We start from the raw sequence: 72,089 nt of genomic DNA on the forward strand, positions 1-72,089 counted from the left end.
GATCATTTGGTAAATGTAAATTATTTAACCACTTGCCTACTGGGTACTTTTACCCCCTTTCATGCCCAGGCCAATTTTAAGCTTTCAGTGCTGTCGCACTTTGAATGACAATTGCGTGGTCATGCAACCCTGTACCCATATGAAATTTTTATAATTTTTTTTCACACAAATTTAGCTTTCTTTTGGTGGTATTTAATCACCACTGGGTTTTTATTTTTTTGCACTATAAATGAAAAAAGACTGAAAATTAAAAAAAAAGTTTTTCTTTGTTACTATTATAAAATGTTGCAAACAGGTGATTTTTATCCTTCACTGTTATGCGTTGATGAGGCTGCACTGATAGGCAGCATTAATGGGTACTGATAGGCTGCACTGATGAGGCATACTGATAGGCAGCACTGATGGGCACTGATGAGGTATACTGATAGGCAGCACTGATTGGCACTGATGAGGCTGCACTGATATGCTGCACTGATTGGCACTGATAGGCGGCAATGATGGGCACTTATAGGCAGCAATGATGGGTACTAATAGGCAGCACTGCAAGGCACTGACTGGCGGCATGATGGGCACAGATTGGCAGCATTGATGGCCACAGATTGACAGCACTGTTGGGCACATATTGGCAGCACTGCTGGGCAGCACTGTTCGGCAGCACTGTTGTGTTGGACACTGATGAGCACTTTTGGGGCTGCACTGATAATCAGGGCACTGATAATCAGTGATCCTGGTTATCAGTGTAAATGAAAGGGGGGGGGGTGTTCTGGGAGGACATGTCCCAGAAGGTTGCAAAACCAATGGTGACACTGATGACCTGCAGTGGTAAGAAGAATCGGCTGTGGGAAGGCAGCACCAGACACCCTGGACAGTATTGGTAGCTGGTGATTTTTTGAATAATAATGGGTGACCTTCCTATTTAAAGGGCATGATTTAGAACATTCTAATACAGTGATCAATAATAAATGACAAAAAAAGTCAAACAATGATAGACAGTATAGCCAGCATCAGTATCTGCAGCAAGCAATGGTTTTACCCACCACACTGGCACGCATGTTTGTCTGGCATATGCCTAAAGGCCTATATAGTCAGCAGATGCCATGGTACACCCCAGTCCTGACAAAAAAATAACTATCAGCTATCAAAATCCAACATGGCTTCTCCCAACCAAGAACAATTGGCTGATTGTGTTTTGCTGAGTGCCCTCAGATCTCACCAATAGTCATCTACAAAAAAATCCAAGCACCGAGTTCCCTGATCTCTAGTATTTATAAGTCCTGAGGCTGCTGGTGTTGTAAATCCAGCCTTGAGTATTCCATAATTAGATTTACTTAAAGAGGTTAACTCCCAGCTAGCAAATTTCTCCGTGATAGCAATGTGACTTCAGGTCAAACAGAAAACAAATTCCATGGCATCCACTGCAGACAGCAATCTCAAAAGTTTAATTACCTATAATTAGCACTCCAAGATCGAAATCTGAAATATGCTGCACTGTGTTCTAGAAAAGGAAATACGGTCACATAAACAGGTCCAGGGGAGGTATTTGTTCTTGTTCTATTCTTTGTGCTGCGTCACCTTGACTCCTATTTCTTTTTCAGGTCTTGCTCGTCGGTATATTTCCCCTATTATTCTGCTATAGAAATAACACATTTCTCTGTGTATGCCTTTCTTTTCTTCTTCTCTGACTCTGTTGTCCCTTTTGCCTGAGCTTTACCTTATAACCTTATAAATTATTACTACAGCTAAGTTTACACCTGATAAGGGGGTATATAATATCATTTAGCCCCCTTAAAAAGAGCTATTTAAAGTGTAACTGACCCCCCCCCAAAATAAAAAAAATAAAAAAAAAAAAAATATATATATATATATATATATATTGCAGTTTCCTTGTCCTTGGTATGGTGACTGCATTTATTTTCTTTATTTAGGACTTTTCTTTATTTTCACCTGGTGATCTGGCATGTAACACACTTCCTTTCTTAGAGTGTCTCCACTATGGATGGAGGGGCAATGGGGAGGGTAGTGTTAGAAGCAGTAGCATATTTAGGTGAGCTTTACTAAACAATTAAAGTCAATCTCTGGCAGTTTCAGCAACAATTTTTTTCTTTTTGGGATAAAGCTTTTACATAAATGTATAAAAGTTGACCATTGGAAGTACCCATATCAGTTGTAAAGGGTTTGTCTCAACCATCTAACGTAAAATGCATAGCCATGCCCCCCAGCTATCCACGTTGTTCCGCTGTCACGTCTCTGTGCTTCTGTTTCCTGTATCAGTCCCTGGCTTCTTCCTGCTCCCATTCTGCAACATCCAGCAACACTTACATGGAAGACTCTGCATAGATGTCACAGACACTTCCAGCAGACTGCTACTCTGCTGTACCCAGCCATTACCCTGTCGAAGTCTGCAGATGTTACATACTCTTATCTGCTTCTAAGTACTTTTAATAAAGTCAACATTTAAATGGGGGCGCCCCCTGTTTCTATACTCTTTTTTGAAAAATAAAGGACTTACTGGCTGAATCACCAGGTAAAAATAAAGGAAAAAGTCTAAAAAGAGAAAAATAATGCTACCACCACGTCTAAGACTGGTAAGCTGCAATATAATAATTTTTGTTTTGGAGTTTAATATTGCTTTAATTGCACTTTACCTTTTTTAAAGACCAAGTGGGGAAGGGTTACAATTTGAGCGGTTGTGGAGATTTTCCCTCACTTCCTGAGAGGACACTGCGAGCAAAACCATTAACACCAGTCTGGCAAACGTGAAAGAAGCCTACAGCTAGAAATAGTAAATAGTAAATATAAATATGTAATATGCAGTATACACCTTCCATGAAAATATATTTCTTAAAATTGTAATTCTAGTTCTGAATTTTCAAAAGAGACAAAAATATATACAAAACAACACACATTCCCTTAGAATCAATACAATGCATTTTATAATATATACGGAATAGTACATAATTTCCATGTGTATTTCCTTTTTGATAGTACAAGCTAAATTGCAAGTAATACTGGAAGATACACCAACCAGCAACAGAGTAGTTATACATTTTAATGTTACATTTTTATTATCTCAAATATGTCCTTTCTCCACCAGCCTTTCTAATGAGTCATGGTTGATTAAAATATTTTGATGGAACTGGACCCATTTCACTGAACAGCAAGCTCCATAAAAAGTGCAGTCTGTGTTTATGATTAAACTAGAAGACAACACTACTGCAATCTGTGCTTGGACATCCCATGAGCCAACATTATGTATGCTATGGAATAAAACGTGAGCAGAAAAGTCTACAGCTTTTTAGTTTGGGGAATATATGATTCACTGGCCATAACCATCTAATTACATTTCGGTCTGCTTGATTGGGATTCAGCTACTGTAGAACTATGAAAGTTAAACAATTATTATATGGTGCTTAGGCAGTCTTTAAGAGACACTTGCTTGATGTGGAGTAAATAAAACTCTCTTAAAATGTGACGGCTGATAAGTACTGTCTGGTGATTTACAGGGAAAGCCTACCTAAATTTCAAGACAGTAAGTCAGACAGAATTTGACTTTTCTAGGTATGGCATTTTTTTTTACAGAGTTCCATTGGTCCAGCTTGGGCCACTGTAACAATACATAATAGACTGGTGGGGATCCCTCTAGAGCAGAGGTCCCCAACCCCTGGGCCGCAGACCAGTACCAGTCCATGGCCTGTTAGTAACCAGACTGCACAGCAGGAGGTGAGCAGTGACCACATTCCAAACCCTGACCATGGCCATGCCACTTCGCAACCTGTATGTCTTCTTCCAGGTCTCTTGCACTGCTGCCGATGTCATCCTATCAGCAGGGCGGGAGGAGCTGCAGATCTGGACAGAGGGCAGGAGCTGCCCAACTTGTTAACATGACAAGTTGCGCAGCTGCTGGCCTCTGTCTAGATCTGCAGTGCCACCTTCCCCCGGTCCTGCTAATGGGATGACATGGGTGGCTGGGCGGGAGACCTGGAAGAGAACACACACACTGATAAATGCCTCTGCACAGCTGAAGTTAGGACCATGCAGGGGTAACAGAGATGGAAAAGGGAGAAGTGATGTAAGAGAGGAAAGAGGAGCCATGACTGCAAGGGGTACTGTGATGGGGGGCTGTGATTGCTATGATATAAAGGGGACAACGCTATAATAGAGGACTGTGATATAAGGAGCACTGCACTGTAAAGGGGGACTGTGATATAAGGAGCACTGCACTGTAAAGGAGGACTGTGATATAAGGAGCACTGCACTGTAAAGGGGGACTGTTATATAAAGGAGACTGCACTGTAAGGAGGGACTGTGATATAAAGGGGACTACATTGTAAAAGGACCTCTGTGATGTAAAGGGGGACTGTGGACATAGAAATTAAGGGGGACTGTGCTGTAAAGGGGAGATGTAGGGTGAAGGGGGCTGAGGACTGACTCTGTCCCCCTCACCCAGTCCCTGAAAAAATTGACTGCCACAAAACCAGTACCTGGGTCCAAAAAAGGTTGGGGAACGCTGCTCTAGAGGTTGGTAATCACTGAAGTAGACACTGCTAGTACAGTGATCTACACTAACATCTTCTGCCCTGCTGCATTGTGAATACTGCAGGTCAGCTGCACAACATGGGCACCATTTAGAGATTGCTTTTCATTTTCTGAATTAAAGCAAAGTATACAAGTATTGGACTAGGTGGAGAGTGCAACGTCACTACCCCACCTCTTTGCCTCATCCAATCAGACAAGGCTTTATCTTCACTGAGAAAATGCAAAACATTCTTTAAATAGTGCCCTTGCCAAGTGGCCTACCTCCAATGCAACAGGGTATCCACTAGGCACAGACCTGGAAATTAGTGGACACAATTGGGGTAGCAGTGTCTACTATAGTGATTTCCAGCTTCTAGAGGGATCCCACAGGTATGCTAAAAAAATAATTACATTGGTCCAAGCTGGAGCAATATAGCTATGTAAAAAATTCAATACTTAATAATAATAATAATAATAATAAGGGCAATGTGGCTGACCGGCCAAAGTGTAATGTGCACGTCAACACTTGAAAAGTAACTCAGCAACTTACAGTGTTCTGTGGCCGTCAACTGCCTATAAATACATGTACTCACTGGTTATCAGGTTGTATGTAGAACTAAAAGTGGAGCTCTACCCAAAAGTGAAAGCTCTGCTTGTCTGCCTCCCCCCTCCCCTCTGCTGTCACATTTGGCACCTTTTGTTGGGGAGCAGGTATTTGGTTTTGACAGGTACCAGCTCGCACTTCCGGTTCAGTTCGCCTTGGCAAACTGACTTAGAAGTTCAGTCTCCCTTTCTTCCCCTGCAGCCTTCTGGGACACTTCACAGGTCGCAGAAGACTGAAGTCCATTTATAAAGCACAGCGCATGTTGCGCATGTGCAGTAGGAAACCAGCTATGAAGCTGTCGAGATGGAGGTGCCGGCACCTGATAGCCACTTGAAAAATCGACTTTGGTGAGGACACAGCTGGATGCCTGAACAGGAAAGTGCCCTAATATTAAAAGTTAGCAGCTACAGTATTTGTGGCTGCTGACTTTAATTGTTTTTTATTGGGGGGGGGGGGGCAGAACTTCTCTTTAAAGAGTGATTTATCATTGTTTCCTTATCCATGGTTTTACTAATCATTTACTAAGTGTCAGGAATATGCTATGGGTATTTGGTAAAAGAATAAACAAACCATCAGTGAGTGCTTATACTGAATCCTCAACCTAGGATTTAGTAATAATTTTCAGCTGTTGGCTGTTTCTAGTGCCTGAACTGCTTTTTTTCTCCCTACAAGATAATAGGGATGCAAACGCAGCTTGATGCAGCCCAGAAGGTGGTCAAATGCAGGTAACAAGGTAAGCTGGGCAAAAGACAGTCAAATGTAGGATAGAAGCACAGGTGAAAGAACTGGTCAAATGCTAGCTGAGTGCACCTAAAAGCATGCTGTACAAGTCCTGAAAGTGGTACTAAGGGCAAAATAAAAATTACATATAATGTACTCAATCATCCATTCATTGCTCCATCCATCCATCTATCCATCTATTCCTTGCAGATTATGAAGGATGTCCAGAGATACCCACCCAACCCAGAGGAAGGGGTTATAATATATTTTTTTTTAAGTATTTGTCTTCAAAATTATGTGAGGTTGTGTAACTTTTCAACTGGAGAACAGCTGTTGTTGCATTCATTTTTTTGTTATCCTTTAACCACTGAGGGCCGAAGAGAAGAACAAGAGGGTCACCTGCGGCCCATTAAACACCAGTTTGACATGACTGCACTACAAGCAGCTATATTAGTGCACAGTGTGCCAGCACATTCTACTGTAGTCACTGCAATAAAAATCCAGCCAGTCCTGTGGTGTGCGGACATTCTACAGGCTGTGCACAGCGCATTTTATTACAGGTACTTACACATAAAAACATAAAACGGTATGGGGAAAACATGTTTTTTGAAAATCAAAAATATAACACTATCCTTTATTACTTAAACAGCCCTGCAAAACTAACTATTCTTTTGTGAGAATGTAATTCTTCTTTAAAGGCACTTTTTGTCGATAGGAATCCCACAATTGTTCATTCTTCTTGAACTGAGCCTCATGGGATGAGATGCTGGTTCAGGAGACATAAAGAGCTAAACTTTGAGAAACTAAAGTTCTGCCTGCACACTTGTTTTTCTCATTGCTACCTTCCTGCTTCCAAAAATCTGTGCAGTACAGGTGTGTAGGCAGGGGTTAGGTCCCTTTTATTTGTTACTTCTCCTAGTGGGAGGAGCTGTAGTTATGTCTGTCTACTTAAGGCATGGGTTGAGTCAGGTCAAGGTAGATAGCCTTTGGAGAGAGCGAGAGGAGGGAGAAAGGAGGGATGCTTGTTCTCTTCCCTTCGGGGGAGAGACTGAAAGAGGTCTACAGGGTTGAGGTCTAGGACTGGGATTCATGGAAAGACAACATATTGATTGCTATTTGAGCATTACATTGTTCCCTCCCACCATTTACCAAACAGGATTATGTTTTGACTGAACTATTATTGCCATAATTTATAATGTACTTCCACCATTGGATTGGACTGTTTTGCTATTTGTATAAGAGGTAAAGAAGTTCTTCTGGATCCAGAAGCTTCTGTGTGACGTTCTACTATAGGTAGAATAAAATGAAGGGCACAGCCAATACCTGGAAAGCAAAGTGTAGATGATATTTGCAATAACAGTGCTATATACTGGTGAAAACCATAGATGTGTGGTTGGGGATAGGAAGTTACACCCTGGTAGTGATGGTGAACCACCTTGTGCAACACACGTCAGGTGACCTGGGCCCCCCGGTATTTCATGGGCCCTTTGTGTCTGGTGAAGCTCCTTGAGCCCTGGCCTGGACCATGTGGAGGCACAGACTTGTATAAGTTGTGCAATTAGGGGTCCATGTGGTGAGCACGAGGTATGTGGTATGGCCTCCTTGCGTATGAATCCAGTTGGGGTGTAGGCAGAGGACAGCCCTTGGACCCTTTGTGTAGGTGGGGCCCATCTGAATATGTTGGCCACTTGTATGGGGAGTGGGTAGTCTACTTATAGGGGAGTTCCCAAAATAAATTCTTGAAACTCATCTTAATTAAGCATCAATGGTTTAGTGGATTTAGTAAAGGCAAATAGATTTCACTTTGTAAGGAAATCTTTCACAGAGCTTAGTGAATGTGGTGCAATTTCACTTTGCAAAGAATACCTGATAACATGCAAGGAAAATAAAAATTAAAAAAACCCCAGTATCTTTGCTTGCACATGATTGGACATCAGAAGAGCTTCACCTTATTCTCTAAGCTCTCTGGAAAATTCCCTTACAAAGTGCAGCTTCCTTTACAAAGTGAATAGTCTATTTGTCTTTCGTAAAACAACCCATATAACTTGATCTATTACTTGGTAAAACTGCATTTTAATGTTTTGCACAGTCTATGCTAACAGAAAAGAACAATATCTAGGTAGATAAAAGACAAGGTTAGGTGTACAGATAATGACTTCAATCAAAGAATAAATGTTGGAAATCTTATGCTTTTGATTGAGTTATTTTAGTTGACGATGGCTATGAAGCATGCACATACCCTGGCTATTATAAATATCTTAATGACTCTTTGTGTAAGAGAAACTGAATAAAATGTACAACATCAAATTAATATATAGTGAAATCTGCTTCAGAATCATTATGTAAATCATTATGGAAAGAGTTGAGCTGCACAGATTTCTGTAGGTTGGTTGGGTCATTAGGGATAAATGAATCATCCTGGGTTTGATTTGAAGGGGGTTTAACAGATCCTGCTTGAAGTCAATGAAACCACTGAAGTCTATAAGGGTGAATCTTGATACTAAATTCTGTCAATTTTGAAGGCTAATAGGTAAGCTATTGTCAAAAAAGGGCATGGGGAGCTGGCCACTGCCATAGCGGATATTTAACAATGCAAAAAATGTTTTAAAGTACTATGCAGTGGGGACAGGGTCTTTTTATTTCAACTTAGAGGGCAACACAGAAAAAAATATTGATCCTTTAAAGGAGATGTGTGGGATTTAAAAAAAACAAACATTCATACTCACTGCTGTGGTTGCAGCATTGGTCCGATCACATAACCACTGTTTTCACTGAGCAGAGAGTAGTGACTGTCAGTCACTGGCTCTCTGCTTTGCCCCTCCAGCACTCACTGTAGAGCCAGGATGTTGAGGGGGTGGCTCAGGCTTTTAGCATGTGAGAGGCTGAGCCTCCTGGTCAGGCATTTGGGTGGAGAAAGAAAGAAAGAAAGAAAGAGAGAGAGAGAGAGGGGGGGTCGGAGGGGGGGGGGAAGGAAAGGAAGGAAGGAAGGAAGGAAGGAGAGGAAGGAAGGAAGGAGAGAGAGAGAGGGGGGAGGAAGAAAGAAAGAGAGAGAGAGAGAGAGGGAGGGAGGGAGGGAGGGAGGAAGGAAGGAAGGAAGGAAGGAAGGAAGGAAGGAAGGAAAGGAAGGAAGGAAGGAAGGAAGGAAGGAAGGAAAGGAAAGAAGGAAGGAAAGGAAAGAAGGAAGGAAGGAAGGAAGGAAGGAAAGGAAGGAAGGAAGGAAGGAAGGAAGGAAGGAAGGAAGGAAGGAAGGAAGGAAGGAAGGAAGGAAGGATGAAAGGAAGGAAGGAAGGAAGGAAGGAGAGGGAGGGAGGGAGGGAGGAAGGAAGGAAGGAAGGAAGGAAGGAAGGAAGGAAGGAAGGAGGGAGGGAGGGAGAGAGGGAGGGAGAGAGAGAGAGAGAGAGAGAGAGAAAGAAAGAAAGAAAGAAAGAAAGAAAGAAAGAAAGAAAGAAAGAAAGAAAGAAAGAAAGAAAGAAAGAAAGAAAGGGAAAGGAAAGAGAAGAAAAGAAAATAATATAAAGGCTTTTTGTGTAAATACGGGACAAAATTAGATTTACAGACTTTCTTATTTAGGAGAAAGAGAAAGATAAAGAGAGAGAGGAAAAAAGGAAGAAAGAAAGAAAGAAAGAAGGAAGGAAAGAGAGAGGGAGGGAGGGAGGAAGGAAGGAAGGAAGGAAGGAAAGGAAGGAAGGAAGGAAGGAAAGGAAGGAAGGAAGGAAGGAAGGAAGGAAGGAAGGAAGGAAGGAGGGAGGGAGAGAGAGAGAGAGAGAAAGAAAGAAAGAAAGAAAGAAAGAAAGAAAGAAAGAAAGAAAGAAAGAAAGAAAGAAAGAAATGGAAAGGAAAGAGAAGAAAAGAAAATAATATAAAGGCTTTTTGTGTAAATACGGGACAAAATTAGATTTACAGACTTGCTTATTTAGGAGAAAGAGAAAGATAAAGAGAGAGAGGAAAAAAGGAAGAAAGAAAGAAAGAAACTTACATAAAGGCTTTTTGTGTAAATACAGGACAAAATTAGATTTACAGACTTGCTTATTTACAGGAGATTGCAAAATGCTGGCTAATCCGAGAAAACAGGCACTAGATTAAATTCCTCAGGTCTATTCAAGTATGTGTTAGCAGCAGCTCTTTGTTCTGTCTTGAAGGACTCCTGCAGAGAAGACAAATCTTTAGTCCTTCCATTTCCTACTGACTCACTTTCCCTTCCCCACTGTCATTATCTTCTTTAATGCTAAGAAAAGTATCAGGAAAAGCTACTGTGAAATGACAGTATAATTTTGCGTAATTTTCAAAAAGCCTGGAGAGAATCATGCTCTGCATGACTGTGGCAACCTGTGGCTTGACATCCATTGATTTGTAGGGCAGTCTGGGAATTGTGGTTCCTTGCTAGCAGACGTATCCACAAGATGTCCACCTCTGCTCTACTATTATTATTATTATACAGGATTTATTATACTATGCATGCAAGCTGAATGAAATTCTGTGGTTCCTCAGGTCAATCCTTCATCAATTACATTTACATTATTTAATATCATGTATTATTAAAAAGATCCCTTCTATGCATTTACCGCCTTGTATTAACACCTGTTTTTATATAGTGAAGTAATTAGTTCATATGAAGGCAAACTACTATAGGCTTCAACAGCTCAATCTAAGTTTTTTTTTAGATTTTTAGTATTTCTAGGTTTTTTTGTATTTTTTCAGAACCCTTATTTTTTCCTAACCCCACTCAGCAGTGTGCATCACAACCCATTGCTGAAATCCTTGGATGAACACAAAGGCACTCAATATTCCAAGGTGAGCAATTTAAGAAAAACACATTCCTGAAGTTCGATTGTTTAGTAAAAACATGTTGTGCTTATCTTTTAATTAAACTTGCAAGATATTTTGTAAGCCTAATTGAGAGCCATTTATATGCTGACGCAGCAGCTCTGGCAAATGGTAATGAATAACATTTCAGGAACAAACACAGGCCAGCAAAGTTTAAACACAACAGAGGATGACAAAGTGCTTCCAAGCTCAGTTGGCACCATTACGATGATATGGGCTTTTGTGAGATCTGCATTCAAGGCCAGATGTTCTTACAGGGTCAGGTTATTAAGAGATTTATTAGAGTTTAGATGGTCACTGAAAATGGCCACTGGGTTTTAGTCTTCCACAAAACGACTTTATTTGCATGTAAAAAAAAAGGGTTCCTGCTCAGCAATTTCTGTCACTTAAACTCATGTGTACAATCATTCCCCACAGATGGTATACTAGCTCTCCATGGGATTCTTCATCTGCTGCTCCGGTTTATTTATTTGCTAGTATGCACCAAATGGCCCTGTAGCTGCAGAACCTAATATTTGCGTTGCTGTATGGAAACACAACAATATAGCCAATATCCTCTCGCTCATCTGGACATCTGGCCTATGGTCATGCCTTGTTCAGATTGCGTTATGTGATGCTATTGATTTATATACACACATGGCCCGAGTCGCAAAATGAGCTTTCTGCGTGCGAGGATGTCATGCACAGGTTCATTGGAAGCCACAAGCTACAAAGCAATATGCTCCTAGTCTCATCTTTTCTCTGTAATTATATAGTTGGTATTAATTATTTGGAAACCTGGGGGTGGATTGTTGATGTATAAACCTTCAGGAAACTGACTGGAAATAAAATAGAAGACATTGGATCCTTGAGCCAAGCAATGAGGTCAGAACTTTATTCAAAGCAGAAGGAAAAGATATTTAAGAGGTCCGTTGCCTTCTGGAGGATGTGGGGTGGGTTACAGTGGATTATGTTACTTTGGAATGATAGTTCCGAGACTATTATATTAGCCTTAACCTATGCAACTATGAATGTTCAGAACTTTCTACTCATCTCTATCTATGCAGCTATTCAATCTAATCTATCTCTTTAACTATTTATTTATCTTTCTACCAGGGGCGGACTGACAACTCATGGGGCCCCCGGGCAATAGGGGATCATGGGGCCCCTGTGTCCTTGCCCAAACTCAAAAAAGCCTATGAAAAAGGTACTAGGGGCATCTCATGGGGCCCCCTACTGACCCCGGGCCATCGGGCAGTGCCCGAGTTTCCAAATGGTCAGTCAGCCCCTGCTTTCTACATATCTATCTATCTATCTATCTATCTATCTATCTATCTATCTATCTATCTATCTATCTGTCTGTCTGTCCTATCTACTGGACCTGATATATGATCGAAGAACAGCCCTTTGCAATTAATTCCCTCTCATTAAAAAAAAAATAAAAATATATATATATATATATATTTCCCCCCTTTTATAAGTGATTAAATACCCTCTGCTCTCAGCGGCATAAGAGCAAGAAGAGGAGAAACAGCAGGACACGGATCTTCCCAGTGAATGGCTGTGCAAACGGGGCGTGTCAGCAGAAGCCTGATCATTGGAGGAGAGCACAATGAGTTCTTAGCATTGCTAGAGAACTGAAAACACTGTGCTCTAATGCTTAGTATGATCAGTTTTTAATAGGAAAGTAGAAGGACTGGCAGGCACACCAATGATTTCACACAAAGTAAGCAGTACAAGGTGAACATGATACCTTATTATGCAAGTACATGGTACCGCAGTTATATATCAGGAATATGAAATATTTAGTTTACATACTCTTTAACTGAAGTTGTAAACTTTGACACAAATGGAGGCTAGAGGGCACTGGGATTCTGCCTGCATATCCAAATGTCCTCTTAGGTTTTTGGCTCCATTCTCCATACATGGGTGCAGTTTTTGTTTGACTGTGCAGATATTCTGAAAATTGTTCACCAGAATATTAATTTTTGCTATATTAGTTAACTAATTCAAAGGCCCTTAATTTTTTTTAAACAATATATCTTTATTGCAGTTCAGTATAACAAGACATGGACTATAGTGAAGAGTACATTCATAAAAAGATAAATGCATGAGCAATCAGAACACGAGTAACAGTTCTTCGCAAAATATGTTGAATTAGAGAATACAAGTCGAACAGACAACATCATCTGATTTACTTCATCTTCTTCACCAAGGAAGGTGGAGAGGGGGAGGGGAGAAAAGGGTAAAGGGGGAGATGTCTGATAGAAAGGGGTGAATGGAAAGAGGGTAATTGAATTGAAAAGCAATTTCCAATGGGTTTTTCTATGTGGGCGGGTATGAAACAGGAGTACCCTAGTAACTATTAGAGGAACAAGCAAACATACCAAAAGCAAAGTATCTCAAATTAAGTTTCATTGGAGCATGGACAGATTTAGTCTTTCAGGAGTATTGCCTCTAATTTTACTTTCATACTACCAGTGCTGGGGCAAGGTCATCCAGTGCCCAGGGCAAAGATGCCAAACTGAACTGTGCCCCCCCCCCCATCGTATGCAAGCTTAGGGGATTCCACCTGCAGCAGTGAATTCATTGCAAGAACTGAGGCTGTGCATGGTGGGAGACCCTGAGGCCGAGTACAGCCATTTAACATCAGGCATATATAGACCCCCTATGACTTAGGTGAAATCCTTGGGTATTAAAAATATTGAACAAGACCTGTATGAGAACCACATCTTTTATATGTTTACTGTTTCACTAACTTTTTTGGACTGTGTTTGGTGAATTATAATGTGCTTATATGTTTACAATTTTATTTGGTTCATTTTCTTATTTGGGAGTCTCAATTATAATGCTGCACTATATGACTGATTGTGATAAAATACACAAAATTTAATATAGTTAACAAATTTTGTGATATGGGAATGTATTGTGATGGGATGTATTGGGGATGTATTGTTTTTATAAATTTTATTTTGCATTTATGAATGGATTTGTGCTTTTCAGCAAATTCATTCATTGTTCTGATCCCTGAAGTGAGGACAGTGGTCAGTTACCATTGTCCTCACTTTAGCTTTCTACATTCATATGAATGGCTTTGTTTACTTTCAAACCCATTCATATTTAATCAATGGGTGTGAAGGTATTCAAAGCCATTCATACCAGATCTGGGCAGCACCAGGGACAGTGCTGCCAGCTTCTTAATGCAGGTGAATTGTCAGATAGGGACTTTGCTGGGTTTGTTTACTCGTCCCCACCTGCAATTTTTGCTGGCAGTGGGGAGTTGGTGGGGGGTGGGGAGGTAAAATAACACAAGAAAGATGCAGGTTGAGGGGAAGTAACACCCTGGTCACATCAGGTGTGACTTGGCATGAGATTTGCATGTCATGCAACTTGCAAATCGTATGCCAAATCGCACCCTATTGTCCGCCATTAGAGCAGTTATATCGGTGCGATTCCGACTTGGTCAGAGCTGCACCGATTTCTAAAGTAGTGCATGCACTACTTTTGTTGCGATTTGCATAGACATCTGTGCCAGATATCTTGCAAATCGCAATGAAATCAGCAGGTCACCTGATTTTGAAATCGCGCAACTTCACTGTAAGTTGCATGATTTCAAAATCGGCTTTGATGTGACCGGGAGGGGGGGGTAAGAAAACCCCACACAGTCCCGATCTGACATCACTCATGCAAGCAGAAGCCGGCAGCTGTGTGTACAGCCACTGACAGTAGGGAGGAGCTGGAGGGAGAGAGAACTCCACCCACATCCTCCCTCCCTCCACTCATGCACACTTCAGTACTGGGCTGTGGCAGCTGTGCTCTCTCCCCCTCCTTCCTCCTTCCAATGCAGCTCCTGGATTCCTGTGATTACTGCTGTTGGGTCCTGAACACAGGAGGGGAAGGATACAGGATGCATTGGAAGGAGGGGGAGAGAGTGCAGCTTCTCAGCTCTCTACTGCTCTCTTTGCTGCTCCTAGTGCTTAGCTGAAGGGCATAGTGATGCTGCTGTCACTTCTCCTGTCAGCTAGATAGTCAGAATGGTGGCACCCCCCTCCCTGCAGTATGCAACTGGACCCAGGACAGCTGCCCCTCCTATCAACCCCTACATACTACTATGGTTCACACAATACACTCCATTGTTCCAAAAGGATCTGAAATTTACAGCCCAGAAAAGGATGCTGCTCCCTCTTTTGGGGAAGGGGGTATTATAAGAAATGGTCCTCCCCAAACAGGGTATTGCTCTAAATCCGTAGGTAAATACCAGAAACAGAACCTTTTCTAATTGGATGAGTGGGTTTGATAATAAAGTTGCCAGTGCCTCCACCCAGGACAGGGTCTCTGTGAACAGACGGGATTCCCTTCCTGGGAAATAAACCAGTAATCTAATCAAAGTAATAAAAATCAGAGGAACTACAGCAACCAGTACATAATATTAACCATAAGTATATACACACCCACAGATGAAGAGTGGAAGACATCAAAGGTGGTCAGGCTGTATTATTCAACTTTAGCTGCCTCCAGTACTCTCCTTCTTCACCCGAAGCTTAAATCTGTGGTTGGAGCCTCAGCGGTATCAAGTACAATACAGGGACACTAACCTTGGATTGTGACTAGAGGCAAACACAGCTTACATGGAGTTATGGTGGACTGGTTGCAGCACTGGAGGGACCCTGGTGCAGGAGGAATAAAGCCATCCATAGATGGATCTCAGCCATCTATCGATTGACTTGGGTACAACCAGCATGTTGGATTCATCTACATGTGATATAGCTGCTAGTTGTAATCACTGTGTTCTACCAGCAGGGACAGCTCCTCATCCCCCCCACCAGGAGAACACAATAGCTTCAGGGGAGGGATTCTCCCATATTGGGGGAATCAAGTGATTTTCAGGAAAGGAAATTCCACAATCTATGGCCTGCCTAAAGTAAGTATTGTCTCCTTTATCCTCTATCTCTAGACATAATGAGTAATTAACTCTTGCAGTGTGAGGGTTCATCTGCAAATCCACTGCAGGGGGGCATTTTTATTTATTACAGGTACTTATATAGAGCTGTCAATTTATGGAGCACTTTACACATATTGTGCATTCACATCAGTCCCTACCCTCAAGGCGCATACAGTCTAAGGTCCCTACCTCACATTCATACATACACATACTAGGGCCAATTTAGACAGGGGCCAATTAGCCTACCAGCATGTCTTTGGCGTGTGAGAAGAAACCAAAGTACCCGGAGGAAAACCATGCAGGCACAGGGAGAACATGCAAACTTTGGGTAGGTATAGTGCAGTGGGTTGGGATTTGAACCAATGGCCCTATTGATAACAGACAGAAGTGCTAACCACTTAGCAACTGTGAGTTGGGCTTAATTTATTAATATAATACTACTACTACTACTACTACTACTACTACCAGGCAGAGGCGTCCCTAGGGTTGGTGTCACCCGGTGCAGTAACACTTGGTGACACCCCCTCCGACAATCTCCTCAGGATGGATCGGATATGCAGATTGAGCATAATGGATCGGACTCCGATCCATTATGATCAATCCGCAGATCCGATCCATCCTGCGGAGATCGTCGACTTTCTTTACAACTTACCTTTTCTTGGAGCAGGTCCGGTGTAGCGGCAAGATGTGTCTCCCACGTAGATATGTCCCCCCTGAAGCAACTGCGCATGTCCCGGTTGAAACCAGAACATGCGCAGTTGTTTCAGGGGGACATATCTACATGGGAGACGCATCTTGCCACTACACTGATGTCACGCCGTATAGGTTGCATGCAACGCAGGATCGTCGGCATGCAACCTATACATCGGACCCGTTCCAAGAAAAGGTAAGTTGTAAAGAAAGTCGATGATCCCCGCGGGATGGACCGGTCCATCCTGCGGGGATCGTCGGCTTGCTTTACAACTTACCTTTTCGTAGAGCGGGTCACCCAGTGCGGACCGCACCCCCCGCACCTGCATCGGGATGCCACTGCTTCCAGGGCTGCTGTTAGAAACCACGGGGCCCCATACAGCCAATGTAGTAGGGCCCCCAAATGCACAGTTTACTATGCTTCAGTTACGAATGAACACAGTGAATGATCGCTACCGATCACCATTTTGTTCATTCAGGAAAGGAAGGGGTTGGTAAATGTGACATATTTACGGACCCTTCTCACACTCTCCATCCTATTGATCCTATTGTATTTTTGCATCTGCTGGTGGGAAGGAGAGGAGGGAAGCCAGCAGCACTGTAGGGGTGTGGGGGAAGGCACACAGGGGGGCTTGGGCAGCATGGGGAAATGTATGATGCACTGGGAGGGTGTTGCAGACAGAGCCATACAAGGGATCAGTTCCAGCAATTGCCCTTCCCCTGCTGTGCCAATCACCCTCTCTGTTCACATCCGATTTACCCTGATGCCTGGGCTCCCTGCTGGTCTGGGCCCCGTACAGGAGGACCAGTGGTACCCTCTTATCCACAGCCCTGACTACTACTACTACATTTATATATCTCCAACAGTTTTTGCAGCACTTTACAGTAAGAGGTCAGACAGTACAGTTAAAATATGATTCGATACAAATGGAAGTCCCTGCTTGTTAGAGTTTACAATCTAAAAGCATCAGAAGCTACGTGTATTGTGAATTCTTTGGTACAGCATCTGAAGACATTTAATGACTCTATATAGCTGCCATGTATGAACAGGTTTTTATTTCTGGATCAGTCAAATGACATCATAGAAGGCCTAAAGAGCCTACATGTACACAAAATTCACTTAACAAACTGATCACGCTACATCTGAGTATTGAATTTTCATGAGAAGTTGACAGACACATTCTTTATGAAGACAAAATATGATCTCACCAGATAATATATTCCAACGTTCTAAACCTTTATTTAACAAAACAAGGACAGTACATATAGTGTAGACATCTCCAAGCCGTGCATTTTTAGTGAACCTGTTAAAATACACATTGATTTAGCTTTTAAAGCTAAAAAAATCTTTGCCTGCTTTTTAATCCTGTAGAATATTGATAAAGAACTGCTGTCTGAGGTCCTCCTCCCCCTTGATGATTTATGACTCACATATTATGCATATATTACCAGCTAAAATATCACTACCACAACACTCTATTAGATGTACAGTAAATATGACATACGGGTCAACATTCAAGAATGAGACATCATCTGGTTTCCAAGGCAGGGAAAGGCGCTCTTCCTTTCTCTCCCTGAGAACACTGCAAGTTTCCTGTGTCGGTATATAATATTAGTTAGCTACAACTCAGAGGATTAATCAATCAAAGTCCCATGTCATTTCACTAGCAAATTGAATCCATCTGTTGGTAGATCACGTTGGTTATTTTTGGAAGTAAAAAATGGATTATATTTGGCTGAGATAAAGCAAATAAAAATGACCTTCCTCAGTTTGTACGGCACGTGCCAAGATAAATTAGGAACTAATGAGCGCAGTTTGTGTTTAAAGGATTTTAATATAATTTACGTTAATAGCAACGCACTGAAAATAGTACACCAAAATCAGTTTGTAATAACAGGGCAACAGATGTGGGTATTTTTAACATTAATTATCCATTTCATTAACATATGATTTTTGTCAAACCTCATTTAATAGAAAAAAAAAATGCTTGAGTGATTTATACAGATCCAGAATATAGCAGCGATTATACATGTCTGCTTTGTTTAATGTTTTGACTTTAATATGCAGATATGGGATAATGATTGTCTATCCAAGATTCTAATAGAACCGTAAGACAGAATAATCTTAGGGTTGGAATTCTAATTACAGCACCCAGGATTGTCAGTTTTTTTTCCTTCACCAAAATATAAAGAAGAATTCGCATCCAACATTTTGTTTTGATACTGCAGAAAGAACAAATTTTAATGAGCAACAGATGTTACATTACTTAAATGGAGCTTCATCATTTTGTCAGAGGTAAATATTTCACCTGATCACACCAAGGAGGTTTTTCACTAATAAAAATATGGTATTTTACAGTAAAATGCAAAGTTTTAGGAAGTTGACATATATTCTCACCTCTTGCTGTTTTATACTGTACTCTAAAGGATTCAACTCTTGCTTCTGAATATCAAATTGAGTGGAATAAAAAATTACATCTAATAGTATCTGGATAATTAGGAGCAAATAGTGTTACTTAAAAACAAACCTGTAACAATAAAAGCTTATAGATGGTAAAAGAGCAGAAGTATTGTTAAAAAGTAACTCTACATTTGTTGAAAAAAAAATTCCCTCTAGGTGTTCAATGTTCATTGCAAAGAATTTAACAAACTTTGTAGCAGAATCCTATATTTAGTCGCTGTGAAGAAAAATCTTTCTTCCACCAGACTCATTTTGAATGGGAGGGTCTGGTTCATTATAATCAGCTGATGCATTTTCTATGTTCTAATTAAGACATTTGTAGTGTCTGCATCCCTTTAGAAGTGAATATTCCTTGAGCAGTATCTCACCAAAACTTACATTTCTATTACAGTGGATGCCTAAAATTTCACTTGTATCTTACTGTAGCATTCTGGGAAAATCAGTGAGCCAGCTGTGTACAGAAGGCCTCCAGGCGTCCATATTGCATTCAATTTTAAAGAAAATTAGATCACTGCAGAACGCAAAGGAAAGGTAATTCTGAATAATGTTAAATTACAACACGGCTTGCGTAGCAATGATATAGCTATATATATTTTTTTCAGCTGCTATATTTTTTCCACAAAAGTAAAGTTACCCTTTAAAGTGACACTAAATTCTACTCTAGTATGTATTTTTAACCTAAAAAGTATCTTCTAATTCTTTCAGTCTCCTTCAAATTTCTAAATTCCTTTTTTTGCTGTTGTGATCTGATTTCCTGTTGATGGGTGGCAATATATACTCTCCTTGGTCCTACTGTATGTGAGACCATAGACACCCTCCTATGCTTGTTGCTGAAATGGACTATGGACTATGGGATGTGTAGTGTGCATAGAGCAGTGTACATGACTGCAACTAACGGTCACTACTCCTTCCAAACAAAGAGAACTGAGTGGATAAGGAGAGGTTTGAAAATGCAAAGAAAAGGGTGCATGGAGGCATTTCATGAAAAATAGATTACATGGCCATTAACCATTAAGTAGTAGATGTGTATGGATCATATTTTGGAGAATAGGGGTTCATTTACTAAAAGTGGAGAGTGCAAAATGTGATGCAACTGTGCATGGTAGCCAATCAGCTTCCAACTTCAGTTTGTTCAGTCAAGCTTTGACAACAAAAAACCTGGAAGTTGATTCCTTTCAATGCACAGCTGCACCAGATTTTGCACGCTCCAGTTTTAGTAAATCAACCCCACAATGTCGCTTTAAAGCAATATTGTTTCATGGTTAACAAAAAGCTGTACATCATGGAGTAAAGTTAAGTGCCATGTGCAACAGCTTCATTAGAAAGGTTCAGCCATACAGGAGCCAGGTGTGGCTTTCAGCCACCTTTGATGTTGTTTACCACAAAAACTCTCTGAACACCTGCCTAAATCTGCACATCCATGAAGGTGAATTCCTTGCATTTTGCATGTATATTGCTTATGATCTAATGTTACCTGAAGTACTCTAAAGATATTATTATTATTATTTTATACAGGATTTATATAGCGCCAACAGTTTGCTCAGCGCTTTACAATATAACGGGAGACAATAAAGCAATAATACAGTTCAATACAAGAGGGATAGGAGGGCCCTACATCCAGATGCTAAAGCCTCATACACACGATGAGAATATCACACGAATGTTCGTGCTTTTTTTGCATGCTAGTGTCATATCAAAAATTAAGAGGATACTAAAATTCTTGTACGACAGAATACAACTTCGGAAGTGATGTAACATATTGTATTGTAATATACTCTTTCCTTACTGAGCATGCTTGGCCTTGGTCTTCCAATTTTTCTCAAATGAAATATTGTACTGATTAAATGAAAATCATACGTTCTGGTATTGTATTAGAAAATAGTTTGTTCTGTTATCATACAAGAAAAATGTTTGTGCTTGTCCCTTCGAATAAGTTGGCATCAATTATCATGATTGGCTCTCAAAAGCTGTGTTCTGACGATCAGATTATTGTACAATCTCTTCGAAAGTGGTAGGCATGCCTAGTACACACAATTGGAAAACTGGATGAAAAATACCACTTTTGAAGGAATCCTACGATAATCAGATCATTAGTACACAGCTTTCGAGAGCCAATCATGACAGTTCATCCAAATTATCCAAAGGGACAAACACAAAAATTTTTCTTGTATGATAACAGAACAAACAATTTTCACACTGTTGGAGCCTTATCTAGCGATTAGCGATTTTGGCTAACTGGCATTTCCCAGGATCTTGTCGAAGTATGGGGATGTCATCCCCTTGCAGTATGGAAGTTATAGCATAGGGAATAGGGACCTAAGTAAATATGCAAACCATGCTTGTAGTGCAAAGTCTGCTTTAAGCACAATATTACAGTGTTCTAACAGGGAGGCTGCTCCTCGGGGAGTACTCATACACAGGAGAGACAGAAATATAGTCAAGCAGAGCTCCCATGGGTGACTAGAACTATGGGTCAAAAATAGAGCATGGAGCACAGCAAAAGTAAGGGAACGCAGAATAATTTCAAGGTCAAGACAAGCAAAAACTCAAAGCCACTAAGTCCAACAGATTAGAGGTTAGGACTAAGCAGGATCATGGAGATCAGGAACCAGGACGTAGAAGGATTATTAATATTATTATTATTATACAGGATTTATATAGCGCCAACAGTTTGCTCAGCGCTTTACAATATAACGGGAGACAATACAGCAACAATACAGTTCAATACAAGAGGGATAAAAGGGCCCTGCTCCTTGGAGCTTGCAATCTAGGAGATCTTACAATCTAGGAGATCTAAGCAGGTTAAGAACAGGCAAGAACTAGAATGCAGTAATGTTAGGAGATGGAACCAAAAACACAATAGACAGTCACATGAGCTAGACAATGAAAGCCTTACAAACAGGGGCGGACTGACCATTTGGGCACCCGCGCACTGCCCGAGGGCCCGGGTTCAGTAAGGGGCCCCATGAGATGCCCCTGGTACCTTTCATAGGCTTTTTTTGGTGTCGTTTGAGTGTGGGCAAGGACACAGGGGCCCCATGATTTCCTATTGCACGGGGGCCCCATTAGTTGTCAGTCCGCCCCTGCTTACAAATGTACTCTGATAGAAGGACTAACAAGAACCTTAACAAAAAACAGATATTTTACATTGCGATGCAGCTGGTCAACATTGCAGCAATGTTTGGACTATTCAACTATATTGCTGGAAAGCTGTCCCAAATGCTCCTCTACATAACCATATGGTCCACAAAGATATAAGAGAATAGCTGGATCAAATGATAATCCAATGAAGATTTCACCAAACCTGGCTTTTTACTGGGAAAACATTGATTGGCCGGTTAGGAAACCTTGCCCAGTTTATACTATGTCTCCCCCTATGATATAAATAGCAGCATCTGCCAACACTGCCTGTCTCCTCCCTTTACATACACATAAACTGGAACACTCTATTGAATTGAAAATTCATGTTCCGATGGACTTATCCTGCGTCTGTCTATAGATGGCCTTAGAGGGAAGACTAATAGAAGCGCTCAATTCAGAACAGAGAAAAGAAAACTGATCCACATAAATCTGCATTCCCTCTTGATCCTGTCTTATCCTCCAGATATTGGGGTTGATTTACTAGAGGTTCCAGGGAGTACAACTTTCCTTGAGAAGTGAACAGACTATTTGCCTTTAGTAAATCAACACCGATATACTGAGAATGTATTTATGAATTGTTATAAAAGAAAGTAATGCCTTTAGGTGTGAAGACCTTAGATGACACTTCAGGTCCATACACAGGTGGATGAAAGAAATCATACAACTGCAATTTTGCTCCACCAACATATAAACCCAGACTGTCCCCCATAGTACCCCACTGGAAGCTCATCAGAGAAATGAGTGTTGTTCTTTAGGCACTGACCACCATATAATTCAGTGAATTAATGGAGGCAGAGAGCTCAATCTCCAAGCCCATCTAAGTCAGGGCATAGATGGTATAACTTTATTTCCTGCAACCACATGTTGCAGGAAAGAAAATTGCTCAATTCCCCCTTCTCCAAAGTCAGTGTTGATTGGGGAATCCCTCCTGCTGAGCTATTGTGTTCTCCTGGGAAGGGGAGGGGGGAAGTAGGCGGGAGCGTGGAACCATCTCTGCCAGGAGAGCACAGTGATTATCGCTAGCTATAGCCACTGGCAATAATTGAATATAAAAATCTGACATGCTGGTTGTACCCAAGTCATACAACAATCGAATTGGGCACAATCAGCCTACCCAAAGATGGTTTGAATCTTGGCTGGTTCATCAGGGGTCAGCCAAGATTCAAACTATCTATGGCTGGCTTAAGAGCACCCAAAGTTGATTCAAGCAGACACTTTGGGATTGATTTATCAAAGGCAAATAGATTGTTCGCTTTCCAAGGGAATTTGCTCAGAGCTTAGTGAATGAGGTGATGCTGTGTTGACTTCTATCATTCCAATCATCAAAATATGCTTTTTTGTATTTTCCTTGTACATGATTAGGTATTGTTTGCAAAGTAAAACTTCTTCTCAATCACTAAGTTTCCTTACAAAGTGAACAGCCTATTTGCCTTTAATAAATCAACCCCTAAGATTCTTGTCCGGACATTCTCAGCTGAAACTTGAAGAAACACCTGGGGCTTACCAGCTTTTCAGTATAGTGACTCAGTGAGAAGATACAACAAATATGTAATTTTCTTTGTTCTTTGTTATGTAATATAACAGTGAAAAGGCAAGGTAAGATGTTGAATAAAATGTAGAATGCGTCAGTAGGACCTTTTCACTCAGCACAAAATGATCACAAGAGTCAGAAATATCCAACACTGGGTACAAAGAAGCTGTCACTTTTGATGTATTTGTAAGTAAACAAATTGTTCATTACACAAGGGGGTGTTAAAGAGGTTGGAAAAAAAGACCATGGCAAACAAAGAAAAATAAACAGTATTCCTGCCCATGATAGTACAGAGCCCAGTCCTCTCTATCACTTACTCCCCTAGCAGGCTTTGGCTGTAACAGCTGCTTTTGTCTCAAAATCCATCTCTTTATGCTAAGGAATAAGTTCATGCAATTATTATCTTGTGACTTGAAAGCATATCTGAACTCAAGGGCAAAAATGTATTATATTGCATTCCTTTATTTTCACCTGGGGATCCGACCAGTGTCTTAGGGTGGCTTCACTCTATATAGGGTCAGATTAGGCCTTGGGGGTCCCGGAGCACTTCAAGTTTGGGGCCCCTCATACACAGAGTTGGTTTATGTTCTCAGTGACAGTTACACATTTTAAAAATGCATGACACAACGTCATTCTGAGGTCATGCTTGCACACACATGCACAGTCATAGCCCACCTTCCTTAAGAGGGTAAGTGCTCTTCGCGTGGTTCACTTGAGACGCTACCATTTACTTTTTAAAAACCATACAATATACTAGTCAGGAGGAAAAACTTTTACTGATGATGGCAGGCAAAGTATTACTTCCCAAGATACATTTAAAAATAGAAAGTCATTTTGTTATTATGTATTTTAGATTTCTCTATTATCATTTATTTTTCATTATTGTATGTAATTTTATATTTTTTTATATTATTTTTGTATGGGGGATCCCTTCTGTCAAGGGGGCCCAGGGCAGTTGTCCCTTTTGCCCCCTTATAAATCCAGCACTGAGTCTATAGAGGAGTAAAGGAGGCACCTTTGGACAGCTGCATTTTCAACATGTGAAGATGGTGGTGTTAGATGTACTAACAAATTTAGATGGATTTGACTAACACACTAAAGTCGAACTCCAGCTAACATTTTTAAGCAGTTACAGCAACCGTTTTTTTCCATTTGGGATAAAGTTTTTACATAAATGAATAAATTTGTCCAATGTAAGCACCCCTGTCATTGGTAAATAGTTTGTCTCAACACTCTAACTTACTCTTTTGCTGAATGGTTTGGTCTATTAAAAGAAGTAGAAAAATTACATATTAAGGAAAAAAAGCCTATGAACACAGCCACCACATTTAAGGATTGGTAAACTGCATTATATCAAATGTTTCCTTTTGGGTTTAGATGTGCTTTCATCTCAAGTGAAATTCTGGCAGCAGACTTTATTACCTCCACCCTCCCCAGACTGACTCCTGCTCTGTCCAACAGGTCCTTAAAAGCATATGACCTCTGATCTTACAAAAAGATATCAGAAGCAACAGATAACCTACCAGACAAATCTTAATGAATATGCCAAAGAGGGAATATAAACATTCTTGATCCAGGGTCATTGTTCTACAAATTCCCAGGATTATTTTACCCTCACCTATATTCAGTATGGCATTTGCATATAATAATGATAATATTTAATATAACGAGCTAAGCCTAGAAAAATCAGTAGAAAAGATTGTGTTCTCTGCTAGCTTGGCAGTAAAAAAAGAAAAAGATGAAAAATGAAGCATGCCATAATTAGAAAAACACGAGTGTATGTGAATAATCCAAAAATCCTGAGTTCAATGTCTTTAAAATGCATCACTCTGATATCCGGAATACTGGACATACAAACTGGATTTTTTTAATTTAATTGTTGTAACAATTATGCATCTTTTTAATATAAGATACCATATCTGGGATGCACTTTATTTATCTTTTGGGATAATATCACAAATTCATGAAAATTCAAAATGACAGTTTACATATTTTTTTATTTAAGTTTGCATGTCCAGTATTCAGTATATTAGAGTGATCTTGTTCTTTAGCAATTTCTTTAAGGGGCTCACATTGATACATTTATCATTAAGGATAACATAAAAAAAAATGTATGAACATTTAAAGTGACATTGCATCTATTTTTTGTATTTAATAGTGTATACTCACAACTGTTTATTGTAACAGTTACAATGTGAAGTTATTGTAGCCAGGGCTGTTCCATACTGTTATCATACTGGCACTTGGTACATGCGTGTAGCCAGGGCTACATATTGTTATCATACTGGCACTTGGTACATGCGTAATGAAACATAGACAGAAGGATAGTACCATGCCTAAAAATTAGTGATAGTGTTTGCCTTTCCTTTTTACTCTTCATCTAGCCAGCTCTGGTCATTTGTGGTTAGATTCAAGCTAATTCATTTCTATAGCTAAATGGTGTGGGGGTGGTGACAGGAGTCAGAAGACTCTTTATAGTTTAGAAAACATGAAACTATCTCACCTTGCTCTTGCATAGTGGTGGGGGTAAATACATAAATGTGCTTAATGTAATTCCCCTTTCTGGCCAACAGTTGGCACCTGAGCTAGTGAAATATGTTAGGCTCAAGACCACTTGGATAAATAGGCAATATTAGGAGCCACCAGAGGTCCCCACAAATAGGATACCGGTGTAAGCCGTGTACCGGGGTGGGCTCCCCAAGATACAGTGAAGTCACGAACGAGGAAAGCAACCTCAACACCAGCTTTTGCCACAACAGAATTTTACTTAGATGTGGCAAATAAACACAACCACAAATGCTGGAAACATACAATATATTTACATACACCCAGCCCAAAGGCTGAGACCCTTGTGCTGCACAGCACAGCACCTTCTGATGGATGAAGGTAGAAAGTGAAGTAATTTACCTACTGGCGGGCACAACTAAGCTGCCACACCTTACCTGTTATTACCCTAAAAGAGCAGGAATCAGTGTATGGGTGTACGGTATGGGCTAGCCTGCGCTGCAGCACAACAGCTTACAATCTTACACAAATCTACAGTATTCCCCCTCCCATAACTGGTCCTGTAGCACGTGCCTGAGTATTCCTTCTGAGCAAAATGCCAGTCTGGCTTGAGTTTGTAGGATTTTATCAGCTCTCCAATGTGAAATGTCACTATAAGTTGCGGAGTCCATCCAATAATCAGTAACAACACTTGTGGCCTGACACAGAGACCCTAACTAACTAACTATAGGCCTGGTCTCAGTCTATAGGCGCCAACACTGAAATGAGGTGTGTGCACGATCTTACTGACCCGGGTCTGCTTTGCAGCCGCAGGTGACTCTGAAGAGAACAAATGTCTCTCCAACAGGCCTGCGATATTGCAGTGTATGCTGCGTTGTTCCTCTGTGCTCATCAGCTTCCTGACAGCAATCTCATCAGCTTCACCCAGCTGCAGCTCTGGCGATGGAGGGATGCTCCCACACCTGGATGTCATCAGATTCTTAGCTCACACGGCCCCCCTCATTCACCATTCTCCAGAACATGGCTGCTGTCTCCTCTTCCTGTTCACTCCAACTCTGTGTGAAAACTCCACCTCTTCATGAATATACAAATATCTATGGAGTCTGAGGCTGTGTTAGAAAAACAGTGACATCTTGTGGCTAAACCGCAGAATGTCAGTCAAAACATTAATTTACTTCCACACAATTAGTGTTCAAACCATGAGAGCTGATTCCCCATCTCACACCAGTATAGGTAGGGGGCACATAGAGTTAAATTTAGTCCTGCCAGAAGGACTAAGGCTAATATATAAATAGTTGCGGAATAGGCTAACATATAAATAGTTGAGACGAGGATCCGCCACTCTCTCTTGGGCATGGCAATCAGTGTGATGACCAAGCTACAGCAGCATGTAAAATTAAAGTATCCTTCTTAGAGTTTGCCCCTCACGAGGGGAGGAGCAGGACTATGCACATCCACGGCTAGGTATACAAGACTCTCAGCAACCCCTGTATGGGTGACTCCTTGAAACACTTGGTCTCTATCAACCTTTCAACCATTCTGTTTGTAACAGAAGTAATGTACCATCTCTTGGGATCATGTAAAATAGTTAAAAGGCTTTCTGCTTTTGGACTCTTCCTTCTCCTAACCCTTAGATGGAAATGTCTCCTGGTAACTTATTGTGCTAGTGTTGGCTTCTGTGCAGATCTGCCATTGTAGGCCCGTAGTGGGACTGGTGGAGAGCAGCTGTAGAATGCAGCATAGATCAAGCCAGATGCCCCTGAGAGGATGAGCTGAGGCAAAGGAGGGCGAGCCTCAGGAGTCTCTGGTCCAAAGTATCACAGTCTTTCTTTGTCTGGTGCTGATTATGTAACCTGGTACGACAAACACCAACATACTACAACAATGGTTTGTTGAAGGTAAAAGGATTTTCTGCAAATAAAGCATACCGCATGATGTCTCCAATAGAGCTATATAGTCTTTACTGAAATAAAGAGTGGAGAGTGCACAAAAAGTTGAACCTTATTTTAGCAATAGTACTGTAGAGGAATAATTATAACACAACAAATAGCAGCAAACATTCACTTATGGCAATAATAGCTAGCCAAAAACCTTGCAATACTCTTTAGCCATGTAACATTGCTTGTTGTATAGAAGTGGTATACTGTTTATCTCTAAAGGTTATCAGATGTGATTTCGGAGTATTTCTCATCCCATCATATATAGCAAAAGAACCTTATGATCATGATTAGAAAGATTAGAGAAAATCCCTGGCTTGGATGTGTACCATGTGAGAAGAACCATTACTATTATTAGAAAACTTTGAAGATCATTGCAGGAGAAGTTCTTCTAGCACCCAAGGTGAATTAGCAAAAGTATGCCTCCCCCCCAGCTTATTGAGTCTCATAGGCTGACTGATGCTTGAAAGTGATGCATAGTACAATATCTCAGCAGCATATGGTTCTTTAAGATTTTTTCAAGAGTTACTTTTTTATCAGTCTCCTTTAATGATAGCCACATGCACTTGAGGTGTTTTTATTTTATAACAGTGGATAAAAAACTGCTAACAGTGCTTAGATAGACTCAAACCATAGAGAAAATCAAATTTTAGGCATGCTGTGGTCTGGCTGGTATAAACTGTGGTGCTCTAGTGCACTTCTATGACAAATCACCCTTGTTAACAAATTTAGCGCACACTTGCTATAGCCTACGTGTCAATGTTTGTGCACTTCACAGACGACTACTGAATTCCAGCATTTGTTTTGCTGAGTTACACGCATACTGTATGTTTTAGTAAATCAGGACCATTGCTTAGTGAGATAGTGTCTTCACTTTGGAGTGGGCATAGGGACAAATGTTTTGTGTAGCGCTATCTAGTGTAGATAGTTATTTAGTGTAGCTAGAGGCTTGCTAGAAGCCTGGGTGTGAGCCAGAGGGTTACTTCAGATCAGGCTCGAGGGTTGTACAGATCAGTCATCTGGTAATTCCCCCTCCGCTCTAGAAGCTTGGAGAAGTTTCTAGAAATCAGTAGGTGGAGGTGAGGAAGAGCTGATCTGACCAAGCCCAGGCAGAAAGCCTGGCAGTGTGACAGGCTGCTCCATAAATATGGCAGAGCCTTGCCAGCAGGGGAGTCAGGTGGAAGATGGATGGTTGAAATGCTGCTGTGTAGCCTGTGAGGGGGCCCCCGGAGAAGGGGGTTCTGCCTCTAGGCTGGGGATTGGAGGGAGGAGGAAAGCTGGAAGAGGGACCTCCCCTGCCCTGCAGTCCACTGGGCAAGGACAACCTGCATAGCCTGGAAAAGAACCAGCCCAGCGAAAGGCCTGAAAGCAGTTCTATCCACAGCTTCAGGACAAGGACAGTGTGAGTACCTCTACACCCCCAGGGTCTATAAGGGAGAAGTCAGCTGGCTGCAAGTTCCTGGCGAGTCTTCAGGGGACAGTCTAATGCTTACCCAATCCCTTGTCCTGGGATCAGATACCATAGACAGGTGGGCTCCTACAAGTTGTCACTTTGTTGAAAATTCACTCAAGGGACACCGAATTCCTAGGAGGGGATTACTTTCCTAAAGACTGTTAGGGTTCTTGTTGGAACAGAGTCAAATATCTGTCATTTTACAGTGTGCTAGAGAAGGAAACTGTCCCCATTTTTTTATTCTTCAATATATTTGGGCATCCAATAACCTCTTTACCCTATCCAAGTGGAATTCCCTAATAAATCCTAAAGACCAAGCTCATTTACTGTTTCTTGTGTGTTGCCTAGCTGTGCAGGGAATAAAATAGACCCAAAACCAGTGGCTTGCGAGGGTATAGCTTTACATTTTGTATATCCAAAATTAAGAGCAGAGGCTAATGTACCCTTATGCAGTGCCAGGCTGAACTTGTCTGTCAGTCTTCACATCTTGATGCCCATTATTAATGGGCAGAAATAGTCAATAAGGTGCACTCAACTCCATTTTACTCTAAAGCCATAGCCCAATGGGCTACATTCGGTCCATTACCAGATTTAATCCGGCCTGCAGCTTTGGTCAGTGGCGAATTCTCACACTTGGAGGAATCAGAACCATCGGTCTCTGCCTCTGATGGGGACCGTGATGTGAGGGGGACTCTAATATGAAAGAGGAGCTCTGAAGTGATGAGGGGCTCCTGATATGAAGGAGGTACTCTGATGTAATGAAGTTTCTGATGTGTAGGGGGGACCTTTTGCTGTGATGGGGAATTTCTGGTATAAGATTCTTTATTGGAACATGCTTATTTATTAATTTAAATTGTATTCATTCATTTATAAAAACTTTTTGGGGGAATTTATTTTAGATTTTTTTTTATTACATGAATATTTGTAAAAATGTATGATGTGGTCCTTGTACTAAAAAGTTTGGAGACCCCTGCTCTAGAGCAAAGAAGAAAATGACCATACGTTAATAGATTTATTTCATTCAGCCCAAAGATCCACAATAGGAATGGGGAGATGAATCTGACTATTGCAATCTGAGAATCGCTAGAGCCAACTATCAAGATACCTGAATTATGTCTGCAGCTGATTGGTTGCAGGTGCTGTTCAGCTTAAAATGTTTGGCCTTGCTTCCGTCATTCATACAACTTCTGTGAGCCTGTCCCCTACTCTTTACAGTCACAGGCTAATAGCTAATGAGAGATCAGGGACAGTTTCACAATGCATCTGCTTGCCTTTCAGCTCCCTGGGCATTCTAAGAAAGTAAGGCTGACCATACACCACACCATCTAATCGTACAATCTCCTTTAGATCTACCATCAACTATGTAATACAAGGAAGTGCCTAATTTGATTCTAGTTGAATAGATTGCTAAAGTTTGTACTCATATAGTTGTTTACAGATTGTATGGAGTATGGCCAGCTTAAGATCAAGGGTGCAATTTACTAATCCATAGTGATGAGTTTGGGTTCAGTCTGTACTTGTGTTTGGCCAAACCTGTAATTAAGATTTCCTGAGCCAATCAGGTGAGGCCAGGACATTCCCACCCTGCAGATGCATATACACAAGGGGCTGGGGATGCTTGTGACATCTCATGGCCATATTAGGTCAATGATGTCACCATCCCTGCCCCTTTGCGTATGTGCAGCTGCAGGATGGGGAATGTCCCAGTTGCTGCTGATTGGCCCAGGAAATACAGCTTACTTCCAGTTCAGTCGACCCCAAGCTTATCACTACTAATCATACAGCAAGGTACAACAGTAGAGGAGTTTACCAACAACTGGAAGTTGGCACCCACTTTTTTGACAGATGACGTCAGAGTACGTCTGTAGACTGTCACTTTCCGAGGGAAACAAAAAGGGAAAACAATGACAGAGGCACAAGATGCCTAAGTCAAGCGGGTCCAAAAGCGGTCAAACTGAGGCTTGTAATAAGAAAAATGTATAAATCTTTAATTGCAGTAAAAACACGAATCAATACACATGGTAAAACAAAGACAATAATGAAAGGAGAGAGCCTCACCACTACCAAAGAGAAAAATAGAAGAGAATGAGATGGTTGTCTAGGGTGACGCCACGCATGCTATAGTCCCAGCACCAAGAAAGGGTTATTGAAAACCCAGATAAAATGGGTGTAAGATGTGGGAATAGGAGGAATAGTGCCAGAGAAAGCTGTAGAATAGAAATCTAGGTCATAAAGTAAATTTGAAACATAGTCTGCTTATTTTCTAAACAGTTATCTAGATATCACATGAAAAGTTGATGGATAGTAAGCATTATAATAATAACAAAGCATATGACCAAATAATAATATAAAAACAAAATGTAAATTCTTTGGAACGTCCTCAAGGCTGTAGATGGTATAAACCTGGATGGAGATAAAAAACCAGGTGCAGCATTATATATCCCATAGAGACCAGATTCAATTTATATTTTCAAGACTGTCACTTTTCACCTGATGCTGGGTCAGAAATGACAGCCAACTGGATTCAGTCTGTAGCAGGCACAGCACCACTGGTTACAGCTGTCATCTAGATCACCACACCTTTCTTTTTACAAGTTGGGAAATATACGGATGGGCACATTGCTGTAAAATGTAATTTTTGCCTATATCCAATAAACGCAGTCTTTCTAGCAAAGCTTACAACAAATCTTCCAGTGTCTCAGTACATACACAAATGCAATATCCAACACCCTGCACCAGAGCTTTTATCTCCCCCTTCTGAGTCACTCCTTGACTCCGCCCCCTACCCACCCCTGAACACTTTTCCTTGGTCTCACTCCTACCCACCTACCAATACTGCCTCTACTAGAGAATTCAGAACCAGGTATCATTTTTGGTGCTAAGTGATTTGTATGTAATTTGTTAACGATAACAATAAAAGCAGCAAAATAGATCCTCCAAGCAACAATAGACCCCCCCAGCAACAATTGATCCACCCAGCAACAATAGACCTCCAAGAAACAGTAGGCCCTCCCTGCAACAATAGATTCCCCTGAAACAATAGACCTCCAATAAACAGTAGGCCTTCCCAGCAACAAAATATCCCCCTGCAACAATAGACCTCCAAGAAACTACAGGCCCTCCCAGCAACAATAGATCTCATTGGTAACAATAGACCCTCTGCAACAAAATACCATCCCAGTAACAATAGATCTTCCAGTAGCCAGCATCAATAGAACTTCTAGCAGCCAACAACAATAGATCATCCTCTGAACAGTAGATCCCTCCCAGCAACAATTGACCCCACCACCCGGTAACATAAGACTCCCCAGCAAGAATAGATTCCCCAGAAACTAGCACCCCTTGCCATTACATACATTTAGTGCTAGAGGTGCCGGAACTGTGTTCCTGCTGAAAAAAGCTGAACTTGCACTGCACACACAATATCCAATTAGATTGCTTTTAGTTAAGCAGAACCTTAAGGCTTGATTGTGCATTTAGATTGTAAGCTCCAATGAGCAGGACCCTCTGATCCCTCTTGTATTGAATTGTATTGTAACTGTTTCCCTCCATTTTGTAAAGTGCCGTGTAAACTGTTGGCTCTATATAAATCCTATCGCCTACTCTGCCCACTTTTAGGCAATCTCTGAAAACCTCTTCAGGGAAGCCTATCCTGCCTGCAGCTAATAACCGAATTTTCTATTCCTTCTACCAGTTCATCACCCACAGTTGTTAACTTTTGTACCATCAGCCCCTCCCTCTTAGATTGTAAGCTCCATGAGCAGAGCCCTCCTGACCCTCTTGTATTGAACTGTATTGTTGCTGTATTGTCTCCCATTATATTGTAAAGCGCTGAGCAAACTGTTGGCCCTATATAAATCCTGTATAATAATAGTAATCTTGTATAACACTGTGGCTATACAGTCAGGTCCATAAATATTGGGACATCGACACAATTCTAACATTTTTGGCTCTATACACCACCACAATGGATTTGAAATGAAAAGAACAAGATGTGCTTTAACTGCAGACTGTCAGCTTTAATTTGAGGGTATTTATATCCAAATCAGGTGAACGGTGTAGGAATTACAACAGTTTGCATATGTGCCTCCCACTTGTTATGGGACCAAAAGTAATGGGACAGAATAATAATCATAAATCAAACTTTCACTTTTTAATACTTGGTTGCAAATTCTTTGCAGTCAATTACAGCCTGAAGTCTGGAACGCATAGACATCACCAGACGCTGGGTTTCATCCCTGGTGATGCTCTGCCAGGCCTCTACTGCAACTGTCTTCAGTTCCTGCTTGTTCTTGGGACATTTTCCCTTCAGTTTTGTCTTCAGCAAGTGAAATGCATGCTCAATCGGATTCAGGTCAGGTGATTGACTTGGCCATTGCATAACATTCCACTTCTTTCCCTTAAAAAACTCTTTCGTTGCTTTTGCAGTATGCTTTGGGTCATTGTCCATCTGCACTGTGAAGCAGCGTCCAATGAGTTCTGAGGCATTTGGCTGAATATGAGCAGATAATATTGCCCGAAACACTTCAGAATTCATCCTGCTGCTTTTGTCAGCAGTCACATCATCAATAAATACAAGAGAACCAGTTCCATTGGCAGCCATACATGCCCACGCCATGACACTACCACCACCATGCTTCACTGATGAGGTGGTATGCTTAGGATCATGAGCAGTTCCTTTCCTTCTCTTCTCTTCCCATCACTCTGGTACAAGTTGATCTTGGTCTCATCTGTCCATAGGATGTTGTTCCAGAACTGTGAAGACTTTTTTAGATGTCGTTTGGCAAACTCTAATCTGGCCTTCCTGTTTTTGAGGCTCACCAATGGTTTACATTTTGTTTCATACAAGATGGCGGCGGGAGCAGACACGCTTTAGGAGCTCCTGCGCTCCTAGCCCCAATCCGCTGCCATCCGGGCCGCAGCGGAACCCAGCGGGGCCCCTAAGACACTCCCGGCCCAGCCTGACCACCAGGGACCACTTCTGGACCTTTTCCCGGAGCCCCGGAAATCGCGGCCTACCCGCGCACCCGAAGCCGCGGCCTCGATTTTGGCCGCGGCCGAGCTGCGATCGGACCGGATCGCCGGACATCTACCCGGACCGTCACCGCTCTGCCCACCGGGTCCCGCCGACCTGCCTGCCTGCCCAGGGCCCTCCCCATCAGCCCTGGGTCCTTGCTGATCACCCTGGACCACCAGGAACCGGCACGGCCTCACGGTCTCCCTGGAGCCCTCCCTAGCTCTGGGACCACCCCAGACCACCTGGCACCCAGCCGCCACCTCGGGGCACCCAGCTGCTCGCACCCGGCGACCCTGCATGGGAACTGCTTCAGGCCTCCCAGCACCCTGCGGGCCACCCTGCACCAGCCAGCCCCAGACCAGGAACCTTTCCAGGACAACGCCGCACCTCCGCTACCTGCATCGAGGGGATTCCGAAAAACCATGGGTCTTTAATGCCGTTCCAGATATTGCAATGCATGGTTGATGAGGATTCTCCCGTCCTTCCCATCTCTTGGCCTTTGCTTGGCAACTCGAAGTCTAAGCTCCCAGCTAACACCCCTGGACACCCAGCACCCAGCTACCGGGTACCCAGCTACCACCCCTGGACACCCAGCACCCAGCTACCGGGCACCCAGCTACCACCTCTGGTCACCCAACACCCGGACCACCCAGCGAATCGAGACGTCGCCCAGCGAATCGAGACGTCGCCCAGCGAATCTCCCGGACCCGGACCACCCAGCGAATCTCCAGTCACCGAGCCGCCAGCATCACCAGATGCCTTGCCTGCCAACGCCCCCCAACATCGCACCCTACGTCCCCTCCACTCGTCGATCCACCAGACCCACTGATGCCCCCTCGGACGCCAGCATACTGCACCCACAGATTGCAGCCAGCCAGCTGCTGGACTCTACTCCCACTCTCCCCCTACAGAAGGACTCTAGTGGACTCCTCCACGGTGATATAGACTCTCCACATCACCTCGCCCTGACCCGTATCCCTTCACCTCCCCTGACCCGAACAGCACTGCACTCACCCCAGCATGCCACCTGCACTTCTCCTCCTCGTTTTCCTCTCCTCCATCCCAAAAATCGCCTCCCTCTACCCGCCCACCCCCCCAAAATGGCTCTACATTGCCCCTTCACTTCTGCCCTCTCCCCACTACGGCACTCACCACCTCCTCCTGGTACTCCACTCCTCGGTCGACCCACGTGCCACCACTACCAGACCCACACGCTCCTGCACCTCCCATTCCCATGCCACCCTCCTCACCCTTCTCCTTCTCCTATCCGCTGGGGACATCTCCCCGAACCCTGGCCCCTCACCACCTCTCCCCCCCTCCAGGGACCCCCCTGCTCCCGCCAGCCGCCGCAACCCCCTCAACCTCATACCTGTGCACCTCCTCCCCACATCCATCCCCCCTCTCTCGGTTGCACTTCTGAACGCCTGCTCGGTTTGCAACAAACTAACTGCCATCCATGACCTCTTTATCTCCCGCTCCCTCAACCTCCTAGCCATCACCGAAACCTGGGTACAGGCCACCGACTCTACCTCCCCTGCGGCACTCTCTCATGGAGGTCTCATCTGGTCCCATTCACCAAGACTGAGCGGTCACAAAGGTGGTGGTGTCGGCCTGCTCCTATCACCGCTGAGCACCTTCCAGGTCCTCCCTAACCCCCCCTCCCTAACCTTCTCCTCCTTCGAGGCTCACTGCATCCGGCTCTTCTCACCCACCCCCTTAAGGATCGCAGTGATCTACAGGCCCCCCGGATCCATAGCCCGCTTCCTGGATGACTTCGCCGCCTGGCTTCCCTTCTTCCTCTCCTCTGAGCTACCGACCATCATCCTCGGGGACTTCAACATCCCCATCAACGACAACACCCCAGCTACCTCTCGACTCCTCCACTTAACCACCTCCTTCGCGCTCACACAACACACTCAATCCTCCACCCACATCAATGGGAACACCCTGGACCTCGTCTTCTCCCACCTCTGTACCCTTAACCACTTCACTAACACCCCCTTCCCTCTCTCCGACCACCACCTCCTCACGTTCTCCATCTCCCCTTCCCCTAACTCCCCCCCCCCAGTGCGCCAAACCATCACCAGCTGCAACCTCCGCAACCTGCACCCGGCCCCCCTCCACTCGGCTGCCGACCGCTTGCACGACAGCATCCTTCCACTGTCATGTCCTGACCTAGCCACCACCGCGTACAACGACTCACTATCAGCCACCCTAGACTCTCTGGCACCCCTAACCACACGCAACATCAAACCCAGACCGCTCCAACCATGGCAGAACGACCACACTAAATGCCTCAAACGTCGCAGTCGTGCGCTGGAGAGACTATGGCGCAAAACCAGGTCCCCTCATGCATTCTCCCTCTACAAATCTGCCTTCCTCACCTACACCTCCTCCCTCCACGCCGCCAAGCAGGCCTACTTCGTTGACCTGATCAACACCCTCTCTAACTGCCCTCGCCGACTCTTCTCCACCTTCAACTCCCTGCTCTCTCCCCCCCCTCCTCCACTCAGTACCTCACTTACCGCCCACGAGATTGCCACTCATCTCCATAGCAAGATTGACGCAATCCGCAAGGACATAGTCAACTTGCAGTCTACCTCCCCATCTAGCCTCCCCCCTTCCATCACCCTCTCATCTCTCCCCTCCTCTGACCTTGCAACGGCACTGCCCCCCACCACACCCAAGGCCCTGCCTACCGTAACCCCCCCATCACTGCACTCCTTCAGCCCTACTACCACTGAGGAAGTCACCAGAGTCTTCTCAGAAGCCCGCCTCACTACCTGCCCCCTGGACCCTATCCCCTCTCAACTCCTCCGGTCACCCCCCTCTTCCCTCATCCGCTCCCTTACCCACATCTTCAATCTCTCCCTCGCTACTGGCGTCTTCCCCTCCCCCCTAAAACATGCGCACATCACCCCCATACTCAAAAAGCCCTCCCTGGACTCCACTGACCTCAACAACCTCAGACCAATTTCCCTACTGCCACTCACGTCCAAGCTCCTTGAGCGCTTGGTCTACGATCGCCTAAGCGCCCACCTAACTGACAACAACCTCCTTGACCCACTACAGTCCGGCTTCCGTCCCCTACACTCCACCGAAACTGCCCTCCTCAAAATCACCAACGATCTACTAACCGCCAAAGCCAAAGGCGACTACTCTGTCCTCCTTCTCCTAGACCTCTCTGCGGCCTTTGACACAGTCGACCACCCCCTCCTCCTTAATAAACTACTCTCCCTTGGCATCAGAGACACCGCTCTCTCCTGGTTCTCCTCCTACCTATCCCAACGCTCCTTCAGCGTTTGCTACAACGGCGCCACCTCCTCTTCCCTCCCCCTCTCTGTTGGGGTCCCCCAGGGCTCTGTCCTTGGACCCCTTCTCTTCTCCATCTACACCTCCTCCCTTGGCAAACTCATACACTCCCACGGCTTCAACTACCACCTCTATGCTGATGATACTCAAATCTACCTATCCACCCCTCACCTCACCCCCACATTCTCCGCCCGCATCACTCACCTCCTAAACGACATCTCTGACTGGATGTCGCTCCATTTCCTCAAACTCAACCTCTCCAAAACCGAGCTTCTCGTCTTTCCCCCTTCCCGTGCCCCCCCCCCCATCCTTCCCATCACTACCAACAACACCACCATCAATCCCGCCCCGCAAGCCAAGGTCCTTGGCGTCATTCTGGACTCAAACCTTTCCTTTCAACCTCATATCAAATCTCTCACAAACTCATGCAGGCTCCACCTCCGGAACATCTCCAAGATACGCTCCTTCCTTACCCCAGACACCACTAAACTACTCGTTCACTCCCTGATTATCTCACGCCTTGACTACTGCAACTCCCTCCTCACCGGCCTACCCCAGTGCAAACTCACCCCGCTTCAGACCATCCTGAACTCAGCTGCCAGACTCATCCACCTCACCAGCCGCTCCACCTCTGCCACCCCCCTCTGCCTCTCCCTCCACTGGCTCCCCATTGCCCAACGCATTAAATTCAAACTGCTCACTCTGACCTATAAAGCCATTCACAACACTGCCCCTAACTACCTCACCGACCTGATTCCCAGATACCACCCTACCCGTACCCTTCGCTCTTCACAGGACCTCCTTCTATCTTGCTCCCTGGTCTCCTCCTCCCACGCACAACTGCAAGACTTCTCCAGGTCCTCCCCCATCCTCTGGAACTCACTACCCCAACCCATCAGACTGTCACCTTCCCTCCTCACCTTCAGGCGCTCCCTGAAAACCCACCTCTTCAGGGAAGCCTACCCCACCCTCACCTAACAGCCGCTGCCCTTCCCTCCTCCTTCCACTCCATCCCCCACAGCCATTTCCTCCTGTACCTCTACCCCCTCCCTCCTAGATTGTAAGCTCGAAAGAGTAGGGCCCTCTTACCCCTTGTGTGCTGTTTGATGTTACTGTACTGTTTCATGTATTGTCCCCCCTCTATTGTACAGCGCTGAGCAAACCCTTTGGCGCTATATAAACTCGATAAATAAATAAATAAATAAATAAATAAATTTTGTGGTGAACCCTCTGTATTCACTCTGGTGAAGTCAACTCTTGATTGTTGACTTTGACACACATACACCTACCTCCTGGAAAGTGTTCTTGATCTGGCCAACTGTTGTGAAGGGTGTTTTCTTCACCAGGGAAAGAATTCTTCGGTCATCCACCACAGTTGTTTTCCATGGTCTTCCGGGTCTTTTGTTGTTGCTGAGCTCACCGTTGCGTTCCTTCTTTTTAAGAATGTTTCAAACAGTTGTTTTGGCCACGCCTAATGTTTTTGCTATCTCTCTGATGGGTTTGTTTTGTTTTTTCAGCCTAATGATGGCTTGCTTCACTGATAGTGACAGCTCTTTGGATCTCATCTTGAGGGTTGACAGCAACAGATTCCAAATGCAAATAGCATTATCTGCTCATTGTAATTGGGATAATGAGGGAATAACACACACCTGGTCATGGAACAGCTGAAAAGCCAATTGTCCCATTACATTTGGTCCCTTAACAAGTGGGAGGCATATATGCAAACTGTTGTAATTCCTACACCGTTCACCTGATTTGGATGTAAATACCCTCAAATTAAAGCTGACAGTCTGCAGTTAAAGCACATCTTGTTCGTTTCAGTTCAAATCCATTGTGGTGATGTATAGTGCCAAAAATGTTAGAATTGTGTCGATGTCCCAATATTTATGGACCTGACTGTAGCTACCCCAATGCATACACTTTGTACTTCCAAACGCCAAAGACTTGGGAATGTACTATTCACCCAGCACAGCATACAAGTCATCTGTCATCTGTCCTGTCTCTGTAGAGCTACAAATTCCTTCTCAGCACACATTGTTTTCGTGCATTTTTCTTAAAATACATAAATAGTGAATTTATTAAGCAGTGTACCAAATGATAACTTTATATTTTCTTTACATTGATTTTGAAAAAGTAAGAGTGTTAATCTAAAGAATTATAAATCACTATATAAGAAACATAATAAATGACACTTCTAAAGGCACATGCTCGCTTTGCAAGTATGTGGTATAACACAAAGGTGTTATGTTTTACTTTAATAAAAGTAGCATGTGTGATTACAGGGTTACATGTCAGTGACACCCAAAGTCCATGTTAGAGGTCATGATCAATTTATCCAAAGCAATCTGTCTTTCAATGCTGGAAGTAATCAGTGTCCAGAAGGCCATTGGTTTTTCGAAATATGAGATGCTCTGGAAAATATACCAGGATTTGTACAACTAGGATTAATTGGTTCAAGCTGGTGCCCCAGGCTCTCCGGAGGGCAGTAACTGATAATGTACAAGTTTAGAGGTCAGTAGTAGACTTTCACTATTCACCAGAAGATAAACCAGTTTTCCCACGAATGCAATCAGCAACTAGTGATATATATCTGCTGAAGTAATGTGTATTTTTTACGTTTCTTTGTTTAAATGGGTAAAAAACTCAAATTAATTTATACAAAAATATTCTAAAATTTGCAAGTGCCCATGCAACTCTACAGAAATGTAATAAAATTGAACATGTCTAAGACAAAGATATTATTGTTAATGGGATCCCAGCTGCTACCCAACCTAAGATTCTATACAGCAATCAATAAAAGTCAATACCAGCCTTTGCTAAGACTAAAGCTGACATACAGTTAGGTTTTTCTTTGAACGTTTGTTGAGAAATTATTTTAAGAACATTCTTTCTTGCAATCATTGAGTCAAATAATTTCATTCTGAAGCCTTTAATATTTCATGCAGACATGCTATTTGAATGGAATCCCAGACATTGGATATTATAGTACATACAATTTTTCTGAATGAAAACCACATTCACAGTTAGAAATTCCATCCTGCTCTTTTCTTCACTATGGTCAAAAATGGATGTCAATTTGACCTTATTAACCATTAGAGAATCAATTGAGTGTACCAAAAATTAACTTTTTGAACAAAAGTCTATTGGTGTATGGCCAGCTTAAGGCCATTTATTGCACTCACCTACACTGTAGTAAGGGCTGTGGTCTTAAAGTGTTACTAAACCCAGGACCCTGCATTCACTATATCTGGTCTCCCACAGTACACAAAACATGGAAATGCAATTATTGTAGTAAATATAAATAACTAAATACCTTTTCTCGTCAGCAGTATATAGCAGTCTTGTGACTTCTATCAATATCCAGCAGAGCACTGGTTAAAGCTTGTAGGAGTTTTCATTCTCCTCTGACTGTCTTATGAGGCTGCATGTCCCCTGACCCTCTGTCTGGACAGCACTGATTGGCCCTGTGCTGATCCCCCAAGAAAAAAAAAAAACTCTGTAGCAATACACACCAAACTGAGCATGTGCATCTTGCCCCTCCCCTCCCACGGCTCTGTCCTATCAGCAGATGGATTGGGGATAGGAGGAAGGGGAGGATCAGAGAAGACAGGATCGAACATCCTTTTTACACAATTCCACAGTGAGTATAACAAGAATGCTTTACTGCATAAACAGACTGATTTTACTGTTGTGGGTTTAGTAACACTTTTAGTTTTCCTCTAATAAAACAGATGTACTGTACTAGGAAAGCTCTCTTGATGCTAATGATGTATACCTTGTCTCTGACACTGTGATGACCATTGCTGTTTGAACCTGGAATGAGGCTTGTGTGGATAGCAGAAGAGTGTGGTGGCCATGCAGTCGTATGATCTCAGGGTAGGGCAACAGCCAGCAAGTGCATATTGGTAGGATCCAACATCTTGAGGAGAGTGGAAAGTATGAAAACTATATAGGGAGTAGGTGAGTATGAATGAAATAGCCATGCTAGTGGGCAGCTTTGTGTATTATCTTTGAGTTGATAGCCAGAAAGAGTGCAGCGGTGTAATGTGGCAGTATCTTACATCTTAGTGGAAGGGTGCTGCATCTACAGCTGAAACTCGAAAAATTAGAATATCATGCAAAAATGTATTTATTTCAGTAATGCAACTTAAAAGGTGAAACTAATATATGAGATAGACTCATTACATGCAAAGCAAGATAGTTCAAGCCCTGATTTGTCATAATTGTGATAATTATGGCTTACAGCTCATGAAAACCCCAAATCCACTAACACTATATTGCCAAAAATATTGGAAAGCCTGCCTTTACATGCACATAAACTTTAATGGCATCCCATTCTTAGTCCGTAGGGTTCAGCTTTGAGTTGGCGCACCCTTTGCAGCTATAACTGCTTCAACTCTTCTAGGAAGGCTACCCACAAGGTTTTGGAGTTTGTCTATCGGAATTTTTGATCGTTATTCCAGAAGCACATTTGTGAGGTCAGGCACTGGTGTCAGAGGAGAAGGCTTGGCTCGCAGTCTCTGCTCTAATTCATCCCAAAGGTGTTCTATCAGGTTGAGGTCGGGACTCTGTGAAGGCCAGTGAAGTTCCTCTACACCAAACTTGCTCATTCATGTCTTTATGGACCTTGCTTTGTGTACTGCTGCATAATCATGTTGGAACAGGAAGGGGCCATCCCCAAACTGTTCCCAAAAAACTGGGAGCAGAAAATTGTCCAAAATGTCTTGGTATGCTGACGCCTTAAGAGTTCCATTCACTTGAACTATGGGGTCAAGCCCAAACCCTGAAAAACCACCCCACACCAAAATCCCCCCTCCACCAAACTTTACACTTGGCACAATGCAGTCAAGCAAGTACCGTTCTCCTGGCAACCGCCAAACCCAGACAGGTCCATCGGATTGCCAGACAGAGAAGTGTGATCCTTCACTCCAGAGAACATGTCTCCACTGCTCTAGAGTCCAGTGGTGGCGTGCTTTACACCACTGCATCTGATGCTTTGCATTGCACTTGGTGATGTAAGGCTATCTGGTGACTCTGCAGACAGTTGGTGACTGCTGCGCACTGTGCACTTCAGCATGTACTGACCCCGCTCTGTCAGTTTATGTGACCTACCACTTCGTGGCTGAGTTGCTGTTGTTCCCAGTTGCTTCCACTTTGCTATAATACCACTAACAGTTTACCGTGGAAGATTTAGTAGCAAGGAAATTTCACGGTAGCAACCTATCAAGGTATTCTTTCACAAATGTTTGTAGAAGCTGTCTGCATGCCTAGGTGCTTTATTTTATACACCTGCGGCCATGGAGGTGATTGGAACACCTGAATCCAATTATTTAGAGAGGAGTCAATACTTTTGGCAATATAGTGTGTATATATATATATATATATATATATACAGTCATGGCCGAAATTGTTGGCACCCTTGATATTTTTCCTGAAAATCAAGTATTTCACACAAAAAAGGTATTGCATTAACACATGTTTTGCTATACACATGTTTATTCCCTTTGTATGTATTGGAACAAATATAAAACAGAGGCAGAAAAGCAAATATGACATAATGTCACACAAAACCCCAAAAATGGGCTGGACAAAAGTATTGGCACCCTTAACTTAATATTTGGTTGCACACCCTTTGGAAAACATAACTGAAATCAGTCGCTTCCTATAACCATCAATAAGCTTCTGACACCTCTCACCCGGAATTTTGGACCACTCTTCCTTTGCAAACAGCTCCAGGTCTCTCTTATTGGAAGGACACCTTTTCCCAACAGCAATTTTAAGATCTCTCCACAGGTGTTCAATGGGATTTAGATCTGGGCTCATTGCTGGCCACTTCAGAACTCTCCAGCGCTTCTTTGCCATCCATTTCTGAGTGCTTTTTGACGTATGTTTGGGGTCATTGTCCTGCTGGAAGACCCAGGATCTTGGACGCAAACCCAGCTTTCTGACACTGGGCCCTACAGTGCGACCCAAAATCCTTTGGTAATCCTCAGATTTCATGATGCCTTGCACACAGTCAAGGCACCCAGTGCCAGAGGCAGCAAAACAACCCCAAAACATCATTGAACCTCCACCATATTTTACCGTAGGTACTGTGTTTTTGTTCTTTGTAGGCCTCATTCCGTTTTCGGTAAACAGTAGAATGATGTGCTTTACCGAAAAGCTCTATCTTGGTCTCATCTGTCCACAAGACGTTTTCCCAGAAGGCTTTTGGCTTACTCAAGTACATTTTGGCAAACTGTAGTCTTGCTTTTTTATGTCTCTGTGTCAGCAGTGGGGTCCTCCTGGGTCTCCTGCCATAGCGTTTCATTTCATTTAAATGTCGACGGATAGTTCGCGCTGACACTGATGCTCCCTGAGCCTGCAGGACAGCTTGAATGTCTTTGGAACATGTTTGGGGCTGCTTATCCACCATCCGGACTATTCTGCGTTGCAATCTTTCATCAATTTTCCTCATCCGTCCACGACCAGGGAGATTAGCTACAGTGCCATGGGTTGCAAACTTCTTGATAATGTTGCGCACTGTGGACAAAGGCAAATCTAGTTCTCTGGAGATGGACTTGTAACCTTGAGATTGTTGATATTTTGCCACAATTTTGGTTCTCAGGTCCTCAGACAGTTCTCGTCTCCTCTTTCTGTTGTCCATGCTTAGTGTGGCACAGACAGACACACAATGCAAAGGTTAAGTGAACGTCTCTCCTTTTTATCTGCTTTCAGGTGTGATTTCTATATTGCCCACACCTGTTACTTGCCCCAGGTGAGTTTACAGGAGCATCACATGCTTGTAACATTCTTATTTATCCGCAGTTGTGAAAGGGTGCCAATACTTTTGTCCAGCCCATTTTTGGAGGTTTGTGTGACATTATGTCGAATTTGCTTTCTTTCCTCCCTTTTTTTGTTTTGTCCCAATACACACAAAGGGAATAAACATGTGTATAGCAAAACATGTGTTAATGCAATACGTTTCGTGAGAAATACATGATTTTCAGGAAAAATATCAAGGGTGCCAACAATTTCGGCCATGACTGTATATATATTTATATATATATAGGGTTAGACAAAAAATGGAAACATTACATGATTTGCAGGTGTGAAAGTAACAACATATTTCAGGTTTAACCATTTGCTTTCTGACACAGCTTTCTGCGCTGTCACACTTTGAATGACAATTGCGCGGTCATACAACACTGTACCCATATGACATTTTTTATATATTTTTTTCATGCAAATAGAGATTTCTTTTGGCAGTATTTATTTGCTGCTGGGTGTTTTATTTTTTTGTGATATAAACAAAAAAAGACCAAAAAATTAACAAAAAAAAGTTTTTCTTTGTTTCTATTATAAAATTTTGCAAACAGGTAATTTTTCTCCTTCACTGATGTGCTTTGATAAAGCTGCACTGATAGGGAGCACTGATGGTCACTGATAAGCGGCACTGATGAGGTGGCACGGATAGGCAGCCCTGATAGGCAGCACTGATAGGTGGCACTGATGAGCTGGTACTGATAAGGAGACACTGATGATGCTGCACTGATATGCAACAATGATGGGCACTGATAGGCGGCACTGATGGGCACTGATATGTGACACTGATGGGCAGCACTGATGGGCACAGATGGGTGGCACTGGCTGATGGCACTGACTGCTGGCACTGCTGGGCACTGACTGGCGGCACTGTTGGACACTGATGGGGAACACTGATGGATGGCACTGATGGGTGGCACTGCTGGGCACTGGTGGGTGGCACTGCTGGGCACTGGTGGGTGGCACTGCTGAGCACCGATCATCAGGGCACTGATCATCGCCGATCCGTCCTCTGACAATTGCTGAGTGCAGCTGATAACCGGCAACTGCATTTACCAGTGATCTGCTGTGTCATTGGACACAGCTAATCACATGGTAAAAGGCCGATGTGATCAGCCTTTTACCACATCATGTGATCAGCTGCGTCCGTAGGACACAGCGATCACGGAGATCGCTGGCTGCGCGCCCTGGGGGGGCGCAGGAGGACATCATATGACGCCCTCCCAGGACTGGACAACCACTCCGTAGCTGCCATTTGTCTATAGCATGGTTGCCAAATGGTTAAAGCTGAAGTGATGTCACATTCTTTTGCTTTAGTTGTGTGAAGAGACATCTAGCTAACAGGTGGGAAGCTTCACTTTCGTTATCCACTGCGTGTGCTGCTAGTAATACAGAGTCATGTCACAGTGTACTAAGCTTCAAAAAGGGCAAATTGTTGGTACCCGCTTAGCTGGTGCCTCTGTGCCTAAAGTTGCTAATTTATTTGCCGTGTTGCAAGGTACAGAATCAATGGTTATGATGGCATATGCAGTTTTCAGTAAAATGTTGTCTTATAAACATAAGCATGGTCAACATAGTCAACTGACCGAAAGACATAAAAGGACACTGAGCAGGATCGTGACCTGAATTAAAAAAACAACTGCTGCAAAAGTAACTGTAGAGCTCAATCTCAGTCCTGTGAAGACTGAGATCGAGCTCTCCCCAGCCCCCTAAATACTTACCTGAGCCCAATCTTGATCCAGCGCTGTGCCCAAGTGCAGCAGAGATGCTGTTCCTCTCTCTCTCTCATCACTGGCTCAGAGACAGAGCAGGAGCCATTGGATCTTGCTGCTGTCAATCACAGCCTGTACGGACAGAGCAGGGGGCAGGGCTGAGCCTCGCTTTGTGTGTCTATAGACACAGGCAATGCAGCTCACAATCGAGCCCACAGATGTACCCAGTGGTGTATGTAGGTTTTGTGCTGCCCTAGGCAACACAAAGATCGTCTGCCCCCATGGACACTGACCAACATCCAACCCCCCCGGCAATAGAGAGAAAGGCACTCATCTGCACAGCTTTGGACATCCCCAGGAACGAGAGTCAGGCTCTACATACACCATCAAGAAGCCCGCAGCCTTTCTCGGATCCCACCTGGTCCCCATGGCGCACGTGTTCCTTCTTCCATCCTTTCTTCTGGTGTGGAGGTGCTGCCCCTTTTAAAATGCCACCCTAGGCAAGTGCCTTGTTTGCCTTGTGGTAAATACGCCCCTGGGTGTGCCACAAAAGGAAGCAGCTACCTATGGTGGCACACTGAGAAGAGAGAGCCAGGAGTGCCAATGAGGGATCTGAGAAGAGGAGGATTGGGGCTACTCTGTGGAAAAGTATTGCATAGAACAGGTAAGTAGAAAACTTGTTTGTTATTTTTTTTTTTTAAAGATAAATTAGCCCTTATAATCACTATGGACCTCTGCTGTACTCTTAGTCTACATGCACACAGGCGGCTTGGCTCATACAGCATAAAAACACAGCATATTTGGGCACAAGGGTATCACAGGTGCAGCGATCATCCCACTGCAAACAGCTTGTCAAAATCAAGGAAAGGCTGAAATACTCAGTGACTGGACGTGGCTGTAGACTGCTCTAAGTTAAATTAAATCGATCCGCACTACTGCCATTGCTCTAAAATCTTCGTTTTTATTAAATCGACCACAGTAAAAACATCACAGGTACAAAGGTTGATGTGTTTTGGCTTAACAAGCCTTAGTCATAACCCATGTGACTGCTCTAAGTAGTACTTGTGTTTATGGTTGTATATGGCTGTATGCCCTGAACGTGAAATTCCTACTTTACAGGCAAACACCAGCAAGGCTTCCATCATCCATTCATTACACATCTGCATCAGAGGCTGGTCAGTAGCTCTGAGGAAAGGGATTTGTCCCCGAAACGCATCAGACATTTAACCGCACTGACAGTTGGAACACCTTGCTTGCCGTTTTGGCCATCGTCATTATGCAAATTCTTTTTAGATACATGCTTCGTCTTCGTGAGTATGTTTTTATTTTTCACTCCTTTTAATAATCCTTGGATAATGCACTAGGTGTGTGCGCCACCTGTTTATTCTCTATCTAGTGGCTGATCTCCCCGTCTGAGGAGGGCTGCACCCCTGAAGCATTTCCTTTGGTTGTCGCTGTCCTGTTTCCCTTGGCTTCCCTTTTGGCTGTGCATATCCTGAGGCGCTAGAGAGTACATACGATATCTGGTGGCTAGGGAGGTGATACATGTGCAGGAGTCCTGAGCAGTTCTTTCCTCTCAGGAAGGGTTCCAGTACTCCTGGAGCTTCTGCACCTTGGAGAAGTATTACCAAGGCTAAAGACCACCTTTTGGGCCTCAGCATTTGCTGTGTTAAGAACCTAAGGAGTACAGCTGAAAAGGGGGATACCTCCTGAAGGACACTGTTTTAGTGTTTAGATCTGGAGGAGGATGTTGCCATTTCTCCTATTAAGGATCTGTCTGTGGAGCTGGGGTGGCAGACATCTCCAGGGAAACTGTGAGTAAAGCTCTTACTGGGGACTGATAGTTGCACAGGGGCTCTGTGCTATTTTGCTCCCACAATGCAGGCACATAAAATGATGCAGGATCCTAATGTTTATAGAACCCTTTGTCAGGATGGCTGCCCTAATCTCATAGGGCTTCAGTAACCTCCCAAACCTCTCCTTTTCTCCAGACTTCTGTTTGCTTGGAATAAGCAGTGCACACTAGTTTTGGTCTCGTACACTGCTCTGTGCACACTGTACATCCCATAGTTCATAGTCCATCTTGGGAGTGAGCAAAAGAGGGTGGCTGCATTCCTACATAAAGTGGGACCATGGAGAACAAATGTAGCCACTTTCTAACAGAATGTTGAATCACAACAGGAAAAAAAAAGAAATGGAATTTAGAGATTTGGATGGGGAAGTGAGAGCAATAGAAGAGACTTTGAGCTAATACATACTGCATACTTGAAAATGATTTTTTTTTATTGAACCAGAGTTTAGCGTCACTTCAAATATCACTTTTAGTAGTTTCTTGCAGCAACACGTATAGTGCTGTCAAGGTGAGTATTTCAGCTAAGTGTATGTGTGCCAGATTAAACAGTCATGCAACAACCAAGCCATTTCAATATAATTTTATTAATGACTTTTTATAGAAGTCAAGTTGTGTTTTAGTCTTAGCAGTCCATTCATCTAAGCGTCACACAAAGTTCCCAGCTTCAGACCATTTCTAACATTTCAAAGCCATTTCAGCTTCATAAAACTCTGACATTTACATCGAATCCACCAAACATGCTTGTTCAAATATGTGCCCCATTAATTCTTACTTTGCGCAAACCTGAACAGGTTTTGTAGCATGCTAATGAGTCCCCATAGAACAAAACACATATTCATGCATGAAGGTTTGACTCCAATGAACTCTTTCAGATGCGGAAAATTTGCCAAAACCTGAGGATACCTCTGCTGTTTTGTGTTTGTATCATATTACCCAGAATGCTTTGGAAATGCTATATTAATATGCATATAGCATAACACCTGTCTACGGTAATGCCCCATAATATTATAAACAATGAAGAGGGAAGCTAAAAACAGGATGTGATATTTATTAAAAGAAGGAGTCGAGTGAAATGAAAAAGCCTTAAAATTAGGATCTGTTAAAACTCTAGGTATAAAATGTTTGAAACGTTACTTATTTTCCTAGTAATGGTAAGGAAGAATGCACATGGGTATATTAAAATAATTCCATCTGCATTGGATCTTTCTGCCAGGAGCTGGCAGAAAATCTAGCATAAAAAAATGCTTGGTTCTGCATGTATGTATGTGTGTTTAGGCGTGTATGGAATTTAGAGGTGTATGCACATAAAGTAATTCTATTAATTAGAATATTTGTTTGTTTTTGCCATATGTGTGCATATGTGCATAAATTATGCCAGAACGAGCCAGCTTGAGAGTGAGTACACATGAATGCCAAGCCTCTTGCTATGGGGACACTTGGGAAGGGGGGGGGGGGAACCAGGAGCTCCAGCAGGTGACCCGAGAAGAGGAGAAATGGGGCTGCAGAACCATTGCACGGAGCAAGTGAGTATAACATGTTTTTTATGTGTTTTTTTTTTTAATTTTACCTTTAGAATCACTTTAAGCACAGAAAGAAGAGCTACATTTTGGAATGAGGCTTCTATTTTTTATATTTTTGATTGAGAGTGGAGACGGGCAGTGGTAGCCAGCACCTGGATTGTCTGTGTGAGATGAAAGGAGCAAAGTCTGGAGTGGAGCCACGGGTTTGGGTATATTCTTGTAGCAAAGGTTCTATTGCATTATGCCCAGTAATAACATGCTGTTGAAGAGAGGTACACAGAAAGACATCCTATCATGCAAATAGCTCCGAGATGCTTTGTAACTTTATAAACATAAGTTCCTTTTCTCAGAGGTGACAGATTTTTTTTTCCCAAAAGGGTTATATAACTATCTTTCTACACACAGACGTTGATTTACTAAAACTGGAGCGTTCAAAATCTGGTGCAGTTCAGCATAGAAAACAATCAGCTTCCAGAGTTTTTTGTCAAAGCTTAATTGGCTACCATGCACAGCTGCACCAAATTTTGCACTCTCCAGTTTTAGTAAAACAGCTGCGCAGTGTTTAGTGTAGTTCTGATTTCAAGGGCTATACAAACCAAAAAGCCAAATAACAATTTAATTATATCTAACAATATAGTATTAAAGTCTAAGTTAATGCCTTTAGTTAAAAAAAAATTAAAAATTAACACAAGGAACATTACTTACCATCAGTGTGATGTGTCCCTTGTGCTGATTTCTCCTGGATTTCTTAAATTCTTCCTCCTCTGGTACCCAACCCCACCCTTACTGCCCTAATCTTGCAGTGCAGCAGAGGTTTATAGAACAGTGGGTTCAGTGACAGGCATTTATCAAAAGTGCTGACTATGCATGCCCTGTCTGCCTATTTTCGTCATTCATGGAAGCTGTACTATAGTTTCTATGAATGAAACATGATCTATGAATGGAAGATAGATTGATGATTTATACGTCCCCTCCCCCCCATTGGTCATGTTTTATTAATAGAAGCTGTAATTATACCTTCTAAGAATGGAGGAGCTGGGCAGAAAGGGAAGGCATAGTCGTCACTCTTGAAGAGTACCTGTCACTGCTCCCTCGGGTCTATTAACCCCCACCATACTGGAAGTTGCCATTGGTGAGGGTGGGTGGGTGAAGGGGTGCATTGGAGGAGGAAAATTTCAAAGAATCCAGGAGAGAGTAGTGCAAGGGAAATGCCCTTGTGGTAATTACTTTATTCAAACTTAAGCTTTAATTTAAAAACCAAATTACTTGCAAAGTAATATACATACTTCTTGTCATGTTATAATACCTTATTAAATTGTGACAACACTTTTTATAGCCTGCAGTATTTAATTATTATTTATTACAGGTACTTCTATAGCACCCTCAATTTACGCAGCATTTTACATATATATTATACATTCACATCAGTCCCTGCAGAACTGCAGATGTAGGTTCTAACCCAGGGGTGCTCAACTTTTTGAAGAGCAAGGGCCACTTAAGTGGTTTGGTGGCTGGTTGCAGGCCACAATAATATGAAATGATTCAGAATTTCAGATTTCTTATTTTGAATGGCATAATGAATCTTTTCCTCGTGCAGCTGATGAATGCCAGGAGAGAGAGGAGGAAACTTCTGCTTCCAGCAGTTGTAGGAGGAAAATGGAGAGGATCAGTTCCTGTGCTTTCAGAAAACACACCAAAGCTGCAGGATATAATAGAAGTCTATGGCTCAGTGCAGCTAACCCCCAGGAAATCCGCAGGTGTACAGTGCAGTACCCACGTATCAGTGTGAAAGCAGCCTAATAGTTGTTAAGTCCTTTTATAGGTGCTAATATGCCATTGCAAAAGCACAATGTGCTGTATGTGAAGTTAAATACACTGACCTTCTTTTCCTCTTACAGCTTCTGCTGGCATTGCTCTTCAGGCTGCTAGAAAGGTTCCAGGTGAAGGTACATCTTTGCCAGCACACTATGGATCTCCAATATGATCCAAAAAGGTTTTTATTTCAAAAAGATCACATCACAAAAGAAAGTGCAACATTTTGGAGCCGTTGCAGTTTTTTTTGTGATGTGATCTTTTTGCAATGAAAACCTTTTTGGACCATATCGGAGATCCATGGTGTGCTGGCGAATATGTATGTTTGCCTATGATGTTTCCAATCCCAACTGGTAGTCACTACAGCACCCACCATTGATGAGCTATACTTCCAGGAATGCGTGCAGTTGGAATATGGATAAGGTTCCACGTGAAGTGCACTTGGTATCACTCTGCCTGGGACAGGAGTTGGTGCTACTGAGGAAGCACTGGTTTATGAGGCTCATGCTCTTTCTGCAGCCACCTGCTTCGTTCACTGCAAACGTTGGCTCTATGCACTGTGATGATCTGGAATGGTGGGTCAGCAAGCCCAGATCGCTATCAATGAGTTGCCGACCCTGGGCATGCGCTTCCCTGATTTGAGTTTGAGGGCCTTATCAAAAGGCCTCCGAGGTCCACATGTGGTCCACAAGCTACAGGTTGAGCACCCCTGTTCTAGCCCATCTAAGTAAACCTCTCTTCTTTCTGTAGCACTACCTCTGCAGTGACCGTTTGATAATGCTTGTCCCCAGTGGTTTCCCTCACCTTGCAAACCTCCTGACACCTCTGACACTCTGGGTTCAGACATATTTCAACAGTGTGAAAAAATAAAGCTAGAGACATGATTCTTTAGTAACACCTCTTTACTAGGCTCAATCAGAAGAGTAGACCACAGAATGAACGTTTAGGAGGTACATCCCCAGTTAATCAGATAAAAGCAAAACACTGATAAAATGGAAATAACCAAATAGCAATAGTTAACAGATTATACGGTCACAAATGGTTTTTTTGTAGCTATGTAACTGCCACACCAGCAGCTGGAGTTTGCATTCCCTTAACCACTTCCAGACCGGACACTTTTACCCCCTTCCTGACCAGGGCAATTTTCAGCTTTTAGCGCTATCACACTTTGAATGACAATTGCGCGGTCATGCAACAAAGTACCCAAATGAATTTTTTACCATTTTTTTTAGATAGATAAAGCTTTATTTTGGTGGTATTTATTCACCACTGGGATTTGTATTTTTTTTGCTATGTAAATGAAATGTCCAAAAAATTTTTAAAAAAGTGTTTTTTTTATAAAATTTTGCAAATAAATAATATTTCATCATAAATCATAGCCAAAATTTATTCCGTTATCTTTTTAGTAAAAAAAAAAAAATCCAAATTAGTTTATAAGCAAAAATTATAATTTTTAAACATTTTTTTTTACATTTTTATTTTATTTTTTTATATTATTATTTTTTATTTTTATTTTTTTTTTTTACATACTGTCACCCTAGCAGTACAGTGTCACCATGGTGACACTGTACTACTTGTGAGGGGTGATAAAGATTTTTTTTTTTTTTTTACACTGATTGCTTTTACACCCATATAGGATGTAAAAGCAATCATTTCTCTTTCTCTCCGTGTGCATTCCTGCACTCATTGAGAAATACAGAGTGAGCTGTGATTGGTCACAGCTTGTCACATGGTACAAGGCTTTTGTGAATAGCCTTGTACCATGTGACCTCTGTGATCATTCACAGATTTCACACATAGTAAGCAATGATGTCAGAAGTGACATCTTGCTTACTACTTTGCATGTGATCACTGATTGGCCAATCAGTGATCACATGATCGGGACCTCGTACAGAGGTCCCGTCCGACGATCGGTGTTTCACTGTGTCCGGAGGACACAGCGGGCACCGGATCGCGGTGCTGCGCGCTCTCCCAGGGAGCGCGCACAAGCAGGGTGCGGGGAGGCTGTTTATAGACGGCCCGACCCTGCAGTGCCACCGTCCGGCCGTTTATATACAATGGCCAGTCGGGAAGTGGTTAATAGGGAATGCAAAGAATTTTATATATACTCTATATTGCCAAAAGCATTGGGATGTCTGCCTTTACTCGAACATGAACTTTAATGGCATCCCAGTCTTAGTCCGTAGGGTTCAATATGGAGTTGGCCCACCTTTTGCAGCTATAAACAGCTTAAACTCCTCTGGGAAGGCTGTCCACAAAGTTTAGGAGTGTGTCTATGGGAATGTTTGACCATTCTTCCAGAAGCGCATTTGTGAGGTCAGGCACTGATGTCGAATAAAAAGGCCTGGCTCGCAGTCACCGCTCTAATTCATCCCAAAGGTATTCTATCAAGTTGAGGTCAGGACTCTGTGCAGGCCAGTCAAGTTCCTCCACCCCAAAGTCGCTCATCTATGTCTTTATGGACCTTGCTTTGTGCACTGGTGCGCAGTCATGTTGGATTAGGAAGTAGCATCTCCAAACTGTTCCCACAAAGTTGGGAGCATGAAATTGTCCAAAATGTCTTGATATGCTGACACCTTAAGAGTTCCCTTCACTGGAATTAAGGGACCAAGCCCAACTCCTGATGAACAACTCCACACCATAATCCCCCCTCCACCAAACTTTACACTTGCCACAATGCAGTCAGGCAAGTACTGTTCTCCAGGCAACTGCCATACCCAGACACGTCCATCAGATTGCCAGACAGAGAAGTGTGATTCGTCACTCCAGAGAACAGGACTCTGCTGCCCCAGTGTCTAGTGGCAGTGTGCTTCACACCACTGCATCTGATGCTTTGCATTGCACTTGGTGATGTAAGGCTTGGATGCAGCTTCTCGGCCATGGAAACCCATTCCATGAAGTTTTCTACGTACTGTTGTGCTAATTTGAAGGCCATACAAAGTTTGAAGGTCTTTAGCTATTGACCCTGCAGACAGTTGGTGATTTCTGTGCACTGGGCGCATCAGCATGTGCCACCCCTAAGTCAATTTATGTGGCCTACCACTTCATGGCTGAGTTGCTGTTTTTCCCAGTTTCTTCCACTTTGTCATAGCACTATTAACAATTGACCGTGGAATATTTAGTAGCAAGGAAATTTCATGGATGGACTTATTACACAGGTGGCAACCTATCACGGTACCACGCTTGAATTCACTGAGAGCGACCCATTCTTTCACAAATGTTTCTAGAAGCAGTCTGCATGCCTAGGTGCTTGATTTGTGAGAGAGAGTATATTATATATATTAGTTTAAGGTTGGAAAGGTCAAAGGTTGGAAAGCATTATAAAGCATTACATGCATTTAAATTCACAGTGGAGAAGAAAATATTCATTCCAAATGCTGTGTTAATTTGCAATCACCTCCTTTATAAAATATCAGTTAGCAAGATGTGACAAATCGCAGGCGTTGTTGTACTGACAGCCTCGAAGTAACATCTTCCGCAAATAGCCGAGTTGAAACGTAAAGGTTATGTGAAAGGTTGTTGCCAAGCACTTGTGAATTTTGACATTGGATGATGAGATTTGCAGTCACACAATATCGTGCTTGTGCATGTCATGGTCTTGTGTGCTCTTCTATCTTCTATTTTGTAGCAAACCTTAGCTTTTACCTCGTCTCCTGTGTTTATTATTTTCTTCAGATTCCCTGAAATATGGCAGCTGGTAAGCTTCGGAGAGCTTTAATCTGGTCCGCTTCTGTGTGGACTTAACAGTGAATCAACCGCTCTAGGCCTTTGCTGGAAGGAAACAAAACCCACATTGATCTGTCATCAAATATTGATAAGTCTTGATAGCTGTCCAGTGCCTGTGCTATTTTATTGGCATACAGAAGAGATAAAAGCCATCATCGTTTAGGTAAAGATAATGCACAGAATGTACATTCATTAACAAAACTGAGTAAGTGAACATCCTTTTACAGATACAGGCTGATAAGAATGGGCTAAACATGATTTAATGCCTCTCTGTAACTCACATTAGCTTTATTCTTTCACATATTTTTTACCATAGGTGTACAATCTACATCTTTGTGAGCAGACCGAAAGTACAAGAGTCTTGTGGTAGCCATACATGTTCAATAAATTAACAATTTCTATTCCAATTGATCCATTCTGATATGCAACACACAGGGAAGTCAATTTCGATCATTACTTAAAGTGGTAGTAAAGTCCATTTTTTATGTTTTACCTACAGAGAAGCCTATAATAAAGCTTACCTGTAGGTACTGTAACCATTTAGGAGATATTTACTTGTGTAGCAGCTGGTGATGTCACCAGCCCATATGCTCTGAAGGAACTGCATACCCGTGCTGTTCCTTCAGAGCCCTGCGCCGCAAAGAATGACTCCTGCAAAGGGAGGAAGCAAGAAAAGATGGCAGCCCTGTCAGTGGTGACAGGGCGCCATTGGAGGGCTTTGTTTTAAAGTGTTACCAAACCCAGGACCCTGCATTCACTCTATCTGGTCTCCCACAGTATACACTACATGGAAATGCAATTATTTAAGTAAATATAAACTGATAAATACCTTTTATCATCAACAGTATATATTTGAAGGATATATGGCTACCATTAAAGAAATGTGACTGGTAGATAAAGCTCCTTCTGGTACATTAGCCTCCTCCCCATTATCTTTGGAGTTTGTGAACATTCTTTGGTCTAATAATCTTGTAGATGCTTGGAGAGAACTTTACCCCACTACTAAGGACTACACCTGTTATTCCAATCCTCACTCTAGCCATTCCCATATTGACCATGTCTTTTGTGACTCCCTCTTTTCTTCCACAGTTTTTATCCATCGTGATTCCCACAGTTCCTTGGTCAGACCATGACCCTCTATTAGTACGCTGTTCCATACCCTCTCAATGCCCTAGAGCTCCCGCTTGGTGCCTTAACAATTCTCTCCTTTTCTTTTCCTCTGTGGTCGAGGACATTAAGGTCCACTCATTGGAATATTTTTGAATTATTGTTGGCACAGTCCCCTCTTCAATCATAACCTGGGAAGCTTGCAAGGTGGTTATTTTGTGGCCACATAATACAACTAGCCTCCTGGTGGCAAAAGGATTGACATAGACAATACCTAGAAAGCAAACTTGAGCAGGGCACATCACTTTTTAAACAGACCTCGACAGCTATGCTTAGACGGATATTGGAACGCCTTCGTACTGACCTAAACTTACGTTTAACAGATGAGGCAGACCGTCACATGCATTGGTCAAGACAGAAATTTAATGCGAACGGGAATAAAATAGGGACTATGCTAGCTAACAAATTACATTTGTTTGCTCCCAAACAGCACCACTACACTTTGAACACTAGAAAGTGTCTGGGAACTTCTAATCCAATGCAGTTTTCTCAATGCAGTAGACGAGTTTTCTCATCATCTTTTGAAACTTTATGTGGGTGCAAAAGACATTCCGACGGATGCCATCACGACATTCCTTCATGATACCCCCTTCCAAATATAATGAACGCTGTGTGGAGATATGTTAGGGGCAGATATCATGTAAGATGAACTTAGGCAAACAATCCACTCTCTAAAGCAGGGGTCCTCAAACTACGCAAAAAAAGGGGGGGTTGTGAAAAGAAATTCACAGAGAAAGTGGCTACATTATGAACAGAATGTGATACTCAGAAAAATTTCCAAAAATTATGCTTTATTACATATACAAATTTGACATTTGGGCAATCGCCCTGGTTTACCATCACCTCAGTATGAGACAATACACATAGACCTAAAACCATTAAAAATGACACCAAGACCGGTCTAAGTACATGTGCAACAAGGACAGTGACTACTAGAGTCTAAAGTCTTTGTAGCACTGGCGCATAGGTGAACACTTCCCACAGGAGGTGTATGTAAAAATTATACCATAGGTATACCATGTAACATGTTGTAAATATGTAGACATATGCTACTACCCAAATGGTTATATCCCAAGCAGGGAGTTTCAAAAAATTATACTATAGATATAAATTATCACATGTATGCAATGCAGCAAGCACAGTATGCGTCAAAAAGAGAGACATGCCTCTAGGCCTATATAAGACAAAAAAATGAATGTCATATATAAAATGCAGTACATTCCTATGCCGGCACATGTGGTTAGGGCCCATTCATCTGTAATATAAGCGACTGTTTCCTAGGGCTCTTAAATGAGAATAAGCCCCATTTGTTACCAGAATGGAAGAATAGATGCAAATAGCAGAGCACTGCTTGAAATGGTTTCTTCACCACTGTATGTGGACTACACACCACTTTCTGTAAGGAAAACAAGACAAATCCCAATAGATCTTCTGCCTGTTGAGATACACGTGGTATATCCTGTTTCCTATGAAAAGCAGTGCACCATGATGTCCCCATCCTGTAGTGAAACAAACAATATGTGGAAAGTCACTGGAGGAGCTTTCACTCTATATGAGACGTATAGGTCATATCGATCACATAAGACCATATAACTAGTGTCCTGTAACAGTCCACTCACCACCTGCGCAATGGATAATAGGAGAGGAAAAGATGTCCTTCATAAGTACTGCCATGCAAGGCCAGAGAGGCCAAGGAACCACCGCTGACATCAGCCGATATACCGCGGGTTCCGACCTCTTCTCGGCGCCTGTGCTGCTTAAGCTTGCCTCATGGCATGTGAAGATGGCTTCCTCCTTGTAGGTCAGCGTGCGTTCCACCTAGTGCGCATGACCGGAAGTGACGTATCTGACGTATGACGTCCACAAACTACGGCCCGCGGGCCACATGCTGCCCGCCGAGGCCATTTATCCGGCCCGCCGGCAGGGGCGTATTTTCTGCAAGGAAGGGACACTAAGTACAGGGGTGGGCAGGGGGCTGCTATACCTTACCTGGCTCTGGTTCCAGTCCCACGACGATCCAGTCCAGGAAGCGCTGCTCCTTCATTCACTCCGGCCACTCCCTCACTCCTGCCACTCGGCTCCGCCTCCTCACTGGTGATTGGGCGCCAGAACTGTAGCCCAGGAAAGGCACACAGACGGCCAATCATCTGCGAGGAGGCGGAGCCGAGTGGCCCCACGAACATCAAGTGAGGGAGAGGCCGGAGTGAAGAAGGACAGCTGACAGGTAAGTGTGCCGTGCAGATGGTGCTGCTGCAACCAGGTATGCTGGCTGCAGCAGCACCATGCTGGTGCAGGGGTCAGCAAGTTAAGTGTCATTGGTGTCAGTGGGAGGAATAGTGCCCCATCATTGGTGTCACTGATACTAATGATGGGGCATTATTCCTCCCACTGACACCAACGATGGGGCACTATTCCTCCCCCCACTGACACCAACGATGGGGCACTATTCCTCCCCCCCACTGACACCAACGATGGGGCACTATTCCCACCCCCCACTGACACCAGCGATGGGGAACTATTCCACCCCCCACTGACATCAACGATGGAACACTATTCCTTCCCCCACTGACACCAATGATGGGGTACTATTCCTCCCACTGACACCAATGTTGGGACACTATCCCCCCCACTGACACCAATCACGGGGCACAATTCCCCCCCACTGACACCAATGACGTACTATTCCTCCCACTGACACCAAAGATGGGGCACTATTCTTCCCACTGACACCAATGATGAGACACTATTCCTCCCACTGGCACCAATGATGGGACACTATTCCTCCCACTGACACCAATGTTGGGACACTATCCCCTTCCCCCACTGACACCAATGACGGGGCACTATTCCCCCCCACACTGACACCCACGATGGGGCACTATTCCTCCCCCCCGACACCAACAATGGGGCACTATTCCTCCCCCCACTGACACTAATTATGGGGCACTATTCCTCCCACTGACACCAATGATGGGGCACTATTCCTCCCACTGACACCAATGATGGGGCACGATTCTTCCCACTGACACCAATGATGGGGCACTATTCCTCCCACTGACACCAATGATGGGGCACGTTTCTTCCCACTGACACCAATGATGGGGCACGTTTCTTCCCACTGACACCAAACATGGGGCACTATTTCTCCCACTGACACTAATGATGGGGCACGATTCTTCCCACTGACACGAATGACAGGGCACTATTCCTCTCACTGACACCAATGATGGGGCACTATTTCGCTCCATAAGACACACTTGGGGGGAAATGTCTGTGCGTCTTATGGAGAGGTCGACCCAGTATTCCCGCCGCCGTTGTATGTCCGCAGTCTCTGGTCATCTGCTGTACTATGTCTGCAGTCTCTGGTCATCTCCTCTACTGTGTCCGCATTTGTTCATAGTTTTTTTTTTAAAACTATAGTACGGCCCTCCAACAGTCTGAGGGACATTGAACTGGCCCCCTGTTTAAAAAGTTTGAGGACCTCTGCTCTAAAGTTACACAAGTGCATGGGCCCAGATGGTTTCACAGCTCTCTTCTATATGAAATTTAGTGATATCGTAGTTCCTATCCAACCCAGGTATTTAACCAAGTCAAAAGAGATGATAAATTGACCTCGGAGATGTTGAAGGCCCATATAGTGATGATCCCTAAACCAGGGAAGGACCATCAGTCCTGGTCAAACTACTGTCCTATCTCTTTGCTGAATGTGGATGTAAAAATTTTGACTAAGACCCTAGCTACTAGATTGAATGCGTTAATCTCTACCTTAATCGATAAAGACCAAGTAGGCTTTGTACCTAGACGTCAAGCATCCGATAACATATGATGTTTTAATTAGTCATTTTGCACAAAAACACCTTATGTTTTTGTCTCTGGATATGTCCAAAGCCTTTGATACCCTCTCTTGGACTTATTTAAAGATGGCCTTAAAGTGTTGGAAAGGATTTTCTGCAATGGATCTATAAACTTTATAGTGTTCCCTTGGCCAAAGTCCCTTATCATGCTGTTGAATCTTCTCAATTTCAAATAGGAGGGGGCATGCCTCAGGGCTGTCTCCTGTCTCCTCTTCTCTTCATTATGGCTCTAGAACCTCTCACCATTCGTATACGACTCCATCCGAACATTACCAGCCTCAAGTTTGCAGGACTGCATCATAAAGTTGCACTCTTATTGTACAATATTCTCTTATATCTTTCTTCACCATATGTCTCTCTCCCTAACCTTCTGGCGATACTCACCCTCTTTGCACATCTTTTGGGTTTGCATGTTAATCCAACTAAATCGGTGGCTATGAATATATCTCTCCCTCAATGGACTCTAATACACCTTCAAACGCAATTCCCATTCCAATGGACTTCCACACTTCCCTATCTGGGCATTATACTCACACCTTCTTACGATTCATTGTATCAAGAAAACATTCCTCCCTTACTCTCTCATCTGAATGAATTAATTTTATCTTGGCAAACTATGACCTTGTCTTGGTTTGGTAGGGCCTATGCAATCAAAATGACATATCTCCCCAAACAGCTTTATCCTATTTGAGTAATTCCTATCCGTGTTCCACCCCACATATTACGCATTCTACAGTGTCAAATTCTTCAGTTTGTCTGGGCCTCGAGAAGAACTCGGTTGTCCAGGCATCTGCTTTACCATCCGCGACTTTGGGGCGGCCTTGGACTCCCCAACATTCACCACTACTAGACCTCAGCCCAAATCACCCCACTTACCCAACTTTTTTCTGGCAAGGGTTTGCCCCTATGGACACTGATAGATATCTTAGACACACATTCTGTTCTGCCTTCCGCTTTGTTATGGCTTCCCCCATCCTCCAGACCTAAACCATTGAATCCGATAGTGGCCCACTCCTTAAGAATTTGGGATTCGTGTAAATATTCTGTGGGCTTATCGCCTCACCTACCTCTTCTTCAATAATTTGATTGCCTCCAGGTGAATCAGACAAAGAGGCTTTCCACTGGTGGATAACTTAAGATTTATGACTGTCTACTCACTGTTAACGATTTGAGGCCTGCGTACGTTTGCCCAACTCAATGAGAGTCATGATATTCCGCCTTCTAAGGTCTTCCGATACTTACAAATACGCCATTTATTTTGTTCGGAATCTAGACTGCCCCAGAACTTTAACAGGTTTCAAATTACTTTGCAAGGCGTTGGCATCCACCAAGAGCACACTTTCACGTATCAATTTATTAATCCGGAATCACATAGCAGAACCCCTACCTACCTACTGTATACAATGGGGTAGAGAGCTTCAGGAAACACTCTCCACTGAGGACTGGTTGCCTATAGGGCAGGCAGTCTCTCGGTGCTCCCGTAATATACAGGTGCTGGAAAACTCAAATAAGGTCTTATCCAGATGGTACCTTACGCCGGTTTGAATAGCTAAATATGTATCAGGATATGACCCTAGTTGTTTCCGGGGGTGCTCCCTGGATGATACAATGCTCCATATATGGTGGACCTGTCCGGTAGCTCACCGATTATAGACCACAGTCTATAACCTTATCTAGTCCTTCACACATATCAACCTCATGAAAGATCCTATTGAAGCATTGCTTTTCAAACCTCTTTGAAACCTACCTTGTAAAATCCATGTTCTGATCATAGCGAGCTCTTGGAAATTCCCTACTCTCCAATTTGAGTAAGCCAAGTCTAGAATCCATCGCTTTTTTATCAACGAAAAACTGACATCAGTGCTGGAAGATAATCATGATATGTTTCCTTCTGTCTGGCAGCCCTGGGTGGACTATCATCCAGTTTCACGCGTTGCTACAAAACCAACTAATCTCTAATATGCAGAGCAATGCTCCACATGGCCCCCTTTGTGGGGGCAACGTCTTCCTGTGCTCCTCACAGGTAAACTTCTTCTCTTTTCTTGATCCCTCTTCTCCCCCCACTTTTCCTTCTTTTCTTCCACAATTTTCACTTTAGGCTCCTCCCAGAGATGAGGGGCCTCCTTTCCCCAGCACATTTTCCGTGTTTCTCTTCACTTTCTCCTTTACTTGACTGACTTACTTATCAAGGCCCTTGAGGCCACCATTTGATTCTGTTGTCCATTATGCCTCCATACCCTTCCTAAGCTTTCCTAAAATTTATGGAAATGGTCACCACCATCCCTACCTCCCCCACCTCCTCTTTTTTTTCTCCCTAGAGATGCACCATTGATGAAATATGGATGGGAGATGTTTAGACACACAAGCTTTCTGACTCTATAGCGATTGTTCATTGTAGGCTATCAGGTTTTATCATACGCCTGGTTTTATGCTTGATGTATCCTCATGTTCCTTTTACTCTAGTTAATGGTATATCAGGCTTCTTTTTTTTTGTAAACCATTTAGGCCCCTGTATGGGTCGCTTCTGTGTTCTTATGTATCCATACATGATCTTTATCTGTTCTTCAGTTGATTGCACTATCATGTACCACATGTGTCATTTCACTCTGTATAATTCTTTGCTATATTCAATAAAATTCTTTTGGTACTAGAAATGTTGTGACTGGTGCTTCAAAACTGTACTTGGTATCCCGAAACACCTAATATGTGCCTTTGTGTGTTGTCTCTAAATCAGTAACATTTTAAGCATTTTGTATGGCATTAGTGGAAGTATTGCATTTAGTAATGCATTTGTATAATAGAATGTATGTAAATAGGACAGTTAATCACATTTCTTTAATGCTGAAAAAGTCAAAATTGTATGTGGTACCACAATGAAAATGATTTTACTTTGGCATCTTTCCAGTACATTAATTGCCCCTATATATTGCAAAATGTCTTCCTGTAAGGCTACACAAATACCTAAATGCCATGAAATGTCTGTGGACTGAACTACTTAAACGGATATGAATCCTGTTTATAAAATAGATTTAGTATAAAGAAATCCCTCATAGGCACCATAAGGCACCTGATATAGAGTTATCAGGCATTCCTGTTTGCTGGGACAGTCCCCGATTTTAAGAATCTGTCCCCAGAAAAAAAAATCCCCGATTTTGTCCCCATTTCTAATGATTGTGTCCTCAGCTGGAGGACTGCATTCTTTTTCTACCTGGCAACAATTTTTCTCTTGGCTGGCTGGAGGGGTGGATTTTCATTAGCTCCCAACACCTTGTAAACTGCTTTATACTCATATGGCCATGTACAGTACAGGAAGGTCTACTGCTGCTGTGTTGGCATGATTGTGCTCAAAGGAAGCTAATTACTGCCACCTCTTGCTGCATGTGCTCTCCTCCTGGGTGTGTTGCCTGTGCCCTGGGATGTGCTCAGCTTTGAGTCTCAGCCATAGTATAAGGATACAAGGAATTGGATAGGGAAGATAACCTGTCAGCGCCTTTGCCCATTTTTAAGTACTCTGGAGCAAGAGGTCAATTAGGCAGCTTGCTGTAGACAGCATGATGAAGGATCCATGCACAGAGAGTGCTACACTGTGCATATATTTTGGAGGGCCTGTGTGAGTACCGTAGTAAATGGGTGTGTGTGCAGATTAAGATGGGAAGGTCTAAGTGTGTAATGCTGGGAAACTGTCTGTGAGCGTGCTGTCAGGTAGGCTGTAAGGGGCCTATGGTTTCTAATGGTGGCTATAGATAGCCTACCCAAGAAATGAGGACCAAGTGCCTCAGGTAAAGTATGGAGAGATGTTTTGCATTGTGGAGGGGCATTAAAACACAAAACTATTGAGTTTGATTTTCTAAGCGTGGAGCAGGGGGTTGGAAAAAAGAGCAGACACCCAGGGACAAGCACCCAGACTCAGAGGGAGTCTAACCAGCGCAACAAAGTTGTGGATAGCCAGGGGGTGGAGATCAAGACCTCCTCTGGGCAAGAGATCTTACAGATCATCAACAATCAATAGGCAAGTGGCTGATAGGACACAGTCTATAGGGAAGACTCTGAATTTTCTTTATTTATAGCAAGGGTTTATGCAATGCTGTTTTGATTATTAGTTGAATGTGTCACTGAGCATTTTTTTCTGCAGATGCTGTGACACTGAGAACCACAATAGAAGTATTCTTTCAGTGGCTGATTCAGAGTCTTAACATGCTTTCTCAGGTGGATGGGCAATGTACATTTTGCATTGTCTATGCCAACGCAGCTCTTGGATGCCTTGGGACACATCTGGGTTATTGTGCTTGGAAACTGCAAATTGGCAAAGTTCACTCTGGATCACTCCTGACTCCTGTACATCATTCACTCAATACCCAGAGCAGTGTAGGTTCAGGTTTTATTTAACCATACTCCTTTAAGCTCCTCCCACTGTGAGATAAAATGTGGTCAGTAGGGTGTCCCTGGATTTTATTTTGAAAAACTTGACCTGACCTTGTACCGAAAAAACCACCAAAATCCTGCTCTGTAGTTCTTTCAGATTCTGCAAAATTGTATATATTTATTTATTCCAGGTACTTTTATAGTGCTGTCAATTTACTCAGTGCTTTACATATATATTGTACATTCACAGCAGTCCCTAACCCTCAAGGGGCGTACAATCTAAGATCCCTAACTCACATTCATACATACTAGGGCCAATTTAGACAGGAGCCAATTAACCTGCCAGCATGTCTTTGGAGTGTGGGAGGAAACCGGAGTACCCGGAGGAAACCCAAGCAGTCACAGGGAGACCATGCAAACTCCAGGCAGGTGGTGCCGTGGTTGGGATTCAAACCAATGACCCTAGTACTGCCAGGCGGAAGTGCTAACCATTTAGCCATTGTGCTGCCCTGTATATATACAGTGAGGAACAGAAGTATTTGAACACCCTGCGATTTTCCAAGTTCTCCCACTTAGAAATCATGGAGGGGTCTGAAATTCACATTGTAGGTGCATTCCCACTCTGAGAGACAGAATTAAAAAAATCAGGAAATCACATTGTATAATTTTTAAAGAATTTATTTGTCTTGCACTGCTGAACATAAGTATTTGAACACCTAAGAAACAGCAAGAATTCTGGCTCTCAAAGACCTGTTACTGTGCCTTTAAAAGTCCACCTCTACTCCACTCATTAATCTAACTTAGTAGCACCTGTCTGAGCTCTTTAAAGACACCTGTCCACCCCACAGTCAGTCAGACATCAACTACTACCATGGGCAAGACCAAAGAGCTGTCAAAAGGCACCAGAGACATAATTGTGGACCTCTACAAGGCTGGAAAGGGCTACGGGGCAATTGCCAAGCAGCTTGGTGAAAATAGATCAACTGTTGGAGCAATTGTTAGAAAATGGAAGAGGCTAAAGACGACTGTCAGTCTCCCTCGGACTGGGGCTCCATGCAAGATCTCACCTCGTGGGGTATCACTGATGATAAGAAAGGTGAGGAATCAGCCCAAAACTACAAGGGAGGAGCTGGTCAATGACATGAAGAGCTGCGACCACAGTTTCAAAGGTCACTGTCGGTAGAACACTACGCCGTCATGGTTTCAAATCATGCATTGCACGGAAGGTTCCCCTGCTCAAGGTATCACATGTCCAGGCCCGCCTGAAGTTTTCCAATGAGCATCTGAATGATCCAGAGGAGGCGTGGGAGAATGTCATGTGGTCAGATGAGACCAAAGTAGAACTTTTTGGTCTAAATTTCACTCATTGTGTTTGGAGGAAAAAGAAGGATGAGTTGCATCCCAAGAACACCATCCGTACTGTGAAGCATGGGGGTGGTAACATCATGCTTTGGGGGTGTTTTTCTGCGAAGTGGACAGGACGACTGCACTGTATTAAGGAGAGGATGAATGGGGCCATTTATTGTGAGATTTTGAGCAACAACTTCCTTCCCTCAGTCAGAGCATTGAAGAAGGGTCATGGCTGGGTCTTCCAACATGACAACGACCCAAAGCAAACAGCCAGGATAACCAAGGAGTGGCTCCGTAAGAAGCATATCAAGGTTCTGGAGTGGCCTAGCCAGTCTCCAGACCTAAATCCAATAGAACATCTTTGGAGGGAGCTGAAACTCCGTGTTGCTCAGCGACAGCCCCGAAACCTGACAGATCTAGAGGAGATCTGTGTGGAGGAGTGGGCCAAAATCCCTATTGCAGTGTGTGCAAACCTGGTCAAGAACTACAGGAAACGTTTGACCTCTGTAATTGCAAACAAAGGCTTCTGTACCAAGTATTAACACTAATTTTCTCAGGTGTTCAAATACTTATGTTCAGCAGTGCAAGACAAATAAATTCTTTAAAAATCATACAATGTGATTTCCTGAATTTTTTTTTTAATTTCCCCCTCCATAATTTCTAAGTGGGAGAACTTGCAAATTTTGGGACACCCCTCCAAATAATTGGATTCAGGTGTTCCAATCACCTTCATGGCCACAGGTGTATAAAATCAAGCACGTAGGCATGCAGACTGCTTCTACAAACATTTGTGAAAGAATGGGTTGCTCTCAGGAGCTCAGTGAACTTAAGCGTGGTACTAAACTTTGAGTGGCCTTCTGATTAGCAGAACAACAGTGCGTAGAGAGCTTCATGGAATGGGTTTCTATGATTTAGCAGCTGCATCCAAGCCTCATATCACCAAGTGCAATGCAAAGCGTCGGATGAAATGGTGTAAAGCACGCCACCACTGGACTCTAGAGCAGTGGAGACGTGTTCTGTGAAGTGACGAATCACGCTTATTTGTTTGACAATCCAATTAATGTGTCTGGGTTTGACGGTTGCCAGGAGGATGGTACTTGCCTGACTACATTGTGCCAAGTGTAAAGTTTGGTGGAGGGGGAATTATGATGTGGGGTTGTTTTTCAGGGGTTGGGCTCGGCCCCTTAGTTCCAGTGAAGGAAACTCTTAAGGTGTCAACATACCAAGACATTTTGGACAATTTCATGTTCCCAACTTTGTGGGAACAGTTTGGGGATGGCCCCTTCCTGATCCAACATGACTGCACACCAGTGCGCAAAGCAAGGTCCATAAAGACATGGATGAGCGAGTCCTGACCTCAACCTGACAGAACACCTTTGGGGTGAATTAGAGTGGAGACTGCGAGCCAAGCCTTCTCTTCCGATATCAGTGCCTTACCTCACAAATGTGCTTCCAGAAGAATGGTCATATATATATATATATATATATATATATATATATATATATATATATATATCGCTCAAAACAATTAAAGGAACACTTTTTAATCAGTTTATAGCATCAAGTCAATGAAACCCCTGGGATATTGATCTGGTCAGTTAAGTAGCAGAGGGGGTTGTTAATTAGTTTCAGCTGCTTTGGTGTTAATGAACTTAACAACAGGTGCACTCAATGCGCAACAATGAGATGAACCCAAAACAGGAATGGTTTTACAGGTGGAGGCAATTGACATTTTTCTCCTACTCATCTTTTCTGACTGTTATTCACTAGTATTGCATTCGAATAGGGTCAGTGTCACTACTGGTAGCATGAGGTGATACATGGACCCTATAGAGGTTGCACAGGCAGTGCAACTCCTCCAGGATGGCACATCAATGCGTGCCATTGCCAGAAGGTTTGCTGTGTCTCCCAGCACAGTCTAAAGAGCATGGAGGAGATTCCAACAGGCTGTTACTCTAGGAGAGCTGGACAGGGCCGTAGAAGATCCTTAACCCATCAGCAGGACCGATATCTGCTCCTTTTTGCAAGGAGGAGCAGGATGAGCACTGCCAGAGCCCTACAAAATGACCTCCAGCAGGCCACTGGTGTGAAAGTCTCTGACCAATCAGAAACAGACTTCATGAGGGTGGCCCTTTGCTCACTGCCCAGTACCATGGAGCTCGATTGGCATTTGCTATTAAACACCAGAATTGGCAGGTCTGCCACTGGCACCCTGTGCTTTTTACAGATGAGAGCAGGTTCACTCTGAGCGCGTGACAGACAAGGGTCTGGAGAAGCCATGGAGAATGTTATGCTGCCTGTAACATCATTCAGCATGACCATTTGTGTGGTGGATTAGTGATGGTCTGGGGAGGCATATCCATGGAGGGATGCACAGACCTCTACAGGTTAGACAATGGCACCCTGCCTGCCATTAGGTATCGGAATGAAATAATTGAACCCATTGTCAGACCCTACGTTAGTGCAGTGGGTCCTGGGTTCCTCCTGGTGCATGACAATGCCTGGCCTCATGTGGCAAGAAATCCCTGGAGGATAAAGGAATTGATACCACTGAATGGCCCCACACTCGCCTGACCTAAATCCAATAGAACACTTCTGGGATATCATGTTTAGGTCCATCTGACGCTGCCAGGTTGCACCTCCAACAGTCCAGGAGCTCAGTGATGCCCTGGTTCAGATCTGTGAGGAAATTCCCAGGGACAACATCCAATGTCTCATTAGGAGCATACCCCGATGTTGTCAGGCATGCACACAAGCACATGGGGGCCATACAAACTACTGAGTGCCATTTTGAGTTACTGCAATGAAATTTCAGCAAAATGGACTAGCCTGCTGCATCATTTTTCACTTTGATTTTTGGGGTGTCTTTGAATTCAGTCCTCTGTAGGTTGATAATTTTTATTTCCATCAAACGATGGGGCATCCTTACATTTCTAACACATTACCCAGTCCATATCAGTATAGATATCCAGCATGATATTTTTCCTCATCGAGATCTGACGTGTTTTCAAAGTGTTTCTTTAATTTTTTTGAGCAGTGTATATACATATATATATATATATATATATAGTATTTCTGAAATACAGTATTTTCATAGGCTTAGGCATGCCACCATCTGGCAGTAATCAAACTGGTTATAAGCGATCAAGTTCTGCATTCGGGGGGCGCCTACTCTCACAACACCCTGAAAGTTGGAGTATTTGCAAAAGCTGCAGCACTGAAGACAGAGGGGTTGTTCTTCTGGAAGAGCTAAGATGAATCACCTTTGTGTGCTTATTGCCATGTGGTTGCTTCATCTTTGATTTTCTAAAGCTAGATATCCACAGCTTTATTTTCTCTTCCACAGCCCTCAGGGTGAATGAAAGAAAATCGGACGATTTCCCCATCCACAATATTGTTTCACATAAGTGAATCTCCATTGCCCACTGTTGTATTTATTAGTTGCGGCACCTGAGGCTGCCTGATTATAGTGGTGCTGCTGAACAGCGACTGCACCTGATAGAAAGCACTCACTGTTGCACTTACTCGCTGACAATTTACAACTGGCTCAACAAAAGTTGATTTAAAAATCAGCTGAGCCAGGTATGTTGTGGGCCCTCCAGCAGCTTGAATTTCATCTAGTTCATCTATTACCAGTCAGCTTAGACAGCAAGCTAGTTCAAGGACAGTTATTTACTGAACCCAGAAACAACCATACAATTCATATTAATTTATATAGCCACCCGTGGCTTGAATTTCAGTTGATTTAGCAGGAGTCTGCAAAAATTCGAGCCTACTACAGTTAGCTTTGCAAGGACGTTAACATTAGTAACCTTAATATTACTATCACTACAGATTCTCTTTAGTGTAAGCCATTCACATGTATACGTATAATGAATAGCTTCTTTCTAAAGAACAAAGGACTAGCAGCACAGAAATATAAAGTCTTTCATAGGCAGGAGTCTGCCACTGTAACTTATTAATACTAGATACTTTATTAACTGCAATTTTCTTTTGTAAATTCATTGTATGGTATGTACTCATATTTCTTTGTATTTGACACTATGGTTAGCTATTGACTGAACAAAACTCACTTCAACAAACAATTTTATTGATTAACATCAGAAAAGTGAGATAAAATAATAGTGTCAAAACATAACATTATTGAATAAAAACTATCAAACTAGAGAGAGTATTTTCTTGTTCATTAAATTGGAACTCCACCACTTCTGAATTACCTCCCACCATCCCTTTTTTGTGGCACCATTTTTAAAAACTTATGCCTCTGGTCTCTTTCAGGCATTTGGGAGGTGGTGTAGACCAATGCGGAATCTGCACAGTGCATAAATGCCACCAGCTTATGGTAGATGGGTAATGTAGCACCCAGTGGCATTTGTGGGTAGGTGGGGAAATCTGTTTTGCATGCACACATGCAACACAAAGTTGTGACTTAGTAGCCCAATGCCTCCTGGGATAGCTGTGATGTAGCAATCCTAGGAGGCAGTGGGTCCCATCCTAGGCCAGAAACCCAGAAATACTGTCTTTCAGCACAAAAAGCATAGGTAAAATACCAATAGGTAAAAATTTGTAAGCATTTAGATAGCATTTGTGTAAGATGGAGGAGGGAGGGACAGAATCTGAAATTGTTTGAGTTTAGTTCTGCTTTTAAGGGACACTATGTGAAGTGAAACTGGGTTACACCAATCCCTTTAGGATATTGCACACTGGCAAACAAAGCTGTTATACTGTAACATCACAATATCTGCACTAAAACTGTTACAAAAAATACCTTATAAACATCCACAAAAAAGAACATTAAACAGGCTGCCATCAGAAAGACTGATATAAAAGTCCCCATAACAGTACGTACACAAATATTGCAGCACTAGTATTGAGACTCCTCCTTGACCATTATCACTAAATCTTCCACCACAATGTTCAAATAAAAGTTCCCAAAGGGTAGCTATATCACTCCACTTCACCAGAATTTGCGCAGCATGAGTGAGACTTCTGTGAATATCAAGCTAATCACCACCACCATGTTTAAATCCAAAGTTTACCAGAAGGTATAGAGGTCAAAGTTTGCATATGTATGGTACAATCCCCATACAGGATCTATACATAGACTGCAACCACCTCATCTGTTTCCAGTGTTGCATTAAATCACTGGTATCCACAAGGAGAGAAAAACACTCCAATAGTGTTGATCACCCAGATTTTTTTTAATTGTTAAAAATGCATAATAAACCCTTCATATATTCAAATAAGCCATTACATGTGTGACTTGCATTGTGCTTGACACTTTGTTGTATGCGTTTCACCACAAAAACACATCCTCGGGGCTCTCATATTGTACATAAAGTAACAAGAAAGAAAGCTGCAAGACAGCCTAATATAACCCCTCTCACTCGCAGTATTTACCATTTTTGCTACTGTTCTAGGAGAATGGACGTTTTCTCTTTTCAGATTGAAGAAAACCCATTTTTAGGATTTTGTTATACTTTTATCAAGATCCTTTTTTTCTTCAAGCTTCTACAGTTGCTTCAGAGCCAGAAGGACCAATGTTTGCAGCTTTCCTGATCAGCTGATCTTCAGCATAACCACAAAGGTCATACCTGGCACCCACTGTGAGTAAGATGTTGGTTCAACCTGAAATGTTACCGGTGGGCCTTGACCTTTGTTGAGGCACTCTTCTAGACACTTCATGTAACATAACACATGAGTTATCTGCAGAGAGCTTTATAGGTCCAGGACTGTGGTGCACCCTTCTGGTGGATCTTTGACCTGAAGACTCCTTAGGGAGTATGCACACTTAGAGGGTGAAGACTGGATGGAGCTTGTTCCCTTGGTCTATGCTGCCTGGCATTATCCAGCTTGTCTGACTTTTGGGGGCTGAAGGATGACTACTGCATAACCACTGTGGTAAGTCAGGACTTTGCCCTTTTTTGAGGGAATGTGGTGTTGTGCTTGGTATTGTGCTATGGTTCCTCCCCACAGGGATAACCTATAACCCCAGCCACAACAAGTTCAGATGCAGGCCTATGGCTGAAAGGAGCTCTGCACGTTTTTTGAATTTGGTGCTCAATATAAGCTCTACTGATTCTTTGTTGACCTCTTTCTTGCACCACACCTCACGTCCATGCTCTATTTACTAGGACAGACATGCACTCACTCAGCCTTCCCACCATCTCCTAACATGCACCAATGCCACGTGGAAAGAATTTATTTGCAAATTATGGTGGAAAGTATTTGGTCAATATCAAAAGTTCATCTCAATACTTTGTTATATATCCTTTGTTGGCAATGACAGAGGTCAAACG

Source organism: Staurois parvus, unplaced genomic scaffold (assembly GCF_062004578.1).
Source record: "Staurois parvus isolate SC_StPar_1 unplaced genomic scaffold, SC_StPar_1.0 ptg000089l, whole genome shotgun sequence".
Lineage (NCBI taxonomy): Eukaryota > Metazoa > Chordata > Amphibia > Anura > Ranidae > Staurois > Staurois parvus.